The sequence below is a fragment of the Macaca mulatta genome, chromosome 4 (assembly GCF_049350105.2).
Source record: "Macaca mulatta isolate MMU2019108-1 chromosome 4, T2T-MMU8v2.0, whole genome shotgun sequence".
Taxonomy (NCBI): domain Eukaryota; kingdom Metazoa; phylum Chordata; class Mammalia; order Primates; family Cercopithecidae; genus Macaca; species Macaca mulatta.
Genome location: NC_133409.1, coordinates 128,809,188 through 128,881,276, shown reverse-complemented (window position 1 = coordinate 128,881,276; position 72,089 = coordinate 128,809,188). Strand labels below are relative to the sequence as shown.

The 72,089-nt window shown below is 41.4% G+C and overlaps 1 protein-coding gene across 1 annotated transcript; it reads right to left on the bottom strand.

The window, feature by feature from the left end:
• Positions 1 to 16,580: 16,580 nt before the first annotated feature.
• On the bottom strand, positions 16,581 to 60,209 carry GCLC (glutamate-cysteine ligase catalytic subunit). Its single transcript, NM_001261107.1, is given in 16 exon segments — positions 16,581 to 16,953; positions 17,995 to 18,115; positions 18,197 to 18,300; positions 18,382 to 18,463; positions 23,326 to 23,430; positions 23,737 to 23,829; positions 24,843 to 24,955; positions 25,408 to 25,546; positions 26,530 to 26,646; positions 27,119 to 27,193; positions 32,198 to 32,331; positions 32,433 to 32,491; positions 34,087 to 34,200; positions 38,745 to 38,927; positions 40,396 to 40,508; positions 60,053 to 60,209. Coding segments are annotated over 16 exon segments (1,914 nt in total). The 5' UTR covers positions 60,203 to 60,209; the 3' UTR covers positions 16,581 to 16,741.
• Positions 60,210 to 72,089: the final 11,880 nt, after the last annotated feature.

Below are 72,089 nucleotides of genomic sequence, written 5' to 3'. Positions count from 1 at the left end.
CCTTCAGAGCAAATTAAGAAAGGAGAAATGAATTATTTGTTCTTAAATGTTTGGTTTCAAGGGGACGGAGGAAATGGGAAAAGCATCTGTGGACAGGGCTATTGTGTTTGCTGCTGGAAGACTACCAAGGCCGGTTACTAAATTGGGTGGGCAGCAACAAGTAGTTGCTTTGTTTTTTTGTTTGTTTTTTCACCATAGGAAGTTGTTGTCTGTTTTGCAAGTTTGTCAAATTTCTTTTGTGTCTGGGGTCGATAACCTAGATACCTGAGTCTCTTTTTTCCCCTTCTGAGGGTCCTAATTTTGCATTTTACGTAACACCAGTCTTGACTCAAAGCTGATTTATTAAGGAGGTTTCTTCTGGGTTAGTTGCTGGTGCTGGAGGCTCCGTGTACATGGATTAGTCTTATACTGCCATCATGAGGGAGATGCTGGGATTGCAAGGCTCTTTTAGTTAACAAATGTAAATTTTCAGAAATGAAAGTGAGCACGTTTAAAATATCTATCTATCTGTCTATCTATCTATCTATCTATCTATCTATCTATCTATCTATCTGTGTATCTTCTTATGTTCATATATATAATAAAATGGAACAATCCACCTCCTAAAACATATCCTCTGGAAGGCTTAAAGAGATATATAGTATTGCCAAGTGTGTCTGAGTTAGGTAGGCGAGGGTTTGAGACCTGCCTCTGCCTACCTACCACTATAATTGCCCTTACACTAGACATTTAAGTCTTCTAAGCCACAGGTGTATAAACGGTCTGATAGTACCCATTTCACAGGATTTTGTGTTGAAAAAATGACATAGCCTGTGTCAATCTCTAGCATTTGGTAAGCACTCAATAAATGACTACCATTGCTATCACCTGAAATTGACCATGACTGAAAAAGTATTAGAAAAGCCTTCTGCAGGGAAAGAGAGAGGGGTGAGGGTGGAGGGCACCAGTAACCCCGTGAAAACAAACAGCCAGTGTACAGCTGGAGTGGATGCTCAAAAAACATACAAAGGGTTCAGGGGAAAGGGGTGAGATCACCAGGGATGGCTCTAGCAGCCAAAACTGGGATGGAAAACACTCTTTTACACTGACCATTTTAGAGTCAAAGAACCAAAAATATAGAATGTTCATGTGGTAAGGATTCTAGATATGTACTCCAGCTTTTTTTTTTTTTTTTTTTTTTTTTTTTTTTTTTTTTTTTTTTAAGTAGGACGACCAAGTAATTGAATCACTCTTCAAGTTAAAATGTGAATCAGTAGTAGAGTGGGACTGGAACCCAAGACTTTTGTTTTCTTTTTCTTTTCTTTTCTTTCCTTCTCTTCTCTTCTCTTCTTTCTTTCTCTCTCTCTCTCTGTCTCTCTCTCTCTCTCTCTCTTTTGTTCTTTCATTCTTTCTTCTCTCTCTTTTTTTTTTTTCCCAGACAGGATCTAACTCTGTTGCCTAGGCTGGAATGCAATGGCACATTTGTAGCTTATTGTAACCTTGAGGCCCTGGGTTCAAACAATCCTTCTGCCTCAGCCTCCTGAGTAGCTGGGACTATACACACACACCACTATGACCAGCTAATTTTTAAATATTTTGGTAGAGACAGGAATCTCACTATATTGCCCAAGCTGGTCTGAAACTCCTGGCTTCAAGTGATCCTCCCGACTTGGTCTCCCAAAGTGCTGGGATTACAGGCATGAGCCACTATGCCCACCCCCTCAAGACTTTTGACAAATAATCCAGAGCTATTTATATATAAGCACCAAAATATCAGTCAAGATTGGCCAAATCAGGACTGTCTTAGATTAAAAACAAAAACAAAAACAGGCAAGTTGCTTAACCTGATTATGCTTTAGTTTCCTTACTGGCAAAATGGCAATCATAATATCCTACTGCAGGGGGTTCTAGCAAAGCCTGAGATGCCACATGGAAAGCATTTAGATTTGTGTAATAAATGTCCACTGGTATGATTATATGACTACAGATTTCATTCGTTACAATTACAGTGTCTCCTGAAAGTGATCAACGAAACTTTGCCACCTCTAAAACTACTGGCTTCCTAACCCTGCCTCCATGATAAACTCTTTAATGGTGGGAACTTTTGTACCTCTTTATACCTTCTCATGCCTGTATAATTACCTTTTTAAAATTAAACTTTTATTTTTGAGGTAATTCTAGGTTTATATACAGTTATAAGAAATAATGCAGAATGATCCCATGTACTCTTTACCCAATATTTTTCCAGTGGAAACAGTCTGAAGAACTACAGTACAGTATCACAACCAAGATACTGACATTGATAAGATCTACCCATCTTATTCAATTTCTCCTCTTTTACTTGTGTGTGTGTGTATTTAGTTCTATACAATTTTATCACCTTTGTAAGTTCATGTTTCCACTTCACAGTAAAGATACCAAACAGTTCTATCTTTCATAAGGATCCCTTGAACTGGCCTTTTATAACCACACCAATCTCTCTCCTGTATCCCCCCACCCCATCCTGAAACTCTGGCAACCGATTGGTGTTGGGCTTTTTTTTTTTTATTATTATTATAATTCACTGGAGACTCATCCAGATTGTTGCTGGTATCACTAGTTTATTCCTTTTTGTTGATGAGTAGTATTCAATGAGATAGATGTACCACTGTTTGCTCAGCCATTCACTCCTTGAAGGACATCTGGGTTGTTTCCTGTCTTTTGCTAGTAGGAGTAAAGCTGCCGTGAACATTTGTGTACAGGTTTTTGCGTAAATATAAGCTTTCATTTCTCTGGGATAAATGCCCAAGAGTGCAACTGCTGGGTTGAATGGTAATCACACATTTAGTTTTAGAAGGAATTGCGTAACTGTTTCCTAGAGTGGCTGTACTATTTTATATCCCCGCCAGCAACACAAGAGTGATCGAGTGTCCTGTGTCCTTGCCAGCATTTGATATTATCACAATTTTTAAATTTTAACTCTTTAAATAGGCAAGTAGTAAGATTCATTGTGGTTTTAATTTGCATTTCCCTGGTGGCTAATGATGTTGAACATCTTTTCACGTGCTTATTTGCCATCTGCCTCACCTCTTTGGTGAAATAGTTCTTTTATGACGTTTGCCTGTTTTATGATTAGATTGTTTGTTTTTCTCTGTTGAGTTTTGAGAATTCTTTACATATTTTAGATATAAAGCCTTGACATATTTTACTTTTAAAGTAAAACATCAACACTGGATTGTGAGCAGCATAGCATATGTGGTAGTAAAATATATGACAACAATAGCACAGAGAATGGGAGGTGGGTGGGTGAACCTGTACTCCTCATGGTGTTTCATTTTATATGAGCTGATTTAGTGTTATCTATGCTTAATTGTAGTAAGTTAGAGATGAATATTATAATCATTTAAAAATATGCAAAGAGAAACCTTATTTATTTATTTATTATACTTTAAGTTATGGGATACATGTGCAGAACGTGCTGTTTTGTTACATAGGCATACACGTGCCATGGTGGTTTGCTGCACCCATCAACCCATCATCTGCATTAGGTATTTCTCCTAATGCTCTCCCTCCCCTAGCCTCCCACCCCCTGACAGGCCCCAGTGGGTGATGTTCCCCTCCCTGTGTCCATGTGTTCTCATTGTTCAACTCCCACTTATGAGTGAGAACATGCTGTGTTTGGTTTTCTGTTCTTGTGTTAGTTTGCTGAGAATGATAGTTTCCAGCTTCATCCATGTCCCTGCAAAGGACATGTACTCATCCTTTTTTATGGCTGCATAGTATTCCATGGTATATATGTGCCACATTTTCTTAATCCAGTCAATTTCTTATCATTGATGGACATTTGGGTTGGTTCCATGTCTTTGCTATTGTGAATAGTGCTGCAATAAACATACATGTGCATGTGTCTTTATAGTAGAATGATTTATGATCCTTTGGGTATATATCCAGTAATGGGATCACTGGATCAAATGGTATTTCTGGTTCTAGATCCCTGACAAATTACTACACTGTGTTCCACAATGGTTGAACTAATTTACACTCCCACCAACAGTGTAAAAGCATTCCTATTTCTCCACATCCTCTCCAGCATGTGTTGTTTCCTGACTTTTTAATGATCACCATTCTAACTGGCGTGAAATGGTATCTCATTGTGGTTTTGATTTGCATTTCTCTAATGACCAGTGATGATGGGCTTTTTTTCATATGTTTGTTGGCCCCATAAATGTCTTCTTTTGAGAAGTGTCTGTTCCTATCCTTTGCCCAGGTTTTGATGGGGTTGTTTGGAGAAATCATTTTTAAATACAAGATATTATTAAGTCAATAGAGGAGATAAAATGGGATACCAAAAGATGACAGGAAAGGTGCATTAAAGGAAATAGAACATTAGAAATAAATAGGAAACTACTGCCAAATACATATTATTCTGAAGTGTACATGGAATATTCATCAAGAAAGACTATACTGGGCTATTTACAAAGTCAAACATTCAGCACATTGAAATAATACAGGATATTCTACAATCAAAATGAAATAGACATCAGTAATAAAAAAGACATCTAGAAAATTCCCAAAGGTTTTGAAATGAAGCCACATTCTACTAAGTAACCCATGGCCAAAGAAGAAACCACAAGGGATAGTAGAAAACACATATGGTTGGGAGCAAGATGGCCAAATAGGAACAGCTCCAGTCTCCAGCTCCCAGCGCGAGCGACACAGAAGATGGGTGATTTCTGCATTTTCAACTGAGGTACTGGGTTCATCTCACTGGGGAGTGCCAGACAATCAGTGCTGGTCAGCTGGTGCAGCTTGACCAGCAAGAGCTGAAGCAGGGTGAGGCATTGCCTCACCTGGGAAGTGCAAGGGGGAAGGGAATCCCTTTTCCTAGCCAGGGGAACTGAGACACACAACACCTGGAAAATCGGGTAACTCCCACCCTAATACTGCACTTTACCAAGGGTCTTAGCAAACGGCACACTAGGACATTATATCCCACACCTGGCTGGGAGGGTCCTACGCCCACGGAGCCTCCCTCATTGCTAGCACAGCAGTCTGCCATCTAACTGCAAGGCAGCAGCCAGGCTGGAGGAGGGGCGCCCGCCATTGCTGAGGCTTAAGTAGGTAAACAAAGCCACTGGGAAGCTCGAACTGGGTGGAGCCCACAGCAGCTCAAGGAAGCCTGCCTGTCTCTGTAGACTCCACCTCTGGGGACAGGGCATTGCTAAACAAAAAGCAGCAGAAACCTCTTCAGATGCAAATGACCCTGTCTGACAGCTTTGAAGAGAGCAGTGGATCTCCCAACACGGAGGTTGAGATCTGAGAATGGACAGACTGCCTGCTCAAGTGGGTCCCTGACCCCTGAGTAGCCTACCTGGGAGACATCCCCCACTAGGTGCAGACTGACACCCCACACCTCACACGGCGGGGTACACCCCTGAGATGAAGCTTCCAGAGCAAGAATCAGACAGGAACACTCGCTGTTCAGCAATATTCTATCTTCTGCAGCCTCCGCTGCTGATACCCAGGCAAACAGGGTCTGAATTGGACCTCAAGCAATCTCCAACAGACCTACAGCTGAGGGTCCTGACTGTTAGAAGGAAAACTAACAAACAGAAAGGACACCCACACCAAAACCCCATCAGTACATCACCATCATCAAAGACCAAAGGCAGATAAAACCACAAAGATGGGGAAAAAGCAGGGCAGAAAAGTTGGAAATTCAAAAAATAAGAGCGCATCTCCCCCTCAAAAGGAATGCAGCTCGTCGCCAGCAACAGATCAAAGTTGGACGGAGAATGACTTTGACAAGTTGAGAGAAGAAGGCTTCAGTCCATCAAACTTCTCAGAGCTATAGGAGGAATTACGTACCCAGTGCAAAGAAACTAAAAATCTTGAAAAAAGAATGGAAGAATGGATAACTAGAATAATCAATGCAGAGAAGGCCATAAACGAACTGAAAGAGATAAAAACCATGACACGAGAAATACGTGACAAATGCACAAGCTTCAGTAACTGACTCGATCAACTGGAAGAAAGAGTATCAGTGATTGAGGATCAAATGAATGAAATGAAGCGAGAAGAGAAGTCTAAAGAAAAAAGAGGAAAAATAAATGAACAAAGCCTTCAAGAAGTATGGGATTATGTGAAAAGAACAAATCTACATCTGATTGGGGTGCCTGAAAGTGAGGGGGAAAATGGAACCAAGTTGGAAAACACTCTTCAGGATATCATCCAGGAGAACTTCCCCAACCTAGTAAGGCAGGCCAACTTTCAAATTCAGGAAATACAGCGAACACCACAAAGATACTCCTCAAGAAGAGCAACTCCAAGACACATAATTGTCAGATTCACCAAAGTTGAAATGAAGGAAAAAATGTTAAGGGCAGCCAGAGACAAAGGTCGGGTTACCCACAAAGGGAAGCCCATCAGACTAACAGCAGATCTCTCGGCAGAAACTCTACAAGCCAGAAGAGAGTGGGGGCCAATACTGCACATTCTTAAAGAAAAGAATTTTCAACCCAGAATTTCATATCCAGCCAAACTAAGTTTCATCAGTGAAGGAGAAATAAAAACCTTTACAGACAAGCAAATGCTTACAGATTTTGTCACCACCAGGCCTGCCCTACAAGAGATCCTGAAGGAAGCACTAAACATGGAAAGGAACAACCGGTACCAGCCATTGCAAAAACATGCCAAAATGTAAAGACAATCGATGCTAGGAAGAAACTGCATCAACTAACGAGCAAAATAACCAGCTAATATCACAATGACAGGATCAAGTTCACACATAAAAATATTAACCTTAAATGTAAATGGACTTGACTCTTTATCCAATTAAAAGACACAGACTGGCAAATTGGATAAAGAGTCAAGACCCATCAGTTTGCTATATTCAGGAGACCCATCTCATATGCAGAGACACACACAGGCTCAAAATAAAGGGATGGAGGAAGATCTACCAAGCGAACGGAGAACAAAAAAAAGCAGGGGTTGCAATCCTAGTCTCTGATAAAACAGACTTTAAACCATCAAAGATCAAAAGAGACAAAGAAGGCCATTACATAATGGTAAAGGGATCAATTCAACAGGAAGAGCTAACTATCCTAAATATATATGCACCCAATACAGGAACACCCAGATTCATAAAGCAAGTCCTTAGAGACCTACAAAGAGACTTAGACTCCCAGACAATAATAATGGGAGACTTCAACACCCCACTGTCAACATTAGACACATCAGTGAGACAGAAAGTTAACAAGAATATCCAGGAATTGAACTCAACTCTGCACCAAGCAGACCTAATAGACATCTACAGAACTCTCCACCCCAAATCAACAGAATATACATTCTTCTCAGCATCACATCACACTTATTCCAAAACTGACCACATAATTGGAAGTAAAGCACTCCTCAGCAAATGTACAAGAACAGAAATTATAACAAACTGTCTCTCAGACCACAGTACAATCAAACTAGAACTCAGGACTAAGAAACTCAATCAAAACCGCTCAACTACATGGAAACTGAACAACCTGCTCCTGAATGACTACAGGGTACATAACGAAATGAAGGCAGAAATAAAGATGTTCTTTGAAACCAATGAGAACAAAGATACAATATACCAGAATCTCTGGGACACATTTAAAGCAGTGTGTAGAGGGAAATTTATAGCACTAAATACCCACAAGAGAAAGCTGGAAAGATCAAAAATTGACACTCTAACATCACAATTAAAAGAATTAGAGAAGCAAGAGCAAACACATTCAAAAGCTAGCAGAAGGCAAGAAATAATTAAGATCAGAGCAGAACTGAAGGAGATAGAGACACAAAAACCCTCCAAAAAATCAATGAATCCAGGAGCTGGTTTTTTGAAAAGATCAACAAAATTGATAGACCGCTAGCAAGACTAATAAAGAAGAAAAGAGAGAAGAATCAAATAGACGCAATAAAAAATGATAAAGGGGATATCACCACCGACCCCAAAGAAATACAAACTACCATCAGAGTATACTATAAACACCTCTATGCAAATAAACTAGAAAATCTAGAAGAAATGGATAATTTCCTGAACACTTAACAATCTCCCAAGACTAAACCAGGAAGAAGTTGAATCCCTGAATAGACCAATAGCAGGCTCTGAAATTGAGGCAATAATTAATAGCCTACCAACCAAAAAAAGTCCAGGACCAGACGGATTCACAGCCGAATTCTACCAGAGGTACAAGGAGGAGTTGGTATCATTCCTTCTGAAACTATTCCAATCAATAGAAAAAGAGGGAATCCTCCCTAACTCATTTTATGAGGCCAACATCATCCTGATACCAAAGCCTGGCAGAGACACACAAAAAAAGAGAATTTTAGATCAATATCCCTGATGAACATCGATGCAAAAATCCTCAATAAAATACTGGCAAACCGAATCCAGCAGCATATCAAAAAGCTTATCCACCATGATCAAGTGGGCTTCATCCCTGGGATGCAAGCTGGTTCAACATACACAAATCAATAAACGTAATCCAGCATATAAACAGAACCAAAGACAAAAACCACATGATGATCTCAATAGATGCAGAAAAGGCCTTTGACAAAATTCAACAATCCTTCATGCTAAAAACTCTCAATAAATTCGGTATTGATGGAACGTATCTCAAAATAATAAGAGCTATTTATGACAAACCCACAGCCAGTATCATACTGAATGGGCAAAACCTGGAAGCATTCCCTTTGAAAACTGGCACAAGACAGGGATGTCCTCTCTCACCACTCCTATTCAACATAGTGCTGGAAGTTCTGGCTAGGGCAATCAGGCAAGAGAAAGAAATAAAGGGTATTCAGTTAGGAAAAGAAGAAGTCAAATTGTCCCTGTTTGCAGATGACATGATTGTATATTTAGAAAATCCCATCATCGCAGCCCAAAATATCCTTAAGCTGATAAGCAACTTCAGCAAAGTCTCAGGATACAAAATTAATGTGCAAAAATCACAAGCATTCTTATACACCAGTAACAGACAAACAGAGAGCCAAATCAGGAATGAACTTTCATTCACAATTGCTTCAAAGAGAATAAAATACCTAGGAATCCAACTTACAAGGGATGTAAAGGACCTCTTCAAGAAGAACTACAAACCACTGCTCAGTGAAATAAAAGAGGATACAAACAAATGGAAGAACATACCATGCTCATGGATAGGAAGAATCAATATCGTGAAAATGGCCATACTGCCCAAAGTAATTTATAGATTCAATGCCATCCCCATCAAGCTACCAATGACTTTCTTCACAGAATTGGAAAAAACTGCTTTAAAGTTCCTATGGAACCAAAAAAGAGCCCGCATTGCCAAGACAATCCTAAGTCAAAAGAACAAAGCTGGAGGCATCGCACTACCTGACTTCAAACTATACTACAAGGCTACAGTAACCAAAACAGCATGGTACTGGTACCAAAACAGAGATATAGACCAATGGAACAGAACAGAGTCCTCAGAAATAATACCACACATCTACAGCCATCTGATCTTTGACAAACCTGAGAGAAACAAGAAATGGGGAAAGGATTCCCTATTTAATAAATGGTGCTGGGAAAATTGGCTAGCCATAAGTAGAAAGCTGAAACTGGATCCTTTCCTTACTCCTTATATGAAAATTAATTCAAGATGGATTAGAGACTTAAATGTTAGACCTAATACCATAAAAATCCTAAAAGAAAACCTAGGTAATACCATTCAGGACATAGGCATGGGCAAGGGCTTCATGTCTAAAACACCAAAAGCAACGGCAACAAAAGCCAAAATTGACAAATGGGATCTAATTAAACTAAAGAGCTTCTCCACAGCAAAAGAAACTACCATCAGAGTGAACAGGCAACCTACACAATGGGAGAAAATTTTTGCAATCTACTCATCTGACAAAGGGCTAATATCCAGAACCTACAAAGAACTCAAACAAATTTGCAAGAAAAAAACAACCCCATCAAAAAGTGGGCAAAGGATATGAACAGACATTTCTCAAAAGAAGACATGTATACAGCCAACAGACACATGAAAAGATGCTCATCATCACTGGCCATCAGAGAAATGCAAATCAAAACCACAATGAGATACTATCTCACACCAGTTAGAATGGCAATCATTAAAAAATCGGGAAACAACAGGTGCTGGACAGGATGTGGAGAAATAGGAGCACTTTTACACAGTCGGTGGGATTGTAAACTAGTTCAACCATTATGGAAAACAGTATGGCGATTCCTCAAGGATCTAGAACTAGAAATACCATATGACCCAGCCATCCCATTACTGTTTATATACCCAAAGGATTACAAATCATGCTGCTATAAAGACACATGCACACGTATGTTTATTGCGACACTATTCACAATAGCAACGACTTGGAATCAACCCAGATGTCCATCAGTGACAGACTGGATTAAGAAAATGTGGCACATATACACCATGGAATACTATGCAGCCATAAAAAGGGATGAGTTTGTGTCCTTTGTAGGAACATGAATGCAGCTGGAAACCATCATTCTCAGCAAACTATTGCAAGAACAGAAAATCAAACACTGCATGTTCTCACTCATAGGTGGGAATTGAACAATGAGATCACCTGGACTCGGGAAGGGGAACATCACACACCGGGGCCTATTATGGGGAGGGTGGAGGGGGAGGGATGGCACTGGGAGTTATACCTGATGTAAATGACGAGTTGATGGGTGCTGACGAGTTGATGGGTGCAGCACACCAACATGGCACAAGTATACATATGTAACAAACCTGCACGTTGTGCACATGTACCCTAGAACTTAAAGTATAATAAAAATAAATAAATAAAATATAAAATAAAAATAAAAGAAAACATGTATGAAGAACAACAATGAAAGTGCAATATATCCAAATGACCAGGATGCAGCTAAAACAGTAATAAATGTGAAATCCAGAGTTTTAGCTGCTTATTTTAGAGCACAAGCATATTTCTATCTTAAAATGAGAATGGAAAAATACATTTCGATGTGGAATTTCATTTTATCGCAAATGTGCCTTGAATGTCTCTGTGAATTGAGGAGTATTTGTAAAGCAAATGAAGTAAGAAAGGCACCTACTGAAACGATCACTAGAGGGCACTATTATCTAACTTCCAGAGGAAAAAGCTTTTAGTGTGGATAAAGAAATGTTATTAGCTCTAAAACAGACTCAAGATGGCATTATTTTATTCCTCTGTTTTATAGATGAGACAATTGAGGTCCAAAGGGAGGAAATGACTTGCTTAATATCATACAAACATCAGTTGTAGTGTCAGAACTAGAACCCCAATCACATCATGATTCTGCACGAAATCAGACAGACCCAGACTTTCCTACACATTTATGGGAAATAAGAGGCTCTTTTCCACTGGGGTTGCCCAGCTACTGCAATGCATGCCTGGCGTTGCTGGAGCTGCTGGATAGGGCTGGGCACTGAGGGAGTGTACCCTATGGAGAAAGCCTGCCTGAGAGTGAACCCGTTATAGTGGAAGGTGTAAGCCAGGAATGGGGAGATGGGACTTGAGAGCATTTGAGCCAATAACCTGTGCCTGAAGCTGGTGCCACCTCTTGGACATTTCTGTGATACAAGCTGGTAGATTTTCTTTTTATCTAAAGCTGGTGGGTATGGGAGTTTTCTATCGCTTGCATCCAAAATTTCTGAATATGCCAAGTGTCTCTACTTTGCAGAAAGACCAATAGTATTCAGAACACATGGCTTTATGTTGGACAAAGCCAAAAAAGGTTCTGGGAAACTCACCAGGACTGTTTGAGAGGTGATAAAAACATAAGAAGAGCTTCTCATGTTTCATTTTCTAGAAATTTTAGATCCTAAGTCATCAGTATGATTGTTTTTCTCTGCTGACTTCATTGCATTCTTGGAAGGCTAAATTATTTCGAAGGAGACTATTAAGAAAATGTGTGTTATATACTGGTAGAAAGGAGATGCAGGTTGTGTCATCTTTAGTACAATAGTGTCGTCACACTCTCCAGGGGCAGAGTAGGGAGCGAACATGGCTTGCCTCAACAGTTTATGTCCTTCGCTTTTATGTACATCGCCTTATTTCCACCACGTAGCAAATTGGCGAAGTGTTCTCGTGTCTATTCCACAGATGATATAGAGACAAAGTCTAAAGTCACCAGCTAGTCTGTATAAATATTAGGATTGGAACTCAGTTCTATACTTTTGCTTTTATGCTAGAAGTACTTGTATCTTGTCCCAACTCAGTGCTGATAAACTTCCTAGGAACTTCAGAACGCATCACGTTTGATTGAGATGTTGGCTTTTAAACTGCTTTCATTTGCCATGATGAAAGTGTAATGTATTAAAAGGGCATAAAAATGCAGTTTTTCAACACATTCACCATACTATGATATGGTTTGGCTGTGTCTCCACCCAAATCTCATCTTGATTTATAGCTCCCATAATTCCTACAGGTTGTGGGAGGGACCTGGTGGGAGATAATTGAATCACGGGGGCGGTTTCCCCCATACTGTTCTCATGTTAGTAAGTCTTATGAGATCTGATGATTTTTTAAGGGGTTTCCCCTCTGGCTTGATTCTCATTCTCTTTGCCTGCTGCCATGTAAGATGTGCCTTTTGCCTTCTGCCATGATTGTGAAGTCTCCCCAGCTGCGTGGAACTGTGAGTCCATTAAACCTTTTTCTTTATAAATTACCCAGTCTCAGATATGTCTTTATCAGCAGTGTGAAAACGGACTAATACACTAGTTTTTCTCAGAAAAGTTTCTTTTCTTCCTCCTTTCTGAACCAGTTTAACCCACATTTTGCTTCTGTCTGAGGCATAACAAACCCAAAATGTGTAAACTGCTCTCATCTTAAGTGTACAGCCCAGTCATTTTTAAACATCTTGATATCCATGAATCATCACCTAGATTGAGATAAAAAAACATGTCTAGCAACCTAGAAGTCTGTCTGTTTGGTACTTGTTCATTTCCATCCAGAGGTAACAGGCTGGAGTCCAGTGGCATGATCACAGCTCACTGCACCCTCGATTTCCCAGGTTCAAGTGATCCTCCCACCTCAGTTTCCTGAGTAGCTAGGACCACAGGTGCACACTACCACATCCAGCTAATTTTGTTTTGTAAACATGGAGGTCTCACTATGTTGCCAAGGCTGGTCTTGAATCCCTGGACTCAAACGATTCTCCTGCCCGGGCCTCCTGAAGTGCTGATTACATGAGCCACTGCGCCCAGCTCATGGTTCTCTTTAATGCATCTTCCATACTTAGATTTGTAATGTTTCATTTCATAGAATATTGAGAGTAAAAATGGGCTTACTTTAGGGATTATCTAGCCTATCTCAGCCTCTGCTTACCAGGAAAATACAATAGTGAGGAATGTATCTTTCCCAGCCAAGGTTGCCCACCAGGGCCTCCTCACTTCCCAGTCTAGTCCTTACCAGTTCCCCTCTGTTATGGACTGAATGTCTCCCCAGGTCCCTGTGTGGAAGCCTAACCCCTAGTATGAGGGTATTTGGAATTGGGGCCATTGGGAGGTAATTAGGTCATGAGGGTGGAACCCTCATGAATGGGATTCATGTCCTTAGATAAGGAGATACAAGAGAAACGATCTTTCCAACACGTGGGGATTCAGCAAGACAACCATCTGCAAACCATGAAGAGCGCTCAACAGGAGCCGAATCTGTGGGTGCCTTGCGTTTGCACTTCCAGCCTCCCTAACAGTAACAAATGTCAGTTGTGTAAGTCACTCAGTCTGTGGTAGTTACAGCAGCTTGAACTAAGACATCTTCTTACACTTCCATAAACATCACTTGGCATGTACTTCCAGAATTGCTTATAGGGAATGTTAAATATTTATATGAAAGCATAATGGAGAGAAGACAGCAGCAGATAGAACTCAGTGGCTTATCTTCAGGGAAAGCAGGGGAGGCTTAACGTAAACAAAAAGCTCATTAGCAGGTCCTCTGAAAGCCATGCAACTGGGCAGCTTATTTACAGTTCTGAGAAGGACCCCCTCATCTAGCCAAGCTCTGAAAGGCCCTAGCACCATAGGTCCCCTTCCCCCAGCCTCTTTCCCCCATGTCAAGCACTACAGTGGCTTGAAGGACACTTACTTCCACATTTTCTCTTCACAAGACTTCAGGTCCCTGAGAAACCTTCCAGCTCCTCAGAATATGGCCTAACCCATAACACACCCGGGATTTCTACGTCTCCTGGCTCATTTTTGTTTTGGGTGGTGGTTTAGAAGGAGGCATCCAAGGCAATGGATTTTCCTTCCATTTCTGAACTGGAAGGCTCACAGCCTCAGAGATGAGCCCAGCAGCAGAGGCATCCTGGGACCAAGAGGAAACTTCTTAGTCACACGGGGGACTAGATGGGCAGAAAACTAGTCTTTAGGTTAGCAGCAGGTTAAGTAACAATCAGTTGTATCCCAAGTTAGGATCTGAAGGTCTGGGCTTGGCCACAGGTATTTCTACCAAGGAGAAAACACTTTTTGCTTGCTTTAAGATTTATAGTTCTGTTCCTAAAAATCCCAAATTCTCAGCTGTGTTCACATGGTAAAGCTCATGAGAGATGTGAGGCTTACATTCTCTGTCCTGGAGAAGGAAGACCACTATCTGGTCTTTAATAAGAGAAAATCTAGACATATCACATTAGACTTAAAAGCAAGTGATTATTTGAGACTTAATGTTGATTTGTCCATAGCTCAGGTAGAGAAAGTCCTTATTATCCACGGGGCCAGCAAATCCACAGCATCAGCATCGCCTGGGAGCTTGTTAAGAAATGTGGGCCCCACCCCAGACTTACCAAGCCAGAATAACACCCCAAAGAGATTTGTATGTAGACTACAGTTTGATAAGCACTGCCCTAGGAATATTCAAATAAAGAAATTAGAGCTCTGAGAAAAGTGTGTTGCTCTGATGAACATTATTTCACGAACCGTGTGTGTGGGGGGCTGAATACTGATCCAAAGACAGGAGTCGAAGACAGCTCTCTGCAGGACTTGCTGACTCACAGTCTAAGTATCTCCTGCTTAGATTGCGGTGTGCACACAGCACCCAGGTTACTCAACATTCATTCACCATGTCCCCACTGACCCAGCACAACAGCAGTTGGGAGTGGAAAAAAAAAAAAATCTTCCAGTGGTCCAGCAGTCAATTCAGTCACACTTCAAGTTCTGTCTCCCCACAGGGGTTGATAGCTGCCAGCGGAGATAAGGCATCTGTTTGTCTTCATCACTATGCTTCTTTCTAGAAACGTCTGAGGTTGCAATGATGAAAAAATAATTTCACGGTATTTGGGTTAATTACAAAAACCAAACTCTACAACTATTTGTTGAGCTGTGGAACTCACACACATTCAAAGGTTTCTGAATGAATGCTAATTCCATTCTTTTATTTCCTCATACCACAAACATTTTAATTTATCTGCCTTTTTACAACCTGATTTACACAAGCAAATTGCAAACGAAAACCAGGCATTCTTTAATCATCCAAAGTGCGTGTATAAAATATAGAACAAACCCTAGTATTTAAACATAAACAGGGGTAGCTGAAGCAGCTTTATTGCAATCTCTTCAAGTTAGCATATTACAGTTTAAATATTTATGCCTGTAAAGGTCTGCATAATCTACAATACAGAGTTATTTTAGAAGCAGTTAAGACTTAACTAATTGGAAAAAACCAACAAAACGTCAACGCAAAGCTGTAACAATTATCTGAAACTTATTTACAATTAAACATTTAGGGTCCTGATTTACAGAACTCAGTGCCTTTCATGATTTATTGATGAGTTTTATAGAGAAAGTAAGCAGTATGTAGAATATTCCCCAGGTAAAATCTGGAGTGAATGGCTTTTAGAGCAGTCTATCAATATGCTTAACTAACAACTAAAGAGTAACAAAACTGTATACAGCAGCAATCAGAATAACAGGCCACAACAGAAGAACTAATGCCATTTTTGACAGTATCCTTGGTATGTATAGGAAGAAAAATGATTGCCATCCCCCACCCCCGCTGCCAACTTTTTTAATTAAAAAAATAAATTGTCCTTAATAATCACTACATGTGAATTCTGGGTAATAATCTCCTTTCTTCCCACAGAGTTGTGTTTAAACTTAATTCCTGCATCAGCAAATTTAAACAAAGAAAAGTTCCTTTGATAACAGCCATCAGAGTTCAATGGGTATTTATTCAGAGGGGAAAGCTTGGGGCAAGGTGACCAAGTGGTTAACTATTCCAATTGCAAAAGAGACATCATAGATAAGGTGCTAGAAACCCAAGATTACCCTTGAAGCACTTCAGTGGATTCAAGTGATTTAATGTACACAACAAAGGAAATGACAAAGGAAAATTAATGAAAGTGTTTTTAAAGAGAAAAATTTCAACAAATCAGGTCCCAGGTAGTCTTTAAAAGAACAAAAATTTACAGTAAACATTTTAACTCTGGAATGCAAGTATTGTACAATTACCAGTACATTACATTTACAAAACTGCTTAGACAGTAGTTGCTCCAGAGTAAGAATTTTAAAATATACAAGCCAGTTTACGATGACTTTAGATATGTTATTAAAATACATTGTTAATCAAAAATACTTTACTATGTACATGTACACTGTATAAACTCTAGATTTGCCTACCAAAGAAAGCCTTAATCAATTTCTGGTTCACTGGCCCAGTACAATTCTATCATTTGGTCTTCGTATCATACACATGGGCTGAGAGGCATGGTACTGCCGTCAGTTCGTCAATAAAACAGTAACGCATTTTTCTTTCTGTAGAACGTCTAGTTGGATGAGTCAGTTTTACTTCCACCATATTTTACTTTCCTAAATGCTGATCCAAGTAACTCTGGGCATTCACATAATTCATTTGCAATTTGGTTACACTTCAAAATAAGGCTATAATTCATTTCATCAGTTATGACACTGTCTTGCTTGTAGTCAGGATGGTTTGCGATAAACTCCCTCATCCATCTGGCAACTGTCATTAGTTCTCCTGTGGGGCGGGGAAGCGAAAAAAAAATTAAAACCACAGAAGTTTTTTTTTAATAAGTTGATATTTAGTGGTCGGCATAAACGCAATTCTGGAGAGAAATCACTGTGTCCTTTTAGTGTAGCCGCATGGCAGGGGGTGGGAACATCTTTCATAGCGTTTGAAGAAGTCCTCCAGGGCAGGAATTCTAGGTTGTGGGCAGGCAATGAGAACACATACATCCAGGTTCTATGGTACCTGTTAGAGGCCACCCATATGCCGACACTGCTAGCTCTTAAAGGACAGGAGCCAGCACATGTGTACAAGAGCATGCGTCCTCCCGTTTGGCCAGAGGGCTAGGACTACAAATGCTGAGACTGCCTCAGCGGACTGTAGGGTCCCTTGAGCCATCTTTGATCAAAGAGGTAGAGAGAATAAAGAACAGTAAGTAGAGTGAATGAAGAGGGAAATTGGCAGTATACCATTTGAGGGGTGAGGTGGGGTTCTACGGCTATCCTTTGTGACTCCAGAAAGTGTACAGAAGCCTCAAGTTAAATACAGATGCCATTACCATTATTGCTGTCGCTTTATTAATAGCTGACAGCTCCCTTGTGCCAAATACTGTGTTAGGCACTGTAAAGGTAACCTTAAAGCTAATAAAGAAAGGGGATTCTCAGGAGCCTCATTGTATGTACAAATGCAGGCTGAAGAACAGTTCAGCTTATTTAACTTACAGAGTTCCTTAGTCCTATAAAAGAGCCCATGACGAGGTACAATCAACACAGTTGGACGTAAATGGTAAGTAAACAATCCAGATGCCATTTCATCATCTGAGATGCCAGTGATTTGAAGATGCACCCCTATTTTCTGAACTGATAAGAAAAAAAGCACTGCTAATCTAAATTATGTGTCAAAGATTAAAAGGTGAATTGCAGAGATACGAAAATGTGAAACAGTGTGCATGAATTAAATACGGCATTATTTTAAAAGACTTGAAGAAATTGAACATTCTAAGATTGTACCGTTCTGTCTACATTACGAGATTAAGAAAAACAGGTATCATACCAGATGCTCTCTTCTTAATTAGCTTTAGGTAGTTCAGAATACTACATCTGGTGTCCACATCTACTTCCATGTTTTCAAGGTAAGAGTTCAGAATTGGGATCAGTCCAGGAAACACGCCTTCCTACAAGAAGCAGGACACGTTATGAACTCCCTGCCGGCGGATGTGCACAGTGAGGCATACGGTACAGGGCCACCCTCCTACCTTCCCATTGATGATGGTGTCTATGCTCATGAGGGTGTACTCCTCTGCAGCAAGCTCTGTGCTGTTCTGGGCCTTGCCACAACCATCCACCACTGCGTTGCCACCTGCCGGAGAAGAGCGTCAGGGGAGCTTTAGCAGCTTGTTGCAGCATAAGCCGACGTTAGAAATCTAAGATAATGTAATACCTTTGCAAATATCTTTCCTGAAATAAAACATTCCCTGCAAGACAGCATCTCGTTTCTGTGCTGCCTTCATGTTCTCATCAACCTAAGGGAGAAAAAGAATCACGACTAAGTCACAATATTCTTGATCGGACGTACAGGTTGCAGCGCCTTCCTCACTTCTGCAATGAGGACTCACTCCCTTAGGGATTCTACGTTCTGCTCAAATGCTTCCCAGTGGGAGGAACAGGCTTTTTATTTATGTGAGGACTGTGTCACTCAATCATGGATTGGTATGTGATTTTTTTTAACTAATCAGGGAATTTTAAGAGACACGTAAAACCCAAAACTTATATTCACGTGGAATGTCTGTATTTGAAAGCACCTCTGTGACTGAGGCTTGCAATAGACATACAGTGTTGGGAGAGCAGGTGGCTGGTTCCATTTACATAGCAGTGTCTCACCAGGAGTCCCAGGGTAATGAAGGCAGAAGGCAGGACTAGAACCCAGTTCTTCTTCTTCTGTTTTTTTGAGACGGAGTCTTGCTCTGTTGCCCAGGCTGGAGTGCAGTGGTGCGATCTCAGCTCACCCCAACCTCTGTCTCCTGGGTTCAAGTGATGCTTCGTGCCTCAGCCTCCCAAATAGCTGGGATTACAGGCCTGCGCCACCACACCTGGCTAATTTTTTTTGTATTTTTAGCAGAGATGGGGCTGGTCTCGAACTCCTGACCCTCAAGTGATCTGCACACTTCGGCCTCCCAAAGTGCTGGGATTACAGGTGTGAGCCACCGCGCCTGGCCTATAACCCAGTTCTTCTAAGTTGAATGCTCTTCCCCTGCTGCCTCGCCATTGGGGTTTTGCCTCCCCACTAGAGTGAGGAAAGGCAAAGACAGTTCATAGGTTGTCGTATCTGGAATAAGGTTACAGCCCTCCCAAGGGCAGAAGATCACTGCTTTTTGCCCACCTGGTGGCTCCAGACATGTAGACTCACTCATGAAACCGAAAACTGTTTCATTTGTGAATTCTCTACATCTCCAATGACTTTTTAAGACTCTCAAAGCAGAATTTAAAAAACTTTTTAGTAGTAATCCCTTATTTTCTATAATGAAATCTTATGTGGGACCTCAGTGTATACAATAGTGACCAGTTAGGCTGATGTGGGACAGATGGTACATAAACTCTCTTGATTACCAAATCTCCTCCCACATTCATTATGTGGGAAGTGCGATTGTTAACGGTTTCATTTTTGAAGAGACACACAGGACCTTCTGAACAATCTAGGTACTCTAGGAGCACACTCAAATAAATAGTATAAATTCCACCATGGCTGTGAACATCTGCTTTCATTACTAGTATTTGTTTCTTTTTTCCTTAGTCTTGTAAAAAGTTGATAATGACCACTTCTAATTTCTGCTTTTATGACTTCCTTTCAAAGTATATTTTATTTTGTTCTTTAGATTCTCAACTACTTAGATTCAAAATCTTTGTTTTACGACATAATTTTTCCTCACACACCAGCTCTGCCAGCAACCTACTGTCTTTCACTTTCCTATACAACCTGTAATTCTAGTTTTGGCGAATCTAAAATCTATACATTTTTAATTTCCAATGTTAAATTTCTCCAGAATCTCTCTTTAGTTTTAGTGGGAACGCATGCTCTATTGTGTCTACTTTTGAGAAGTGAAGATTTTCTTTATTTTTTGTAAACCTTACTCATGGCATCTGAAAAAAGATGTGGTATGAGATATGTAATACAGGCCATACAACCAAGCTTATTAACCATGCCATTTAACTCCCCCATGGCCCTTCCCATCCTTTGATTATATGACCTGTCAGTTACTAAGTAACAGGCAAGGTACTCTGCTAAGTGGTTTACCTCATTAATCTCACATGGGCTTACAACAGCCTACTTATCCCCCTCTGGGATACATGTGGGAAACTGAGGCACTGAGAATAAGTAACTTGTCCAGGTTAAAAGCCTCCTAAGTAGTACCAGGGATTTATGCATTTAGTTCTCACATCAAAGCCACATATTACCCATCACACTAAATGCTTTTCATGTTACATTTCATGGTACAAAAAGGACCACAGCTTTCACATCTTCTTGGAAGAATATATAAAACTACTTTCTCTATCCCATTTAATAATTTCTACCTCACATTTTGCCTGATATCGCTTTGCCATTCCTGCTATCATTCCAAAAGGTCACTATGCAGTTCTTCCCAGCATCTGTCCTTGTTCTAGGTATATCTTGTGCAAACTATGTTGTTGCTATTTTATATTATCTGTTTTAGCTGTTTAATAGGATAGAGTTTAGTCTATTCAAATTTGTTTTCATTTTATTTTCACCATTTTATGTTCTGTGGGCTATTGTTTCTTCACTCCCCTGGCCCCACACCCAATTTTGTGGCACTGAAACGTATTCCTGGTTCATTTTACCACCCTTTTAGCCAGCAAGTTTAGGAGAAATAAATCCTGTTTCTATACTATTAATAGTTTTCCTTACTTTTAAAGAGGTAGTTTTGAAATTATAACTCTCTAAGTGTCAAGCACTAATGAGTATCTGCCATTCATCTCCTTCCATATCCCCTTACTAGGTGCCATGGTTTGAATGTTTGTGTTCCCTCAAATTCATACGCTGATGCCTAATGCCCATTGTGACAGTATTAGAAGGTAGGGCGTTTGGGGGGCGATTGGGAGGACCTCCTTTGGGATGTCATGAAGGCTCTACCCTCATAAATGGGAGTAGTGCTCTCATAACAGAGACACCTGAAGAGCTTGTTAGCCCCTTCCACCATGTAAGAACACAGCAAGAAGGCACCATGTATGAACCAGAGGGCAGAAGCTCTCACCAGACACTGACACTGCCGGTGACTTGACCGTGGACTTCCCAGCCTCCAGAATTGTGAGCAATACATTCCCGTTGTTTATAAACCACCCAGTGTAAGGTATTTTTGTTACAGCAGCCCAAACAAACTAAGACACTAGATAAGACTTCTGGCATACTTTTAGCCCTAACTTGATCCATTCAGTTTTGTTAGAATCACCTGAAATTTAAAGAATAATTTGGATGAGAAGATAATTCTGTGGTTGTTAATTCTTTACCTCTCGAGATTCTGAAAACTTCTTTCCATCCAGCATTTAATGTTGCAAATGAGAAGTAGTATCAGTTGATTTTTTTCCCCCTTGGCAGGTCTCCTCATTTTTCCTCTTGTCCAGACAGTTAATTTTCTCTTTGAAATTAATAAATGCCTACATTTGAGTTAAGTATTTGTCTCATCCTTAAGGGAGACTTATTAAGGAAAAATTCTATTATTTCCTTGATTATTGTATTTTATATCTTTTCTATATAAACTATTCTCCTCTTCTAAATTATTACATAAACATTGAATTTTCTAGAGTTTTCCAGGCTTCAGGTTTTCCATAATTTCCATTTCTTCACCATCCTGCTGGGATTAATCTTAATTTGGTCTTCTAAGTCACTACCTTGGATATTCAACAACATCTGCTCTACTGGTGAGAATACTCACCATTAAATAAGCACCATCTATAATGCTTGTTTTATGGATGTGACTGAACCTCTATAGAACTTGTCTGAGGCCACTAATTAGAATTCCTTTAAGAACACTTTCCAAAGCTGAGCATGGTGGTTTGTGTCTGTAATTCCAGCTACCTGGAAGGCTTGGCAGCAGGAGGATCATTTCAGCCCAGGAGTTCGAGACCAGCCTCAGCAACATAGTGAGACCCTGTCTCTAAAAAAGGTTTAAAAATTAAAAATAATAATAATAATTCTTTCCAGTTTCTTATCTTTTTTTTTTCAAGAGATGGGATCTGGCAATGTTGTCAGGGCTGCACTGGAATTCCTGGATTCAAGCAATCCTCCTGCCTCAGCCTCCTGAGGAGCAGAGATTATAGGTGTGTGCTGGGCCCAGCTTACTTCCTTGAAGTAACTAAGTTTCACTGAACAGAGTATACCCTTGCAGGACCAGTTGGGCCCTTCTCTTTAAGGCTGTTAATTGTTCTCAATTTTCTGTTGCCTTCCGGGCATCTATTCTTATTTATAAGCAAAGGCTTAGACCGGTAGCTTACATGCAATCTCTCTTAGATGGATTTGGTCTCCCCAGTAGGTAGGCATGAGGGCAATGTGGGCCCACAGAGTTCTATGATCTTTGGTCTGGGTGTGAGGAGCAGGCATGGGCTGACAGCCTGACTTCCTTCAGGGGGTGTGGGGATGGGCACAGTCTGGCAAACCGCTCATGGAGGAAGGAGATGCCCCAGGGGCAGATGCTGGAGCTAAGCAGTTTCATTCCTGCTTCCATGTTTGCTGTGACAGGGCTGCCCTACTTCTCCATTCTCTGGCCCTAAAACCCTCAACCAGGAACTCCTGCGGCAGGGCCCTCTCTGTTTAGCAGTTTTTTCCAGCCACTCTCTGCCAAGAGGAACCCTGGCCCAGAAACTAAAGACCTTCACCTCCTCAGCTACTGCCCCACCACCCACAGCTCTGCTCCCTCATCACCTGGAGTTGTTCTGCTGGCAAACTGCTCCCAGAAAGCGTGGTTTTTGGTCTTTTGGGGGGCTGATGAACTCCAATTTGTTTTTCTGACAGTCCAACCCCATCCAGATTCTTCAGAAACATCTCAAGTTCAGTTCTACTGAGGATACTTTTCCCGGCATTCCAGCATTTACACTTTCCCTCCCCATCCTAATTTTAACATTGTAATCAACCTGGGATTTTGTGGTGGATGAAATCAATGTGTTGGACTACTTCTAGCCATCAATCATCTTGAATGGAAAGCGTCTAGAAATTAAGCTTAGGTTTAAAAGAAAATAAATAGGGCTGATGGAGAAACATTTTATTGCAAAGGGTAAACAATTCCAAATGAAATCAGGTTGTAAAAAAATAGCATATATAAATAAATATATCGACAGATAGATCTATACCCATCACCATAAAGAAACATATCCTTACCTTTGACAGTGGAATGAGAAAATCCAATTTGTACGAAAGGATCACTCTGGTGAGCAGTACCACGAACACCACATAGGCAGAGTTCTCAAAGTCTGTTAATTGCACCTAGACAAGCAGAAGCTCAGAGAAGTTACAAACCAACTACACAAACGTGCTCTTCCCTGACCCAGGCCCCTCCTTCGATCATGTCATTCCCAAGCCATCTCCTAATTCCCCATCTGGGTCTGGAAGCCCTTTGCCCACATCTGTTCTCAGAAATCAACCCTCTATAACTTGGACTGACTTGTTACCATACACATACTTAATTTTTATTTTATATTTAAGAGCCTTCTGACAGCAGCATCAGAAGGGTGATGAACAGCTGGCGAAAGAGTACTTTTGAGTCAGTTCTTGCTGATGCGTGTGTCTTACCTCCATGGGTCGAAATTCTACTCTCCATCCGATGTCTGAGTTTGGAGGAGGGGGCTTAAATCTCATTGTCTGCCAATTTGTGGACTGAATATTCTATGATACAAAAGTAGAGAAGAAAACCAACTTTTCATACATCTGGGAAAATATTAAGATGATCTGATATTTAATTAGGAAAGAAGACTGCTTACTGTCCATACCAAATTTCTTCAACTGACAAAGACAAAAAGGTATAATTTAAGATTTTCTTGGAGTGTGCTCTTTCAGGAAAACAAAACAGCAAGTGTTTACCAAAAGCTAGAGGCCCTATCCCTGCAAGCTTAATCCCACCCAGCTCCTACTCCCTACCTCCCACCTAGGGGGCAGCAGCTGAAGAGCCACGGGGCCCCCACCTTCATCCCTGAGAGTTTTAGGAGCCAGCCTGCCGTTCCAGGTGACACTGGACACTTTCATCTGAGAACCCTGTCACACAACAGTTGTTTCCTTTCTTCCTCCTCTCCTGGGAATGCTGCTGCTTCAATGACCCCAGAGCCTAAGAAGGGTAGCTGTTTCTCAAGACGCTGAGAGAGAGTTCTTTCTTGGCCCTAACCATCTTGGGATCTGATGGCAAGACTGGAAGGATTTATATCTTTTGTGAGTTTGGTGGGGGAAAGAAAGGGGATATAGGTGGTATTTCAAAAGGTATATATGTCAATGTCTACATATAACATGACACAGAAATAAGCCTATGAGAAGCCTATCTACAAAAAAAAAAAAAAAAAAAAAGGTGGTATGTCTGAAGCACTGAAATAACTGATCAGGTTATTTTTTGTGCAGTGTATGAATTTTTCACCACTAGGCAAATAAGAAAATACTGAACAACAACAAAACAATATAATCAGTGAGATAAACAGTAAGAATCGTAAAATAAGAGTACTTGAAACCAATTTTTCATTTGTTCAAGTTCTTTTCTGTACTGGGTAAATGAAAGTCTCACAAAATTTCTTTTGTATTCTTCACAGGTACAGAAAACTGCCTCCCCATGTTGGTTTGTGAAGTGAAATGCATATAAAACAGAGTCACTAAATAAATCACTAAATAAATAAATAAAAATAAAACTGAGGAGATACCTCAAAATGGTCAGACTCATTAGCATCATCCAGGTGTATTTTCTCTTCAAAAAGTGTCAGTGGGTCTCTAATAAAGAGATGAGCAACATGCTGGGCCAGGAGATGATCAATGCCTGCAAAGAGATCATATGGGAACTCACTGCAAAGCAGGAGATACCCCTTCCTCTTAGTCCAGAAAGATGACAGGATAGCTCAGGAAGTTTGAAGAAAGGGTGTCTAGAAGCTTGAAATAGCTGGTTTGATTAGTATCCTCACCTCGCCCAGTATTTTATCCTGCGGACACTGCAGAAATGTCAACGTTTTATTCACTACTTACACAATGCCTGCTGGGGCACTGGTGTGGACCTACACACAGACCTCCAAAGTAAGCTCCTTTTGCTAAAAGTCAAGAAGATCTCACAAGTATTTGGAACCTGAAACTTTAGGAACAAGCAGCCTCATAAGGAAAGTTAAAGACTTCACACTAAAAATAGAAACCAGACCAGGAGTCAGCAAAAAAGTGTATAAGAGCTTTGAAGAACTAAAGGCGTACAATTAAACCCAGAAAGATGCAGTGGGAACCCACCTTCCTGCAACAGCTGTTCGTAGATCTCTTTATCTATCGTCAAGTCGATGTCATTATATTTCTCACCACACTTAGATAAATAGCTGTCTATTGAGTCATATCGGGATTTACTGATCCTATAGTTATTGTTCTTCAATGGCTAAAGATTAAAAATATATATAAATGAATATGCTATATAAAATGAGTTGAAAATAATATATTTTTATGTATGATAATTATATAAAAACCTCAACATAAGATACAGAAAAAAAGTTAGAGAGCCCTGAAAAGTATTATTAAGGAAAATTATATTTTTTAAAATCTGAAGGTAATTTAAATACCCTTTTTTTCTGGTATGATTTAAATATACTTCTTTCTTTTACAAGCAGATCACTTTCATTCTTATTAAGCTAGGGAAAATAAATGCTAAGGTTAAAAGCAAATAAATAAATCAATCTATAATGTAAGATAAACCTATCAAAATAATTTATCCTTTAAAGTTTATTTCTACTTAGAAAGCATGTTCAACAATTTATGAACAATTACATGAAGACCAGAGCAGCAGTAGTATAGCCCTGGTTAAGAATATCAAAAACACTTATGAGGGCTCCTTTAAAATCACCCCTGGTTCAGGTCCCATCCTAGAGATTCTTATTTAGTAGGTCTAGGATAGGGTCTCGGTGTCTACTTTTAAAGATTTCCATGGGTGGTTCTGATGCACACCCCTTGCTGGAGAGATGCAAGGGTTACTTTACAGTTCAACATGCAAACAAGAGGTGCCATCTCACCCTTATTAGTCAATGCCTAACCTTTTACATGAAAAAAGAATCTCTGACACAAATTATACTTTCCACGGCAGAAAGAACCATATACAAAACACTCATGTGGCACCAAAAAGCCTTTAGCTATAAACAGCCATCAGCACTTCCAAAATATAGAAAAATGGCACTACTAATTTTAAATGAAGCTAAAACAAATACAGACATCAACATATGATAGAAATTAACTCCCCACCTAGACCAAATCTTTTTCCTCACTTTAGATAAAAATTTCAGGGAGACATCCTAAAATTGCAAGTAGTTACAAAAGATCCATTTTTACCTGCTTGATTTAAAAGGACTATTAAGGAACAATAATTCCCACCTCCAGTCCTCTCTCCTCCCGAGTTCTATCATCTACAGATGCAGAAATCACTCCCCAGCGACAATCGATGTCTGACACATAGCCTCGGTAAAAGGGAGATGCAGCACTCAAAGCCATCTAAAAACAAACAAAAGTCAGCTCCTGCAAATTCAAAATGTCACTTATATGCTAAAAAAAGCTCCATGCAGTTATATTTCTGATAAAAAATAATCAGTTTGTGCAACCCATACAGAGCTCCACCACACGTACCTGTGCCTATCTTACAGTGAAATATACCAAGAAGAATCCAGTTCCTTGGGTTTGATTCACTTAAATCATCCTCTCTCTAATGTGAGGACATGAAGTATGGGAGAGGGAAAATGTCCACATTCAAACTTGACGTTTAACAAATCAATGTTGTACTAGCAATAGTAAACTTCTACAGTGTAGACTCTCAGTTCATTATACCTAAACCTGCATACTACTTATATTAGTCCATCTCTGACTGAGGTCTTAACTGGACTTAAATAGCACACCATTAGTAAATTCTGCATATGTTATCTTATTTCCTACGAAGTAGTATTTAAAATAAGAGGTAATTTATACTTACGACAATTGGACAGATAGTAGCCAACTGATCATAAAGGTATCTGGCCTCAGATATACTGCAGGCTTGGAATGTCACCTGTTTAAGAATTGCAAAGTTATTAACACCAAGGAATCATTAGCATGCTCCCCAAGCAGTGAAATCAGATAAGGAAGGTGCTGGGGAGAGACGGGCAAGTTAACAATGCTTCATGAATGGCAACATTTAATGCAAGAGTTTTGTTTAAAAGTTGTCTTAGGTGAATTTAACTAGAAAATGGTATTTAATTATGTTCCATTGCCTATAGGCAACTAATATAAATAACCAAGGTCCTAAGTGAAATAAGATTAAGTAGTCAAAAAAGAAAAATAAGACACAGACATACAATGACCTTTAGCAAAGCATTTTCTCTTCTACTGGCTTGTTGCCTTCCTATCCCTTCAGTTAGTGAGGGATGCAAAAGGTATTTGGACCTGTTAACTATTGTTTCCTTTCCCTTCCTTTTGCTTTCCTTCCCTTCCCTTTTCTTTTCTTTCTTTCCTTTTTTTTTTTTGAGATGGAGTCTCACTCTGTCGCCTAGGCTGGAGTGCAGTGGCGTGATCTCAGCTCACTGCAAGCTCTGCCTTCTGCGTTCACGCCATTCTTCCACCTCAGCCTCCCGAGTAGCTGGGGCTACATGTGCCCACCACCATGCCCGGCTAATTTTGTTTTTGTATTTTTAGTAGAGACGGGATTTCAACGTGTTAGCCAGGTTGGTCTCGATCTCCTGACCTCGTGATCCGCTCGCCTCGGCCTCCCAAAGTGCTGGCATTACAGGCGTGAGCCACCGCACCTGGCCAACTATTGTTTTCAAACTTCACTGGTGGCAGTATGGTGAAGAGCTTGGAAGGGGGCAAGACTAGAAAGACTGGGAAGCAGTTAAAATACTGCATCTGTCAAGGAAAAGGCTGAGGAAGGATGTGGGGGAGAGTGATACTAAAGTCAAAGTAGCAGGCACTGGTGACCAAGGGGAGACCGAGAGTGGGGGATGGCTTAGGTTTTGGCTTGGGTGTTCAGAGGTTAGAGATAAAGAGGTGTCGTGACGTGATGGACTTATGAGGCCAAGAGAACAGACAGAAAAAGAGGTCCTCTAAGTGGCTAGGTCTCCAGGGCTGGTGCTCAGAAGAAAAATCTGAGTTGTAGAAATACCTGGGGAGTAGGCTCAGACAATGTCCTGAAGATGGGGAGATCACCCAGGAAGCCTGCACAAGGAGGGTAGGTAGGACACTTAAGAGTCAGGCAGAGAGAAAGATCATACAACTTGGTGAGCATAAATTCTTTGTTACCCAACAGAAACCAAAACCAAAAACAAAAGACCTGCTTTTTTTCCAAGAGGGTAGAAGGGACAAGGAACACAAATGTGTTTGTGTTAGCACATTAGTCATAACTGCAAGTTGGCAACAGTTTTAATCTCCTCTGTTGTTGTTATTCAATAACGACAGTTTGAATTTCGTGTTATTCGATAATGACAGCTTGAATTTAGTGTTGGAACACGAAATAATTTCAGTGTTGAAGACTTGAAATACAGCAGCTAAGTGAATATTTGACTGTTACAATCTCAACTTGTTAGTTCCAATGGTCTTAGCTAGATCTCAACTTTGTTTTCCACAGCAGACGTCTACTGGAGACTCAAGTTTGCCTGCTCAATTATAATCGCATTTCATGTCAGTGTGGAGACTATATTAACTAGTCATTACTAGTTTAATAATAATTAATAATTAATTCAACACAGAGAAAAGCTGTGTCATGGGCACCAAAGAATAAGAGTTTCAAAGGTTAAAGTAGACAAAGATTGATAAGGGTTGGCAATTAGGTCACTGATAACCAAACCAAGGGGAGTTGCTGCAAAGAGGTGGGAACTTGGAAATCACTTTGCGTGTGGCATGAATTACACGAGCAGTGAGGAAATGGGAGCTGGCACGCAAAGTCTTTATGCACTTATTTGCTGAAGTGGAAGCTCCAGAAGGGCGGGGATCTTTCTTCCCATTCTCTATCCCAAGTGTGCAGGACACCTGGTTAGTGCTTAACAAATGAGAATCTTGGGAAAAAAAAAAAAAGAGGTGCTAAAGAGGATAACATAAGGTCAAAGGTATGGTGAGAAACCTGAAAGACAGGGACCCCAAAGGCCAACTGACAAGGCATTGAGATTTAAAGAAAAACAAAAAACAAAAAACTACATGTTTCCCAAGTATTTTGACTAAATAATTATTTTGAACATGCATCTCTTAGTTTTTTATGTCTTTTTTCTGTTACTCTTAGGTATTTTAGTGTGTGTCATTTTTGTTTTTAAAAAGATACTATGAGAAGCAGGTTTTCTTTCCAGTTTTTCAATTGGCTTCTCTCAGATGGCCTGTACACAATACATAATTTGTAGGTGAATCCTGGGAAATCCAACCCCAGAGAAGTATACAACAGTGAAGTGACTTAGTTATTTTAAATACCTTTAGTAATTAGCTTTCTTACTCTAGAGCTGATATGCAATCATCAAATTAAATAGGACATCACTGTGGATAATGGCTTTAATGGAAGGAAAAAAAGTTCTTATGCCTTAAAAAGCTATGAATACATGAGTAATTTGGGCTTCTAGTGTCCTTTTAAAGCATCATATAAAGGAGACGCACAATGCTGCCAGGAAACTGATGGGGGTGGGGCTGGGGGTGGAGGGAGGAACTAAGGAAGATATTATGTTAGAAACCTAAACATCTAATCTAAACTTTATCTACAACCCAGATCTGAAGTCACATGACTTTGGGGGGGTGGGTTGGGGGGTCTCATAACCTGTCATGAACTTAGTGCTTTTTTTTTTTGGAGACAAAGACTTGCTCTGTTCCCCAGGCTGGAATGCAGTGGTACAATCTTGGCTCACTGCAACCTCCGCCTCCCAGGTTCAAGCGTTTCTCATGCCTCAGACTCCTGACTAGCTGGGATTACAGGCACATGCCACCATGTCTAATTTTTGTATTTTTAGTAGACACGAGATTTTGCCATGGTGGCCAGGCTGGTCTCAAACTCCTGACCTCAAGTGATCTGCCCACCTCAGCCTCCCAAAGTGCTGGGATTACAGGCATGAGCCACCGCGCCTGGCTATGAACTTGGTGCTTTTTAAGTGATTCCTGAAAGGCCCCAAAACAGTCAAGAATTTGAATGTGGTTAAAATGCTTTTTGTTTTATACACTAAGTCTTCCATTAGCCTTAAAAAATTACTTTAAAACTATTTTTTCTGCTTTACTGTAATAAGTAGTTTCTTTTTTTCCCCCCATCTCTCTAATGATACATAATAGATGTACACAGCTTCAGGGCACACGTGATAATTTAATACATTCATATAATTTGTACAGATCAAATCAGTGTACTTGGGAAAGAAGTCGTTTTAGCGTTCCACTGAAGAGACATAAAGCAGGGATTCTGGTGGTGAATTGGCAAAATTCAATTCATGTGCCACACATGAAATGCTTTATCTGTGCTAATGATTTAAGTGGCGTAGTGAAACTGTATATGTCATTGGGAAAAAGAAAACAATCCTACACCCATGACAGAGCTTACACTGGATGGAAAACTTCTATCTACAAGCAATAAAAATATTGATCGTCTACCACTAGGAAACATTTATGGGTATACATACAGTGTTTCAGTGGAAAGAAATCCCTTGGAACTATATCAGAGAAACTATGCGGTCCTTGGCAGAACACCCTGGTTTAATATTAAACCAAGAAAAGGCAATCAATACACTAACAGCACTTACACAATTCTAAAACCATGTACTGTAAGCTCTAGAACTTAATGGTTTTCTTTAGAAATACTTGTAATTAAGATAGGAAAACAGATATGCAGTTAAAAGTTGAAAAATCTCTTTTTTCGTGAAATGTGATGGTTTGTGTTTATTTGGAAGTCACATATTTTATGCTACCTATAAATGTCAAGAAAACAGAAAGAAATTATCCTCAGTCATGTTATTTAAACACATTCAGAATGGAAAAATCTGATTCTAGCATTCAATTTGGATTATACTTAGTTTTGAAAATAAACAGACCAGAGATATATGCGCAAGAAATGCGTGTACACGCGGTAGCTGTCTGAGGTGAAGGAAGGCTGGGTTCTGGGCCTCTGCATTGAGAGAAGTCAGGCTGGGGGCTCAGAAGGGTCTTAATGGGTCCAGGCTCTGCACGGCCCCGCGCCTCTAAGGACGCTGTTTTTAATCAGCTGAAGTAATCAGAACTGGATAAAATTTCCTTGGACATTAAATAACAAGCAGCCTCTCTCTTTTACTTCCATTAGTTAAGGCAATAAAATAAATATTAGCTTAGAGTCAGATCTAGAAGGGGACTTAATATCAGCCCTTCTTTCAAATGACGAAAAACCTGAGCCAAAAGATGTAAAGGGAGTTGCCCAAATACCTGAGTAGTGACAGAGCCAAAACCCAACTGCAGGCTTGCGTGTGGCCACCTGACGGGTTCCATGCTCTTCCATTCCGGTCTTAAGCGCGCTTGGACACTCACTGCCAGGGGCACCATAATTTAAACAGATCCAGGAAAATTTTTTAATGGGTAAACAGAGACAGGCTCCTGTATACTTCACTCAGGGGCAAGATAAACACAAGCTGCTAAGTTATTTACTCTTTTTATACCTCTAGACAGTTTTGCACAAATCCCTTGGATCACAAAATCACTGGAATATTTCCATCAGAGCTCATTTTCAGAGTTTAGAACAATATTTAAGCCACCTCATTAGCCTGTCACGAGATGGCAGTAAAAACTAGGCATATAAAAAGAGAAGAGCAACAATGACAGAATATATTGCATTTTAAGTTAACTGAAATTACAATTACAAAGGTACATATACTGTGTATACCTTTGTGGTGAACCACAGAGTCTGTAGAACGATGAGTCATAGACAGCTACCAATGAATTTGCTAATATAATTTCACTGTTTTTCAGAAAGGCATACCAGCTACCATTTCAACCTCAATAAAATGTGATTTTTGGAACAGGAAACATACATATATAAAGAAGCTAAAAAACAGAAATGGATGGAACACTTTGCCTCTCTGTATGTTTGAAACAATACCTGAAGACAGCAATTGCCCATTCCAAATCCCATGGCATCCATGTAAATATGATCTGGCTTAGAAGCCCTTGAAGCTTCATCATCCTCAGGAAATGTTTCTATAAATGGAGATGGTGTATTCTTGTCCTTAAATACTGTATTATAAAAATACAAAAATAAAAATGGTTTCGAATTCAGGATTAAACAACAATTCAACATGTCTCTCTCCCACCCCACTACCTCTCAGTAGACTTACTTGGTACATTGATGACAACCTTTTCTCCTCTCCTATGTCGGATGTTTCTTGTTAAGGTACTAAAACAGACAACCAAACGTCATCAATTGGTCACCTAACAGTCATCGTGTAAAAGAAGAATTTGATTACACACAAGTAAGCGGAATGAAATCATACCTCAGATTAGTTCTCTAAGACAACTCAACAAATAACGTATCTGAGTCAAGATACTATAAGGGAACTTTCTGATTAAAGGTTTTGCATTACTATCAATTCTTTGGCTCCTGCTCAAGAATGCTGTTCTGTCTCCTGCTCAACCCCTGCTCCCACGGCTCCCTTAACTTACCAAATCAATTCAGGTGTTCAAAGTCTGCCATGGTCTGCTTTCACTGTTTCCAACATGTCCCAAATTAACTCCAAAGACTTTGGTCAAACTTTAGTACCCACTTTGCCCAGGCATCTCTGGAGCCCCAATACCTTGTTCCTCCCTCCTTCAAATCTGCAGGATTAATCCTTATCCTCCAGACTCATGCTTGTTTAGTCCAGAAGCTACCAGGCACACTGTGGCCACTGAGTACTTGAAATATGGCTTGTCCTAATTAAAACACGCACGTGCCGTCAGAGTAAAATATACACCAGATTTTGAAGACAAAGTACCAAAAAAACACGAAATTACTTGTGAATAAAGGATTACATGGTTCAAATAACATTTTTGGACATATTGGGTTAAATAAAATATAAAATTATGTTCATCTGGTTTTTACTTTAATGTGGCTATGAGAACATTTACAATTACATGTTTCTATGGGCAGTGCTGCTATAGATTCAGCCTAAATGCCACTTCTTCCATGAAGCCTGCTTTGATCCCCTCAGTCAGAAGCATCTCACTTTCTCCAAGAAGGATTTCTGGTGCATCTCTTGACATCTGTTATAATCTATCTCTTCTTGAGCAACTGAATTATTTTTATTTTCCTTTAAACACATGACAACATATGAAGTTAGAAACTATGTCTACAAGTATCTGTCTTCCCCAAAAGGCTCTGCACGTAGCAAACGTGCGGGCCTGTTAAAAGTAATGAGAAGTCTCCATGTTGCCACTCTGGGTCAGGAGCCTAGGCTCAGGGTGACAGATGAGCATGCATTGTGCAAAGCTAAGATCAGACTAGTGACAGCCTTAAAGCAACTTAAAACCTCAGAATTGAACGACAAACCAACAGAACTCGAAGTTAATGGAAGAGAAGAGAGTGCTTGTTATATATATCAGGTACCGTACCTATTTTATAAGTTATATAGAGTAAGATGGGCAGATCACAGATACTGACGGTTAGATAGAGGGAAAAAAATTAGAAATAACGAAAAGAAAAAAAAAATCCCAGTAGGCATTTACAGACCTAGGACTGAAAATAATCTCCTCATTAAAAGAGGTCAGTGGCTCAGCTAGTAACTTTGTGATGACTTGGAGAACTGACAAGCCTGGTGCACGCATCAACAACCAAGGAGCCTGGGGGTACTGAAGATGTGAACAGGTACACATCTGCTGTCTTCTCTGGTTACTTAGGAAGACAGCCAAAACTCAGTTAATGCTCAAAAAGGATTTCTAGACAGAAACACTATACTCTCAGAAGTCAGGGGTCTAGCGAAGGGCATCTGCATTTCAACACAAAGCCATACTCACCTGAAGCGAGGGTGCTTGTTTATTGCTTCATCTGGAAAGAAGAGGGACTTGGAAGCTCCTCCTTCCACTGGGTTGGGTTTGACCTCGGGCAGTGTGAACCCAGGACAGCCTAATCTACAACAAATTGAAGAACTAAATAGATGGGATTTGTTTACAGGAATTAATTGTGTGCAGTCTTGCCATCACTGCACCTGCTAAAGACACCTCATTTCTAGTATCCCCTTTTCAGAGGGTTTTGTGTTTACAAAACAAATGTTGTGTAAATACTGTGCCCCTTTACAACCACCCCCACACTTCTTGCTCACAAGGATCTTCTTTTAATTCCAGCCCACTAGTAACTTTATCCAAGTCTCCACTCACCCACAATCCACACAGCATTTACTCGGGTCCTCTCCATCTCTTCATCTAATAGAAAGGACTGACAGCACAGAAGTCATTTCCCTTGGTCACATCAGCTGTCATGGGTGACAGGTGTCCCCCTACATGGCCTATGATGGGTGTCTTCCTTTTCCATCTCTAAACTCTCAGATTATCTTTGGACCCCCTGCATGGCACCACTGCCTCCCACTTCCCGGTAGGCTCTGAATCTGGAAGGAGCCTGTTTTATGCCTCTGTAGGTCACCTCATGAGTCCCTCAAGATTAGGGAGTATCTCTGCAGGTATCCCCATCTACCCCTGAGATCACCCTCTGAAGTCTGAAACCCAACCCTTTTCTCTTACTTAAGGACCTCTACTTTCAACACAGAAAAATGAAGCTCCATATTTATTCCTAAGTGTAAAGCTCAAATTCCACATCACTTTTAGTGATGGCCCCAGTTTTTCCAAGTTAGGAATTTGAGGTCAATAGATTACATGTGCTGTGAGGGAGGACAAGGACTAAGTGAAAGCCAAACAAGGGAGGGGTTTTAAATCAGTGGGAAGAAACTTTTGGCTTGAGGCTCAAGATAAGCTCATACCTTTTTTAAAAAAAATTATTTTTTTTTTCTGAGACAGGGTCTTGCTCTGTCTCCCAGGCTGGAGTGCAGTGGTGCAATCATAGCTCAGTGCAGCCTTGAACTCCTGGGCTCAAGTCATCCTCCTGCCTCAGGCTCCAGGGTAGCTGGGATTACAGGCGTGAGCCACTGTACCCAAGTTTTTTTTTTTTTTTTTTTTTTTTTTTTTTTTTTTTAGGGATGAGGTCTCACTATGTTGCCCAGAATGGTCTTGAACTCCTAGGCTCAAGTAATCCTTCTGCCTCGGCCTCCTAAAGTGCTGGGCTTACAGGCGTGAGCCACCACACCTGGCCATCCATGCCTTATTTTTAACCCCTACCTTTTCTTAATATAAAATAAAGTATTTGTTGGCTGCCCATATCCACTTTGGAAACAATTGAAGGTAGTGATCTTATCTAGAAAACAGTTCCCAGCTACAAGGGTTCTTGAGAATTCTTGAAGCTATGTCCATTATTTACTATGAGCCAACAACCTTAGGAATAGTTCTTTGGGAGAGTAACAAACTTAAATCTAAGGGGATTCCTTGCTCACCAGAATCAGATTGCACGAAAAGAGAATGAATATGTGTTTGTGTGGCAGGGAGAAGGTAGAATCAGAACTTGCATCTTCAGACACCTATGGCACTGCTTCATTTTGGACCAATGCTGTCCCACAGAACTTTCTGGAGTGAGGGAAATGTTTACTATCCAAAACAACGTTGTAGTCACTAACCACGTAGTTACTGAGCCCTTGAAATGAGGCTAGTTCCTCAGTCACATCAGGAACTATAATTTTCATTTTATATAATTTTAATTTTAAATTTAAATAGTCATATGGTTACTGTTTCGGACTACAGTTCCACACTATAGAGCTTTGCATCTTTATAAAGAAAGTCACCCTGTTTACACTTAAGAACCAGAGTACTCCTTTCTCTCTTGATCCTATACTACAACAAAACTTTATCATTTACTGTGGATGTATAGGGAGGCTTCTAGCCACTAAATAACTAATAATTATTGTTCCAAGTCCCAAAATACCTTCCTATATGGACAGGGTATAAAAAAATTATACATATAATTTTTTCAAAATTATAGGTTTTTAGAATAAAGCTTATTCCTCTGTCTCAACTCCCCCTTCACAATGACTTAAGATGCTGAATCTTTTTATTTTTATTTATTTATTTATTTTGAGATGGAGGGTTGCTTTGTCACCCAGGCTGGAGCAGAGTGACACAATCTCAGCTCACAACCTCTGCCTCCCAGGTTCAAGCGATTCTCCTGCCGCAGCCTCCCGAGTAGCTGGGATTACAAGCACATACCACCATACGTGGCTAATTTTTGTATTTTTTGTAAAGACGGGGTTTCACCATGTTGGCCAGGCTGGTCTAGAACTCCTGACTTCAGGTGATCTGCCTGCCTTGGCCTCCCAAAGTGCTGGGATTACAGGTGTGAGCCACCATGCCCACGCATTTAATGCACGCTAAATCTTTTTTAAAAAGGCAACTATCCCATATGGAACCATTCTCAAGGTAAGGGACACATTAGGTTTAACCCAAAACTTTATTTTCTGGCCCAGAAGGAAACACCACTGCCCATCAATCCTATATATTCTTCAGCTTTAATATATAAAACAGTTCTGGTTTGTGTTACAAATCCCCTCCCACTTTCTTAATTTGCTAAGTGAAATGTACAACCCTCTTAATGTTAAGGGGGAAACAAAGGAAAATACAAGGTATTACATTTTCCAGTACACTAGAAGTTGTCATTTAACATCTGTAACCTCCTCCTTGGCCTCTACTCTAGTATTCTAAGGTTTTCAGGACAATGACCTGTAGCAAAAGCCTTGATGTGTCTTCTCTTCCCAGCAGTTCACCGACTCTGCCATCTTTTAAACCACACACTTTTCCTATCACCAGCACCCACCAGCATCCAGGCAGCCCTTGTCTATCCACAGGGAGCTCGCTCACTCACTTCCTACTAAGCCCTGGCACCTACAGCCCAAGTGAGGTCTGCAAAGCAAAAAGGGGATGCCATTCGCCCAACCCAGCCTTCCCAAGGCCTCCAACTGTTTTTAGGAGAACAACTAAAATTTGTGGTTAACCTGACCTGCTTGCCAATTACCTGCCAGCTTCCGTTTACCCCATACTTGCACTTCCTCCTCAGCCTCCTAGTCACACTGGCCAGCTTGCTTTCTTCTAGTTCCCAGGAAGTCCCCGCTTGCTTGGCTCATCCTAGGACTTCTACACACACTGCTTCCCCTCCCTAAGACCTTCCTCAGCTCCCCATTCCTATTTCACTCCTCCTGGAATCTTGGACATGCCACCCCCTCTCCCTCCACCCACCAGAGTCCACTGGATACTCAGGTTGTACTCTTTGTTCCCCATCTCCTCCTCCTCACATGGCCCCACTTTGACACGTATTGAATCTATGGGTATGTGACTGTCCTTCGTCCCCCCAGCTCCACAGAGACAGATCTGTCCATCCTCACTCATGAGAGCATGCCCATTCTGCCTGCAGCAGGCACTCAAGTGTCTGAGTGAATGGCAGGGCCAGTGATTTTTCACCTCCTCTTTCAAACATTAAGTCGAAGAAATGTGCCCACTCTAATCAAAACAAATCTGTCCACCCTCACCCAGCTGGGATTTTCCTTCTGGTGGGGAGAGGGAGGGAAGTGGCCTGTACATATAGAATGAAGGTATCACAGAAATAGAGATGCTTCTATAAATGTTAGATGGCTGGCTTAAATAAGTTTTCAACTATTTAGATGTTACAATAGAGATATAAAAAACAATAAAATTCCCATGTAAATGCCCCTCTGAGGCCAATGATATGACCCTGAATGGCTGATGGACATTTATCAGAGAAAAGGTATAAAAATAGTTCAAAGTGTTCTCTCCACCACGGATACCAACCCCCAGAGCTCCTTTGAACTTTGAGGAGCTAAGTATACTGTCACAATCTGACAGACACCTAGCATAGATAAATCACATTCATGCTTTGGCAGAAATGTATTTTTACATAGGGGTTCTATGTATAATACATATGATATTCATGTACCTCATTCTAAGCGAAGAACATAATTTCACTATTTACTTTTATGTACTTTTGGTCATAACTAGATTTGATGACAAACCCTAAATCTTCTTTTCAGGACAATATGCAAGGACCTAATGACTCATGTTGTTCATAGAGTATCGGTATCGATAGCGCTTTGGGCGCACCACAGACCCTCCCCGATCTGCCACTGAAGCCACCATATGCTAGTAGGTAAATGCTCCTTTTTGAAAGTGCGTGAGGGCACAACCATCACAGTCACCAGGGGATGGTATTCCAGAGGCTCTGGCTACTGCTTACAGAGTCAGAACTGTGTGGCAGGCCTGCTGCTCCCTCCACCCTCGCCTGCGGCAGACACGGCCACGCTGCTGGTCTGTCATCACAGTATCCTGGTCTTTCCCACTGAGCCCCACTGAGTGTGCTCACCACGGTGCAGCCACCACAGCTGACAGAAGCTGGCATGCAACTATGCCTGCAGCTCTACTGTTACAGAGTCTATCAAGTGCAGTGTATAAAAGATAAACTAACTGTAACGTATGGGGATTACAGGGTGGAAAGCCTGGGTTATGACTTGCTCTTTTCATTACCTGTATCTCCGAGAGATCTGCTGGGGCATGTTAATATAGGAACTAACCTGGGAAATGAAGTTATTGTGCAAAGAGCCTGATTTTCTTCTAATACAGAAGTAGCCTCCTTCCGGCGTTTTCGCATGTTGGCCTCAACTGTGTTGAACTCGGACATGGTTCCTCCGTAGGGCTGTCCTGGTGTCCCTTCAATCATGTAACTCCCATACTCTGGTCTCCAAAGGGTAGGATGGCTATGGAGGAGAAATAATTTAGTTCCATCTTATTCTTCTGCTATAGTCTGCTCAATTTTTAAGTTTTTAAAGTTGCTTTAAAAGTGTAGAAACCATTAGGTATAAATGAAGCTAAGAACTCCTTCAGAGTTCTCAGTGATTATTACTTTTCCATAGCTATTCAACTACATAAGGGTCAACAAGTATTGGGTCCAAAATGTTTTTTTTCTTTTGAGACAGAGTCTCACTCTGTCACCCAGGCTGGAGTGTAATGGCACGATCTCGGCTCACTGCAACCTCTGCCTCACTGCAACCTCTGCCTCCCACGTCCTAGTGATTCTCGTGCCTCAGTCTCCTGTGTAGCTGGGATCACAGGTGTGCACTACCACACCCGGCTGATTTTTGTATTTTTAGTAGAGACGGGGTTTTGCCATGTTGGCCAGGCTGGTCTCGAACTCCTGGCCTTAAGTGATCCGCCTGCCTTGGCCTCCCAAAGTGCTGGGATTACAGGCGTGAGCCACCGTGCCTGACCCAAAATTTTTATAAATAACTGAAAATGCACACAGAGCATTCACTGTCCAGGACAAACTAACCTACTCTGCAGAGAAGGTGATGAAGCCTTAAGGGTTCTTTCAATTCAGTGCTGCCCTCCAAACTCAAATGCAGCTTCCCTAAAACGAATGAGTGGAAAATGAACACAGGAGGATATACTCCCCTTCCCTCCCCGTCTCTCTCCTTAAATACAGGAATATCTTAAAAACGTGCCAGGTCAGGCACGGTGGGTCATGCTTGTAATTCCAGCACTTTGGGAGGCTGAGGCAGGCGGATCACAAGGTCAGGAGATGGAGACCATCCTGGCTAACATGGCGAAACCCCATCTCAACTAAAAATACAAAAAATTAGCTGGGCGGGATAGTGGGCACCTGTAGTCCCAGCTACTTGGGAGGCTGAGGCAGGAGAATGGCGTGAACCCAGGAGGCAGAGCTTGCAGTGAGCTGAGATCGCGCCACTGCACTCCAGCCTGGGCGACAGAGCGAGACTCCATCTCAAAAAACAAACAAACAAGAAAAACATCATGCTAGCCAACAAAACCCATCTGCAAGTTATATCTTGCACCATGGTTTGTGAACCCAGTTATATGCTTCCGCAATACATTTTTTCCCAAAAATATTTTAATAAAAAACAGGCTTTATATTTAGTTTACTGTACAAAGTGCTTCATATATTAATGTACTTAATTCCAACACCTTAGGTAGGTAGTGCTATTATCTTTACAGACGAGAGAACTGAGGCACAGAACAGTTAAGTAACTTGCCCAAGGTTATTCAGCTATTGAGTAAAGGAACCATGATTTGAAACTCTGTCAACCTGAAACCAGAGCCTATACTCTTAACTGTTATGCTACCCTGACTCCAATAACTGAGAAAAAACTCCACATTCTAGTAGTTTTAGCAGTTTCAGAAACACTAAATCAGCATATGAGAGCTTACTTTGGGTTTGTCCTTTCCCCCTTCTCTTGTAGAGTTTCAAGAACTTTCTCCCCAGACAGGACCAATCGGACTTTTTTATTTTCATGATCAAAAGATACCAACATGTATTCCACCTATTGAAAATAAAGGTGAGAAAAATTAACATTCTTCCAGACTTGTTTTCAGGGTGACCTCCAGAAGAAAAAGGCAAGGAAACGTGAAGTCTGTAAAGGATCCACAGTAACTCCGGCCAGTCACATCTGCTTACAGTACAGCACAAAATAAGTGTTCATATGCATAATATGGAAACCTGTAGAAAGGATCAGTCAGTAGTGCCACTTCCACCCCTTCTTTCCTCTGTCCTACTTAATATCCTATGGAAAGGTCGATACCCATTTTGACAAGCTGTACATCAAAAAAGATGTATTTTGGAGCAAAGATTCTGGAAACTGCTGTTGTAAAAAAGCAGCTGCATTTTAAAATTTATTTCCTCAGTTGGCTTATTATAAGTTTAAGAAAGAGGTTATCTGGACATTGCAGTCAAGGTAGCTTATGCTTACTTATTGGCAAAGTAATAAGGTAGATTATACTTTCATAATCCTACTACCAGTCCCACCTTTGGAGAGTTAAACCATAACCATGAATATACCGTGTGGAGAAGTTATTTTAGGGGTTTCACCAATTTAATTTTGGTTTATCTCAAGTAATTTAAGACAAATTCTCCACTCTGAAACCATATACAATTTACAATGCAGGGTGCACTAGTGTACTTATTAACAATACCTGGTGGAATTCTAATAAAAATAAAGACTTAAACACCAAAGTCAGACTTCTGGGCAGAATACAACTAGAACCTACTTTTGTTTTTCCTGAAATTGTATGCTTTCACAATCATGATAGTTGGCGTGAACAGTGAAGATTATGAATCACTATGTGTGATTGAAACAAAACATCCACTATCCATACGTAAGTGAAAAGATATGGAATTATTCAGGCAAACCCTTGAATGTACCCTTTGCACATGGCACCAAGACAGTTACTACAGAGGTAGGAAACTGACTCCTCACAAAGCAAACCAGGCCACGGTGTATTTGGTTTGGCCTACAATAGCAGTTTAGAAAAAAAAAAAAAAAAAAAAAAAGGCAAGCAACAGTGTATCCACTATTTCCCAGACATTTCACATGTAAATCTAGTTTCTCAGTCTTAAAACAATACCCAGAAGCTCAGCACGAAGGCTGTGACTGTGCAGCAGCGCTGTCTGCTTCTCAGGGGTGCACACTGTCTACAGTTTATTCCCTTATTTATGTGTATTTCCCTGGTCTTAGAAGGCATTTGGGTCATTCACCCTCATCACAGAAACATTACGGGCCAAGTAATATGATTATAACGGGGAAAAAAATGTTAGTAACTATAGGAGATAACCTAGCAGATTTAAACAACAACAAAATAAACTTTCAATCAACTTTTATTAGCTCTCATCAGAATCTTTTTGCTCAGGAAATGGAAAAGGCTGCTTGATTTGGGTACGTGAATCAGAAACATGAGATCTCCACCTGCACAATCACTCAGTGTCAGCTGACTAAAAAACTAGGCTGCAGAATCTGGAACTGTTCGCAACAACAATTACAGGTTGCAAGATACCATCTATAGATCTCTGACTCCAGAACAGCTAAAACCTGATGGAACAGGAAACTTGGTTAAGTCTCAGAATGGGTATGTGAAAAGATATAAGTTAATCTTTAAATGAGTATAATGAGAAAGGATATGCTTTCATATATGAATCCTAATCTTCAAACCCAGCAGGCATGATCACCCATTTCACAGGTGGGCAAAGGGGCTCAGAGAGGTAAGCTACACAAGGCCACAAGTGTCAGGCAGGGATTTGAAGCCAGCCCCGTCTGGCCTCAAGGCCCAGCACACCTTGCTGCTAGGACTGTAGAGGGTGCCAGTCTTGGTAAGTGAAGATAAGCTTTTTATAAAATTGTTAGTTAACCTATATGAAGCAGGGAAAAGTGATACTGCTGGATGAAACTATCTCAAATTGATTATGCTTTTATTTTATGGAAGGGGTCCTAACATTGTATCATGGAAGCTGAGCTGTAACAATAGTTACAGTCATAGATTTAAACAGATGAACTGGCCCATCCCTCAGGCCCAGGACGGAACTCACTTATTCTATGCAGCATTCCTAACTCCCAGCCAGGAGGAAATGTTCCCTCTTCAGTACTTCCTCTATCACTCACTTAGACTCCAACCGATCTGCCTGGCATCTGCTACTGGAATTAAGTTATTTGCTTAACTAGATAACATGCTTCCTAAAGAAAGTCTAAGAGATACTTCCTTGCTTACTGAGTGCATCATTTATTTTTTACCAAATGAGCAAAAACTTGTAGCAATGATATAAACTAAGTTGCAATAACTTCTGTTAGTTTCCTAACTTTGAAAAAAATTGAAATCCTTAGTTTTCAAATTCATTCTTAGCCCACAAGTTTCAAACATGGGTAGGGCAAAAGAACAAAAAGTTCAAGCTCATTTTGAGTTTTAAACATCAGCCAAATGGATGACATTTAAAATGTTAACAAACCAAACTCTCCTCAATTAAAGTATAATCACTTCATGATCTCATTAAGCAAATGAAACAGAAAAACATCAGAATATTTACCAAATGACAAAGAAAACCAAATTTACTTTTCAATAGCATATAATCAGTTGGAAGCCTCAAGAATTTCCTGAAGATTTTTCAAACTAAAATTTAATGCCTTCTGAAGTGCTCCTTCTCTGCAGTCATCTTGGTCTTTCTGCGCTAGTCCTCAAAGAGGTTCTCCAACCTTTTAGCTTTTTGTTAAACAACCCCGCCACCTCAACACAGTTATGTTTATTTCTGATTAGAGCCTGTCTATATGAGCATTCTGAATCGTAACCACATCTTTAAAAGCCAAACTAGAGCTGAAACGGGGTTGAACGCAATAACCTAGATGACTGGTGATAATAAAAAGTGATACATTAAGACAACGCTTTTCCAATATAAAACATCTAAAGCCCCAATACATTATTTTATGATTGCTGGATTGTATCCCCATCCTAAACTTCGTTTTTGAATCCAAAGGATAAGAGGAACAATATACAAAAGAAAATCTTAAAACAGATGCCTTTCTGTATCACAACACTGATTCCAAGGATAAAATTGTACCGGCTTTCTAACTTTGAATAGCATTTAGGCTATAAACCCAGAATTGCAGCAACATCTAATATATTTACGTACTTTACACACATATACAACTCCAAAAGCATATAAACCCAAAAAGTATTATAAATGGGTTGCAGAGCAACAATTCAAACTTGTGTAATTAACATATCATCTTGGAAGTAGGGGAAAAAATGCCCACGGAGCTCTATTCTCTGCAATACACAAGTTACAACGTCCTGAAGGTGACTTTGGGATACTGTTTTTTGGCACCCATCAGTTGTCCTTTTAACTGAGGGAGGAGACCCAATAAAAATATCTGACCACTTTGCAAGGCATTCAGATTTTAAATGTGCACTATTTTTACAAATGAAAATTAAAATCTCTTGGATTTCTATTGCTAAAAGGCTAAACTTTATCCTACTAGAATAAAAGCCACTACTCTCAGCTGTCATATCAAAGACAAAGACACATATAAAAGACGAGAATAAAAGTCACTAATACACTACTATCTCTGAGCTGTTGAACCAAGGGCAAAGACACATACAAAAGCCTAGTATGTACTTTGCTTTATGTGTGAAATAGTGTTGCTAGGAACACTCCGGACACAACAATCCAAGTCATTTAATGCAGGTTTAAACAAGCGTGAGGTACTTTTATGTTAATCTGAAATTAGGCCAATAAAAAGAAATAATTTTAACGGAGGTGATATAAGTACTCAGTACAATGCTGAATATACAGCAGACAGTGAAAATACCTGTGACAAAGAAGTTTAAGATAAGAGTAAATACAAGCTTTTAGGATTTAAGTCTTTAAACGGCATTTACCACTGGTATAAAAATGTTCTTTTCTTTCTTTTAAAAACATGTTGATATTGTACCTTAAGGGTAAGAGTTTCAGGGAGCTTAGAATTTGAGGAACAGTGGGCCTGGTGCGGTGGCTCATGTCTGTAATCCCAGCACTTTGGGAGGCCAAGGTGGGCACATCACAAGGTCAGGAGATCGAGACCATCTTGGCTAACATGGTGAAACCCCATCTCTACTAAAAATACAAAAAATTAGCCGGGCGTGGTGGAGGCGCCTGTGCGAGATCGCACCACTGCACTCCAGCCTGGGTGACAGAACGAGACTCCATCTCAAAAAAAAAAAAAAAAGAATTTGAGGAATGGCTGGGTATTTTTTGAAATACTAATTTCTTAATATCTACTCCTAGAGGTAAAAACAGTGCTTAATTAGGAAACAATACAGAGTTCTATAATACTCAGAGCAGTTATAGGCAGTTCCCCATTTAGGGAGAAAGTTCCTTTGTCAGTTTCTGTGTAAATGAGACGAAGGAATTTCCCCTCTCAAACTATTTAACTCATCATATGCTTGACCTCTTAAGAGAAGAAACCTACACTAAGTCCTTCAGAGACTACGAGCTGTGAGGTCCTACATTCCTCCCAGAGGGAGCATGAGGACTTTCCCCTCCTTACACCCTGGGAAGGATCTGTATTCAGGTGGTCAGGCCAAGAGGGCAAGACAGTGAAGGGCTCCCCAGGACCTAGTCCAGGTACAGTATGTGTGCAGGGCGGGGTTTTCAGTCCCCCTACCGACATCTGGGGTTCAGGGCCAGCTCTTCCATTCCACACTGCTGGCTCTCTTGCACTGGCCCAAGCAATAGTTTTGATCCTTTTGCTAGAACCACCTGTTGCTTCTCAGAGACTTAGTCTTCTCCTTACACTAACTCCTAAACAAGCCTGCAACCATTTTGAGGACTAAGGCTCTAGTTAGAGTTGATGACTCATCAGTGCCAAAAAAACACCGTCTTGCTGGACACACTCTCTGCCCTCCAACCCCCAGCACTAACCCCTTTGTCCTTTCATCCATTCAACAAAGCCCTTTGCTAAGCAGGTGCTGGGAATACTGTGAAGAGCCAGGCAGATGTGGCTCCTGTTCTCAGGCTTACACTGGCTGGACTGATAGCCAATAACACGCTATTGCTGAATTATCTGAACGAGCACTCGAAATGACCAAAGAGAGCTGTACATATGTAACAGCAGAGTCTAAGCCAGTCTAGAAGATCAGAAGGCTTCCCAGAGGAAGTGCCATTTAAATTTACGTTGATTCCTGACATGGGGACTGGCTAGGCAAAGGTGAGGGTCTAGGGATTCTTCAACATAAAATTCAACCTCCCATCAGGATCCCGTCCCCCAGGGGAGCTACACCACTGACTGCAGCACAATCACCCTCTCGCCTGTCAAAGATGCAGATCACTGCATCCACCCCGCAAAGATCATGCCAAGTAGTCACCCTCTAGGTTATAAACTGTTTTAAAGTTAGGGGCTATGCCTTCTGTCCAGAAGACTGTTTCATAGCAAAATGGTAATGACAAATATTTTTTAAAAGAACTCTCAACCATCAAGTTGGATGGCATTTACTTCCCAAACTTGGAGCACCCAAAGAGGTGTTAGCCATAGTGATATTACTTAATTTTTAAACACCCACAGTAACATAGGACAACCTGAATGACAAGGCTAAAAGAGGAGCTGTGTTTTAAAAAGTAGAAAATTGAATATGAGATTCTAACACAGATGTAATAAAATTACATATGGCTCAGATTTTTAAAGATGGACTCCCATGTTCGATATGTCTAATGATGACATCGCAAATATGAAAACCACTGTTTCACAAGGTAATCTCCAAGCACTTTTAGGGGACCAGTAAGTACAAAGTAGAAACTGTGTGTGCTTTTGTGTACATGATACTATACATACATAACATCACACACACAACTATATTTTAAACTGATGACTGTGGATACTGTAATAATTAAATTGTACTATGTTCCAAAAAGAAAATGTTTTAGCAGTCTCGTCTAAAGCTGTATCAAATTCTTCTAACATTTCATATATTTTGAGAAAATAGGTTTTTTTCCTCCTACTTTGAAATGCCTATTCATACTAAATAATTTCCCACGATACTATGAAAGGTTTACACTTTTAGAAATTAAAATAAATGTGGCCTCTCCCTGATCTAGTTTTCTGTAGCACAGAGCAGGCTGCTTTTTATTTATAACACATTAATCTCAATTTTAATACTGCATAAAAATCAATTAATTTCCTATAGGATTAGGTGGAGTAACTTTCTCAACGTTGTCTCGGCCCAAACAGAGAAAATATTCTTAACATGCCTAGATTAGTGATACGAGACCCAAGAGAAAAATTTCAAGACTTTAATAAAATACAGAAAGACAATGAGAGTTGCGGGGTAAACTGGGATGACTCTCATACAGGGGAAAATGTCACCTGTCACCAAAGGAACGCAAAACATTGTGTTGTCCATTATGCTACTCACTTAGCACATGTGGCTGTATGGATTTAAAATTACTTAGCATAAAATAATCAGTTTCCTACTCCCTAATGGTTAGTACAGAGCAGAACATTTCTCTTACTGCAGAGGTTGTACTAGGCAGCTCTGGACCAAAACCCAAGAGAAACCACAATCCTGAAATTAATTTTACCTGGACACACTAATTCATTCTTGTTGGCACAAAGGAAATCCTTGAATGTAGATCTGCTCTTTCATGCTCCACAGACGCATGAGACATTTTCTGGGCCTCTGAATTTACACTGGCTGATTTTTTTTTAAACATCATGCTACCACAATTCAGGCATATGCTAGTTTTAATTTTCTGACAATTATAAAGACCATTAAGGCATTCCCACTTTATTTCTGAACCATATCTAGCAAAACCTAACCAGTCTTCTCACACAAATTAACCTCAGAAAAGATAGCACATCAAGTTGCCAATGGGGATGTCTGCTTATGGCCACCAGCATAACCCAGGTACTCTGTAATTTAGGAACCTAAACCAGAACACATTTTCTCTTAAAGAAACAACATTGTAAGTATGAATAGTTCTTATTTACCTCCAAACATCTGTACTTTAGTACAATAGCTTCTGGGTTCTAAGGACAAGTGAATTCCTTGGCTTTTTCCTAAGAACGTATTCCCCTGCTAGAGTCCTAGTCACCACGTGGTTGACAAGAAACAGTATCCTGGTCCCCAGACAGAAGCTGTTTTGGATCAACTGCCCTGCAGTAGCCAGAGCTGGGGTACCATAGCGGGTGAGGATCATGGGCAATTTCTGCAGGGGCTCCCTCTAGGTGCAGGAGAGTTTAGGGCTTTAGCATGTGGGCGGGACTATTGCTAGAGAGAATACATCCCCCCAGTGGGTGGTGCCCAGCTCAGGGTCTGATGTACTTCCTGGGCTGAGCAAGCAAGAACACACACATGATTTCCTTCTAAGGCATGTTATAAGCTAGGCTGTCCTAAATTCACAGACTGCCTATGAGAAAGTCAGGATTTTAGTTCCTAGGAACTGGTGCTAGACTAACCAACCCAACGAAGAGAGAGAAAAAAAGAGAGCTTTCTAAAGAGACTAAGTGAGAGTCAATGCTACATGGAGGAATTCTAACTCCAAAGTGACTGCTAGTGTTCAGTGGGGGTCACCTATGCCTCCAGTGACAGGATGACAGGGCTTCAAGACCTCCAATTAATGCCATTCCACCATCATACGAATCTGAGTGCAGACATTCTGTCATAACCACATCTCATAAAGGCAGCGTCCAGTTCCCATTCAGGAATTGTACCTGGGTGTTACAGTAGATCCCACCAACAGAGTAATTCTAACCTGTGGGATCTGGAAGATTTAGGTTTTTGTGAATTCAATTTCCTTCCCTGCCGTATTTGAAATTCATGCTAAAGGATGAAAATCTCAGATAAGTTAAAGCTCCTCACTTGGGGTTCTGATTCTGGCCTGCTACCTGCTGCCCTGGGAAGAGGTTGACGCAAGCTGCATAACTATCAAATGAGGTCAGCCTGATTTTCACAGAAAGGGCTCGTCCTGCATCTGCCTTTTCACAGGGCTCGCTGGCCAGCAGATTAGCTGGGAAGGCTGCAGTCACATTACTAAACTTGTTAGCATTTGTCCTGCAGACCGAGAACTTTGCCAAGCATATTCAATGGTATCGTTTTGAAAGAGTGTTGGCATTTCACTAGAAGAGAATTACCGGCTATGGGGTACCAAAAAATGCTTAAGCCTGTATCTGTGGCCGATGACATATTCATATTTTCATAAAAAAAAAAAAGCCTACTTCCTGCATTACCACCATTGCTTTCTCTGTTCTTCCTTCTCTTCCTCGCCACTCTCAATCTCATCTCTGTCTGGAGCCTATTAAAACTGTCACAGAGCTCTTTTCCTCCTGCCTATTTAGGCGATAATAGGTGGGGGAGCAGCCAAGAGGGCAGGCTTTGGAGTCAATCCGTTTGAATCTTGGTAACTTCTCGATGCTTCAGTTTTTGCAGAATGGAGGTAATACTTGCCTCACAGGGCTACTGGGGAGGATTACATAAAATAATGCATGTAAAGTGCTAAAACAGTATTAAGTACACCATACTACTTAAGGGTTAGTGGTTACTATTTTCTAGCTCCAGGGCAGCGATACACTGAGGGACACAGAATAGTGTCTTGTGCTTTTCAAACGTTGGTTACAGCTCCTTTGTGGGCCATGATGAGTTGTGATCAACATAACAAAAAATAATTTTTAATAGGGTAGAATAGAAATATCAGAATATGTCACTCATGGGAAGGGAACTGCTGTTTTGTGGAAATGTTTCACAGAGCACTTGTTTTAGTCAAACGTGAAAGCTACTAGCATGGAATACTGTCTAACCCTACAGTCAGAAAGACCATGGCCCTTCAGCAAGCAGGTCAAGTCACTCTCCTTAAAACTTTTAAATGGCTCACACTCAGTAGAAACTTCAACATCCCTCCTAAAGAGCATTACGACCAATCTTCTCAGCCTCCAAACCCCACACCATGTTGCAGCTACACTGGCCTTTTCTGTCTCCACAACAATTACTTCAAGGCCTTTGAAACACTTTTGTTCCCTCTGCCTGGAAGATTTTACCTCAGTACTTCAAAGAGCTGGCTCTTGTGTGCTTCAGGTCAAGTGCCACTCCTTCAGAGAGACCTTTGCTGAACCCCCAGCACGGTAACTCCTTCCCCTTTCCACTCTCAAGGGGTGCTACCCACCCTGGTGCCTCCTAAAGTTGTACAAGGTATTTATCCTGCGCAGAGCAGCCTTAATTTTCCCTAATGATAGCCACTCAGAATGTGTTGTAGTCTTTGGCTTTTAAACCATCTGAAAATAAGAGAAAACCCAATGTCCGAAGTTCCAGTTCTAAACTACTGTTTTTGAAATTAAAGTCTTCCAGAAACTCTTAGTATAAGACCATCCATTTTTCTTTTACTCATCAAACACAGAACATTCATTTTATTCAAATTAATTTTATTACCCAAAACTTACCCCTTTAGAGCATATGTTTTCTTTAAAAAGTTTACATATACAGGAGTGGAAATCTTTCTAAAATTGACTACATCCCCTTCTGCTATCAACAGGAAGATACTAAACATACTTTCACTTTTTATTAGGACTTCGGACGTTTTTGGCAATTTCACTTCTTTAACTACAGCTATAACAGAGCGGGGCTCTTGGGGGCACATCAGGAAGGCCACATCTGGACCTGTTTTGGGCAGCTGCTCTCCCGACTGGTCCCTCTCATTTCTGCCTCAATTTCTTGCAGTATATCCTGAGCTGAGAAACTAGATGACCAAGTTTACAGGAACTATGTATAAAGTGATCTGCATACAGGCGTCAAATATGCTTCCAGGAATAAAGTTTTTGTTTACTTCCCAGTTCTTGCTCTATTTGAGTAGTGGAGCCAACAGATGGTAACCCCTAGACACAACTTAACACACTGACAGGCCAGGGTTCTACTCTGCTTAGCTCAGGCAGGACTGCTGAAAAGTCTGCTAGAAAACAGCAGCTTCTATGACCTTTTCTATCTCTGTGAAGCTCTGGGCCCCCGCCAGCAGTTAATCTGAATAGAGCAGACTTACAGCCCAGATTTTTACTAGTTTCCTGGAAAAGTCGCTCACCTTAGAGTCTGAATTCTGCTAAGTCACCATCCACTTCAAAAAGGAGTTAACTGAATCCAAAGGCCTAAAAACGGAATCTCGGTGGAGGGGGACAAAGACAACAGGGGGTCTGTAAGAGCATTTATGTAACTAGGAACATCTGTTTTGCGGGCTCTTTTGTAGTATTATTGTGGAAATAAGTTCAACTACTAAACTCTAACCATAAAACAGACACAAAAATCTAATACAGTAAGTTCCTTAGAGATCATCCATCAGAGCAGAACCGTAGCCGTAGAAACCCAGTCGCTCAGGTTTCTATGGTATGTCGCTCAGGACATACCAACCCAGATAACCAAACTTTCCAAGTGCCAATAAAGGTGTATCAAAAATGAACCCTTTTGGCTATAAGTCTGAGGCTCATTACATCCTTCTTTGTCTTTTCAAACCATGTCTGAGAAACATAACCATTAAGTGGAGATTAAGTCATCACTCGTTCCGTTTCACTACACACCAGTGATAACTAAGCCACAGAGATACTACCAAAGTGACCCAAATTCATATGCTGTCCCAGTGCAAGCCTGTTTCCTTCTAAAAATTATAATCAAGATTTCAAGGATCATATGAAATGTAAAAACATGCATGGGGGCTTTGTGGCATTTATTTTGGCGGATTGCCTGAGCTCAGGAGTTCGAGACCAGCCTGGCCAACATGGTGAAACCTCACCTCTACTAAAAACACAAAATTAGCCAGGCGTGGTGGCACATGCCTGTAATCCCAGCTACTCAGGAGGCTGAGGCAGGAGAATCACTTGAACCTGGAAGGTGGAAGTTGCAGTGAGCTGAGATTGTGCCACTGCACTACAGCCTGGGCCACAGAGTGAGACTCTGTCTCAAAAAAAAAAAAAAAGAATAAAAAAAGAGAATGAAAACAGACTGAGAGGAAATATTTGCAAAGTTTGCAAAGCATGTGTCTGATAAGACTTACATCGAAAATATAGAGAACGCTCAAAATTCAATAGTTTTAAAACAGACAAATGATTTTAACACACTTCACAAAAAAAGATACACACGTGACAAATCGGCACATGAAAAGATACTCAACATCACTGATCTTCAGGAAGATGCAAATTAAAAATACAATAACGTACCACCACACTCCTATTAGAATAGCTAAAATTAAAGAGACTGCCCATACCAGTGTTAACAAGAATGTGGATGAACTGAACTGGCATACTCGCTAGTGAGAATGCAAAATGGTACAACCACCCTGGAAAAGTCTGGTATTATAGTTTCCTTAAAAAGTTAACATACACCACTCCAAGAGTAATAAGATGAAGAAAAGCATTAGTCCATACATACAAACTTGTATGTTAATGTTCATATAATTTTTTTATAATAGTGAAAAACTGAATGCAACACAAATGGTGAATGTATCAACAAACTGGTATATCCATGGAATGAAATATTACTCAGCAACGAAAAGGAATGAACTACTGACGCATGTAACATGGATGGATCTCAAAATATTTATGTAGAACCAAAGAAGCCAGACCAAAAAAGTATATGCTGTATGATTTCCTAGATATATGAAACTAAATATCAAATGCAAACTATGATTTCCTGGATATGAAAATCTAGAAAATGCAAACTACAGTAACAGAAAGCAAATCAGTTGCATGGGATGGAGAGAGGAAGAAATTACCAAAGGGGCATGATGACATTTTTGGAGATAATGAATATACTTATTATCAGAGGTGATTTTATGATGTATACATATGTCAAAACTTACCAAATTGTACATTTTAAATATGTGCAGTTAACTTTATAACTCAATAAAGCTGTTTAAATGTTTTTTTTTGAAACACCTGATTATATCATGAAATGTAGAAACAGAGTACTAATTAGCAAGCTCATTAGGATATGGTCCTTCCAATAATACCAGCAACATCAGTAATGCTTCATATACAGTTTTCTAACTTTAATAATATATTCACAAGCCTTGACAGTATGTAAAAATGTTCAGAAACATAAATAGTGATGTTAGAGGCTCAGTTAATATTGTGACATCTTTTCTGAACATGCAGAGTCTTACTGAATGTTACTCAGGTTTATGCTTCAAAATGAAACTACACACAGTACCAATCAATGAGTATATCTGCTAATACCATACTTCTAAGACAGTAGGGTCTTAACATGCAGGAATTCAACAGTGATATGGTAGGTCATAGTAACTGGTAAGTCTTAAAGGATTTTTCTGTAGGAGATAGGTACAGAAGACTAATATACTTTTTTTCCATTCTACTTTTCTCATGTTTTTAAAGTACAACATAACCTCTACTTATCGAGAACTAAACAAAGACCTCTATAAGCTGGCTAAACCTATTCACTGCATTTACAACACCAAACTGCACAATAACCTTCACATACTATCCAATGGTATTTCTCACCTTTCCTCCTGTGTTACACTGTTCTTTTGGCAATAATGCCTTCCTTTCTCTCCTTCATCTAATTAATGACCACACATTCTTTAAGGCAGTTTCTCAAAGGTGGTGTCTGAAGAAAAACCAGAATCAACTGAAGTGCTCTCCCTCTCTCTCTCTAGCATACACACATGCACACATGTGCAAAGGGGACAAGGGGACTTCTGGGGGGTGGGTAGGGGTTAATGGACAATAAATGCTGTTGAATCAACGTCCAGTGACAGCTAAAAAAGATAGATGCGACAACTTTGCTTTTTGTGCTACAGAATACGCTATGACCTATAGAAGAAACCTGAATCTTTGTCATGCCTATTAAGAAATAATTAATTTGTGCTCTATATCTTATTTTAAGAAGCCTAGCCTGTGTGAATGCATTTTTGAAGCGCAACTTAGAAATGCGATCAAAATCGCTTGAGCCCGGGAGGCTGAGGCTGCAGTACACTGTGATGGTGTCACTGCACTCCAGCCTGGGTGACAGAGCAAGACCCTGTCTCGAAAAAATAAATAAATAAATAAATAATATTTTTAAAAAAGGAAATAAATATGATAAAAAATTATTGTTAATGGAATTTATCTGAATGAGCAAGTTTCAGTCAACTGTAAAAAACAAACAAAAAAATCCCTACATATGTGGAATGTTACATTCCCCAATGACCACAGCTATTTAAATAAGATATACTAGATATTTTAAATTTTCTAAGTAAATGGTTTAGGCTATTTATGAGTTTTTACTTAACAGGCTAGACACTTGCAAACCATCTCGCTAATATTACCTCTTTTAATCTCAATAACCCTGTAAGGAAGGTAGTGTTGTCCCCATTTATTAGATGACAGAACTGAAGTTGAGAGAGTAAGCAACTTGCCCAAAGCTATAGAGAACCTTCAATTTGACTCAAATAATTGTGCTTTTGTCCATTCTAGATTTATTGCTCAAGACTGTATTTTTAAACAGGATCATAAGCTTATTCATTCATAAGCTAGGCATTTTCTTTCTTTTTTTGTTTGAAAGAGATGGGGTGCCACTCTGTCACCCAGTCTACAGTGCAGTAGTGGCATGATCATAGCTCACTGCAGCCATGAACTCCTGGGCTCCAGCAATCCTTCCACCTCAGCCTCCCAAGTAGCTGGGATTACAGGCACAAGCCACCATGCCTGGCAAGCTATGCATTTTCTAAATAGTCACTTCAGCATTCTGAACCCAACATAGGCAAATTGGAAGTTCAAACTCAATGGATGATATATCAGCCCTTAATAAATCCCATTTCTGTTTTATACATAAGAACATGCTCATAAAGATTAAAGATACATTGCATTTTCCTCTCAAAGTTCACATGGACTTTTCTGCTAACTAGAGGATAATTTACCTTTTTGCCTTTCAAGAGCCACTGCACTGGGTTACAAACTTAGAAGAAGTATAAGTTTTAAATGTTGTTTTCTGACTCTCTACAACCTATACAGTTTGAACTCTGCAAAAGGAAATTCAATGAAATTCATGACTGTAAATAACCCAAAACTTGGTAAAATATTTAAGGACTGGACCTGGAGTCAGACAGATTTCAATTCTGATGATACATCTGCCACTAAGTAGCTGAAAAGGTCTGGTGGGCAGCTAACATTGGAGTGATTAGCAAAAAATCAGGAGTCGTATTTATTACATTTACATCATAGATTTCCCAGATCTGTCTTTTAATGTGCCTAAGTTACAAACAAAACCCATATCTGAAAAGCTGTGTGTGAACTGTGCGGAAGTGCTTACTTGTTTGTATTATCGGCAGGCAACAGGGCACCCAGAAATATCCCCCTCACCTCGCCTCATCCTGGGGCAACATAGGTATCTTCCTGGAACCTAAGAGCTAGAATTTCTGTTTCCCACAGAAGCAGCACAGTAAATGGTGGCTAGAGTTAGGACCTGTCATAGTAAAGGTGAAACAGGCATCTGCAGGCTGATCGTGGAGCTCTCACAGGAAAATACCCGAGTTCCAAAAAGCCAGCATACACGCAGCTCTGTAAGACAATCCACTTCGGCCTTGGATGAGAACACAAGCTGAACCCCAAATCCAAAGTTATTTCTGGTGTGAAGAGACAAATACTATCCTAGTAAGTAGAGCTGAGAATTTCTAAAGTGGCAGCCTCTCCTTCCAACCATACCTATGGCGAGTTTTCAGTTCATGTTTGTCTTTTTTGATCCAAGTCCATGGCTCTGTAAGTGCAACAGTAAGCAATAAAAAGCAGCATTTTGATATGATCCCCATAAAGCCCAACATATCACATCCAAAACACCACTTTCTGTCCTGCGGGCCATTCTTCATCTCCACGTGGCACACCACCCACCACACCCACTTTTATCTACCACACACACTTTTATCTGCCCAGCCTGTTTCTCAGCTATTTCTCAAGGCTTCTGCACACAAACAAGCTCTCTTGCATCTGAGCCACTAGGCTTCTGACCTGTCTTCAGACTTCTATTCAGAATGTGTACCAGTGAGTTCCTACTATGTGCAAAGATTAGTGCTAACCTGTTCTTTTTCACAAGGCTCACCTCATCAAATAAATAAATCTGAGACTGTGGTCTTCAAACTCTTCAACTGTGAACCATTGTAAGAAATAATTTACATGCAATCCAATGCACAAGCCTACCCTTCACACACCCCCTCAAAAGATAACTCAGAAGTTCTACGTAATATTCTTACTATGGTATGATAGATTAATATTCTTCACCCTGTCCCATTTAATATTTTAAAAAGTCCTGTTGGCAAAGAGGTATTAGCACTCCAGTGTTCATCGAAGTTATTCACCATTGCCAAGATGTAGAGACAACTAAATGTTCAATGACAGAAGAATGAAGAAAATGTGGTACATACAAGCAAGGGAATATTATTCAGCCTAAAAAAAAAAAAAAAAGAAAATCCTGCAGTATGGGACAATTTAGATGAACCTTGAGGACATTATGTTAAGTGAAATACATCAGTCACAGAAGGACAAATACTGCTTGATTCTACTTATATGAAGTACTAAAAGAGTCAAACTCACAAAGCAGAATTGTTCCCAGGAACTGGGTGGCGGGGAAAATTGAGGAACTGCTAATCTGTGAGCATGGTTTCAATTATGCAAGATAAACTAGTTCTAGAGATCTGTACAACACTGTCCCTGTAGTTAACAATACTATATTTGTGCACTTAAAAATCTGTTAAAGAGGTAGATCTTGTGTTAAGTGTCTTGCCACACACACACACACACACACACACACACACAAAGTCCTGGTTGGAATCTTCTAAATGTATGTCAACCCACTACTGAATCATGACCTGCAGTCTGAAAAATAATGCTCTATCTTACAAAAGGGTGATTAGATTACGTTGACATGATGATGATGCTGGAGGAATGGTTAGAGGCATCAGCAAATATTTAGGCATGATGAGACCCTCCCAACCTCAACCCGCAAAAAAAAAAAGTCACACCTTCTCTTTGCCCATAAGAGATGTAGAGAGGTGGCCAGGCACAGTGGCTCATGCCTGTAATCCCAGCACTTTGGGAGGCCAAGGCAGGTGGATCACCTGAGGCCAGGAGTTCAAGACCAGCCTGGCCAACATGGTGAAACCCCAATTCTACTAAAAATACAAAAATACAAAAATTAGCCGGGCGTGGTGTTGGGTGCCTGTAATCCCAGCTACTCAGGAGACTGAGGCAAGAGAATCGCTTGAACCCTGGGAGGCGGACGTTGCAGTGAGCCAGATCACTACGGCCTGAGTGACAAGGGCAAGACTCCATCTCAAAAAAAAAGAAAAAAAGAAATGTAGAGAGGTACCACAATGGAGAATTAGTATCTGCATCCCAGATCAAGGGTAGGAGGGAGAACTAGCTGGGGGGAGACCAAGGTTTCACCTAAGTGTCATTGCAGGAGGGAAAGTAGGGTGGGGATTCTTTTTAATCACCTGGGCAATCTTCACAATCTTAATTCTTTCCTTTGTGTCAGGCAACCATCAACACTTCAGGGCAGGAATGTTATTCTTCTCAAAAATTCTATACTCCACCCAGAGATATAACTGAAGTAAATTTAAAATAATAAAAAATGAGCAGCGGGTTGTGTTTTTCATCTAAGATGACTTTCCTACCTCAGTTTCTGTTTACTCACCACTCCAAAAGACATTAATATGTTAGTGGGTTGGGGGGGAACAAAGGCAGATGTGGAAAACAAAATAGTCTAGAGAAATAGAAAGGATAGATCATAAAACAGTAAAATGCTGGTAAAAGCAGCATTTCAAATGAGGTTTAAAAAAATCAATTTATAACTTTGTATTTATAACAGAGTATTTGGAAGAAGAAATGTGAAGGTATAGTCTCAATAGTCACTAAAGAAAGTTTTCGGTGAACATCATTTACACATGTTAAGGTAAGGGCAGTGTTATCAAATCTTTTTTGGGGCTGGGGGGCTAAGGTCTCACTGTCACCCAGGCTAGAGTGCAGTTGAACAAGCACAGCTCACTGCAGCCTGAAACTCCCTGGCTTAAGCGATCCTTCCATCTCAGCCTCCCGAGTAGTTGGGACCACAGGCACACGCCACTAATTTTTAAATTTTTTGTAGAGATGGGGTCTCGCTACATTGCCCAGGTTGGCCTTGAACTCCTGGGCTCAAGCAATCCTCCTGCCTGGGCCTTCCAAAGTGTTGGGATTACAGGCCACCCCGCCCAGCCATTATTAGAGTCTTAACACAATATCAAAGTCTAATTCTCCATAGATCTGCTCAGTATAATTTCTTCAAGAAGTGTTATGACCTGGCTGAAATGCTGCGTCCAATTTTCTCTTCTTTATAGATGCATAATACAAGTTTGCATTATTGCCACTCTTTTCCAAGCCCCTTGATCTTTCGGAGTGGGAAGGAGGTAAACCTATTGCAAAGCTCTCCATGAAAGCCTGTTAAAAGTAGAGACATGTACTTCAAGACTCTACTCTTCAGCTCTTCTCACTTCAACTTACCTAACAACTACAAAAGTCACTTAAAATAGGTAGTTCTAAATGCTCTTCCTGCCAACAGGAGAGGCCCTTTTTAAAAGGGTAAGATTAAGGATTCCTGGAGGGTCTTGCAGGAATACACCAAATGGGACGAAGATGGATTAGGGGTGGTGGGGGGTGGGGTGTTGTCTCCGGAATGAGTTGCTGAGCTCCAACTGTGCTGCAAATTTCCTGTTGATGTACTTCTACCTGGGACAATGACTACCAAAGACATGAACTGCCTGTCTTTGTAGAGAGACCTAGTTAAATGTCAAAAGAAGCACAGGGCACACTGGCTCACGCCTGTAATCCCAGCACTTTGGGAGGCCGAGGCAGGTGGATTACCTGAGGTCAGGAGCTTGAGAGCGCCCTGACCAACATGGTGAAACCCCATCTCTACTAAAAATACACAAATTAGCTGGGCCCGGTGGCAGGCACCTGTAATCCCAGCTACTCAGGAGGCTGAGGCAGGAGAAATGCTTGAACCCGGGAGGCACTGGTTGCAGTGAGCCGAGATCGCGCCATTGCGCTCCAGCCTGGGCACAGAGCAAGATTCCGTCTCAAAAAAAAAAAAAAAAAAAAAAAAAGGAGTAGCACAAAAAAATGTCAAACTTTGAACTGCTCTAGAATGACTAGTTACCATACAGTGGAAACTTTAAATGGTAATTCACTCATTCATGCCACAAGGACCTGATGCCAGGCACAAGGCTGGGACCTAGGAAAACACAGGTGAACAAACATTATGTCCCTGCCCTATTTCGTCTTACATTTTCCTGTGACACACAATACAAAAATGAATATACAAAATGGCAGATGCTGTAAAGAAATTATGAACTTTACAGTAAAACTGAAGAATCATCACCAAAACACATGCTGTGCTTTTTCTGTTCAAAGAAGTGACAAACCACTTTTTGTAGAAATGTGAATTACTAGTCATCATACTTTCCTAATTTAAAACAGCACAATTTCTTCAGCTGTAGGAGGCAGAATTATCTCCCAATCTTAGAAAAAAAAAAAAAAAAAAAAAACTAACTTTTTGAAAGGAGATATTCTGCACTGGTGTAAGAGCACCTCAGCACTTAGGCCAAGAGTGGTAACAACACTGGCCAAAAGATAAACAGTTTACACAGGTGGCAAGCCAGCTAAGGCAAAAATTAAAAACAAGAAAAAAGAGATGGACTTCTCAAGAAGTCATTTAATGTGTACTGCATACACACGTAATTTTCAAAAACAGAAAGGGAAGGCACAAAACGTTTTGGCAGATGACACTAAACCAACAGTTTTAACATTGCTGCATTCCAGATCATTCCAATAAACAATGGTTCAACATACTGAGAATCTAGAGACATTTCATCTCTACGCAGAACACTGGTTTGTGAAGTTTGGATGCTGGACCTAGGCCATGGAAAGACACAAGCAAATCCTAATGCTGAAACTCTAAATGCTTTCCCACTTAGAACTAAACAGGAAAGGGAAGTTTCCTCCCCCATGTAGGAAACTGAGCCGTAATTTACTGGTTTCAATTTATAGCTATCAAGTGTGTGTGTTGGAGGGGAGGGGAGATGAGAAGTTGGAGAGGTTTAAGAAAAAGACACCTGCATGAGGTTGAGCAGAAGTGGACATCCTGAAGACCTGATTTCTAAAAGCAGCAGGCCTGCTAGGAAAACTTAGTCTCTTTCATACTGACCGCAAAAGCGAATTTTGAGCCTCTAAGATGGATCGTGGTAGTCGCCTGTCTGCAGAAACACTAGGTTGAAGACTCGCAGCACCTAGTGTCACTTTTTCATGCTCACGCCCTCCCAGCGCCCAATCCGTGTTTATGGAATGAAGGGGAAAACCCAAAAGAATGAATGAACGAGAAAGGAGTCTAGTCAGGAGGATGGCCCTGGACGCCGAATAGGCGAAGGCAGGGACGATGCTCCCGGGGCCGGGAGGCGCTCGAGGACCCCCGGGCACAGTGGAGAACGCGGACCGCGATAGGGCCGGGGGCGTAGGGCCAGACAAAGGCAGCGCGGGCGGCCAGAGAGGGGTGCCGGGCAAGGGCGGGGGCCGCGGGCGCTCACCTCATCGCCCCACTTGAGAACGTCCTTGTGCCGGTCCTTGACGGCGTGGTAGATGTGCAGGAACTGGAGGATCCCGTGCCGCCGCACGTGGTCGGCATGGCGCTTGGTTTCCTCCCAGCTCAGCGGCGAGCCCTGGGACAGCAGCCCCATGGCCGCCCCCTTCTCCTCCTCCTCGGGGCTGACGGCGGCCGCCCGCTCCCGGCGCGAGACGGACACTCAGCAGCCCGCAGAAGGCAGCTGCCGCTCCACCCCGCGGGGGCGCCCTCGGGCCGCAGTCGGCGGAGGGAGGGTCCCGTCCGCTCCGGCTCCCCGGCGGCGGCCCCTGGCGCCCAGGTGACAGACCCTGGGTCCGACGCACCGCGCGGATGCGAAGGCAGAAGACTGAGGGCAGGCGGGACGGCTCTCGGCCCGGCGGCCTCGCCCTGGCCGGCTCCCCGCTGCTCCTTCTCCCGCTCCGAAGCGGCGGCGTCTGCGGACCCCACGGCCGCGCTGCCGCGGCTGCTCCCGCTTCTCTTTGCCGGTCTGGTGCACTGGCTTCTTCCTACTTGTGACCAAAACCTGCGCCGCCGCCGAGCATGCCCAGTCTTTGCGTCCGCTTGCTCGCCGCTCCTGGGCGCGATCCGTCGCTCCGGGTTTTATAGACTACGGGCGAAGGCGGGGACAGGAGGAGGTGCAGCGGCGGAGGCGTGGCCGGGGGGAGCCCGGTGGGAACTACGGAGACTGAGGAGGGGTGTGCAAGGGTGGTTGGGGCGGAGTCGAGGGAAGCAGCTCGCGGGAAGGGGGCCTGCGGTCTGCCTCGCTTTAAGCAAACGCGACATGTCAAAATTCATTTTTTTTTCCTAATCAAAAGAGACAAACTTGGGGTTGGGGAAGAAAGTTGATTGTTTGAATCAATGACTAACTCACCATATTATTTTTTAGTTGGTCAGGGCCTCACACTTAAATCAGTGAGAGCGGCAGAATGTGTTGAGAAAAGCATTAACATGGTAGTGAAGTGAAACAGTTCAACTCTAGGCTCCATCACTTACTGACTGTGAGACTTGGGACAAGTTCTTCCCATAGCTGCATACAATTATATTAATTCTATCTTTTATAGATGTCGTAATTATGTGCATAGTGTACATGTGTATAGTGTTGATGGCCAATAAATTGACCCGGTTATTAAGAGGAATCAATTTGTCAACATTTGTAAATCATCATTATTCCCTACTCCCTTGATTAACTGGTGACATATGTTCTCTGGATGACACAGACTACATTTATTGCAAAAAGTCTCGAGATAGACCATATGAGGAACCATCTCCAAAAGTTTACCATCTAAACCTAAAATTCATCCCTTAAGTGATCAAAATGACGTTCATGTGAGCCTACAGTGGGGATGAAGATAGTGGGAACACCTAGAGTTGGCCTTATCTTGGAGGGAAAGGAGAGGAAGGAGGTACCATGCCCCCAAATAATTGTTTAATAAATATGTGTTGACAGAGCAATGACCTGTCAGGGGAAAAGTGCAAGCAACTAGATCATACATGTACCTACTGAGAAAGTGTGTGTTTATCATACCATCTTCCCTCGCACTACAGAGTTAACATTTAGTAAGCACTTATTAATTGCTGAATGAGTGAGTACATGATAGCCAGATTCTCTTCTCCCACAGCCTTCATATTGGTTGTGCCCCTCACAGGACTTGGGGACATGAATATACAAGGTCTGGCTGGGATTTCCACAATGGGGTGTGTGTGTGTGTGTGTGTGTGTGTGTGTGTGTGTGGTAGGGATGTTTGAAGCTCAGGAGATGTTTCCATCCTCCTCACACAGCTGGGATAGAAATCAAACCACATTCTAATTTTTCCACAGCCTTTCCTCTAGGGCAGAGATGACTTATGCCTTTTGTACCTTTAATTCTAGAAAAGTGCTTGGTATAGAGTGTGTGCTTAATAAATGTTAGCTTCTCCGTGAAAAGCAGGTAGTGGGAGAGGGGGAGAAACAGTGTTTCACATGTAGGTAAGACATCCAAGGATCACTGGGTTATTCTCACCATCTCACCTCACATTTTCATAGACCTGCATTGTTCAACATGACAGCCATCAGCCACATTGGCCGATGCACATTTGAAATGTGGCTAACATGACCGAGAAACCAAATTTTCATTTTAATTTAATCAATTTAAATGTAAATTTAAAAACTGATACACCATTCAGTTACTGGAAAGCTTTTAAGTAAATCTGGAACAAGTTGGAAATGTGAATCCACTTTTTGACTGTAAATTTTATGAAATGTAATTACAGATCAAGTATTTCCAATGAAAACTTAGTGGCCCAGATGTGCTGTGAGTGTAAGTCACACATCAGATTCTAAGACTTAGTGGAATAAAAAGTTGTAAATAGCTCATGAAAAATTGTATATTGATTACATATAGTATTTCAGAAATTTTGAGTTAAATATGATGTAGTACGTTATTTAAATTAATTCACCACCCCCAGTCCCACTTTTATTTTTAGTTTTAAAGGAGGCTACTGAAAAATTTAAGATTACATATGTGGCTCTCATTCCACTTTATTCAAACAGTACTGATGTAGACCTTGATTTACTCTTCGCAAAGCACACTTTTCCCATACACCTGCTGCACACCATACACTTTTCCCATGCACCCGTTAGGAATCATGGACCTGGGCGGTTCAGTAACAGACTAAATTCTAGTCTAGCCAAAGCCCTATGCGACACTGAACCTAGTGAGAGTTTAACACTGTAATTGGAGTTATTCTGTCCTAGATCCCGGCTGACACTCACATAAGGGACCTCCCTCACCCTATCCCCCGCATTCTGAACCAGCTCTCCCAGCGGGGGTCCCAGTGCTTTGGATAATCCCAAAAAGGGCGCAGGCACTGTTGCACCACAAGGCACTATGCCCAATTTAAACTTTGATCTCTCAGTGCCTTCAGCCGTTTCTGTTACAAAGAAAAAACAAAAACCCCATCACGGATCAACTGAAGTCATATTTAACAAAAGTCACTCCCCTCTGACAATGCTTTGCCTGCATAGCTCCACTACTGCTCGATTTCATTCTGTAGACTGCACCCAGGGCTAGGTTTCGACATCTGGAAGTGAGTTTTCAGCAGACAGCTCCATCAGGGCTGTAACGATAGCTGAAGGGAAAGAAGGAGCTCATATCTTGCAGTATCAGCTCTTCCCTATACCATGACCAAAGGCCAATTCCCGGTAGTGTCTTCTGCGGAAAAACGCGAGACCCGCTCGCCAGGAACCCATCACTGCCCAGCGGCGCCCTGGTTAGGCAACCTAGCCTCGCCGCTCCGCGGACCAACACAGGCCCCGCCCCCAGAGCCGCCCGAAAAACCTGGACGGTGGAGATCCGCATCGGGGGATGCTGTGCGGTCTTGAGGCCAAGCTGAGCATGCTCGGAGAGCCGGCCTGTCGCCGGAGGAAGCGGTGTGGGCCGCGGGCGGTGCACGCCGCGCCGTTGTTGTGATACAGCCCCCGCCACGTGACTGCGCGGGCCCGCCTCCCCCGCGCGCGGCACCGCCTCTCCGTGACTCAGCATTCTGTGCGGGCTCCGAGCCGGAGGTCAATCCGGGGGAGGCTTCTCAGGGCAGAGTCTCAGTCCATCACTCCTGACCTCTGGGCTGCTGCTGCTGCTGGTATTGCAGCAGTCATTTCAGACACGATGGGTTTCGGGCTTCTAAGGACCAAAAAATACATCACTTTCCCTGTGGTCACGCCATTCCCAGTTTCCCCTGAGTCAGCGACTTCGCGAGATCAAATAAAGAAAACAGAGAGAGTGCCTAGGGGACTCTGAGGAAGGCACTTCTAGGTCATCTGCCCCTGCATTTACCGCTCTCTTTGGCTTGAGTATCCTTTCACCTTGGTGGTCTGTTGCGTGGGTACCAGTATATCGCACTCTATGCCAGGTACTTTGAGCTGGTATCCGTAAAACAGTACTAATTTTTGCCACATTTTATAAGTGAGGCAACTGAGATCCAGTAATACTAAGTAACAGGTAGTGGCTAAGTCGGGATTTGAACTCCAGTGATACTTCAAAGCTGTCTACTACACCACTCAGCCTGGGTGAAGCTGGTGGCTGCCTTCAGTGTGATTCTTCCTGGGACTTGATGCCAACCTTCATTACATCCTTTCTTCTCCCTTGACACACCCTTTCCCCAAAACCCGCGGATCTGCCTCTGAAGTCCTTAAGATTTTTGTCTGTTAAATTTCTTAATTGGTAGAAACAAATGGTTATTTCCTAACTTTAGTGTACATGTTAAAGAACAAAAGATATAGAAGGAATTTTCTCCCTACATTTGAATTATACTTGAAATTTGGCTTGATCTTATTCAAGAAGATCCCTGGGGGCTTTATGATGGAAGAGCAGTAACCAAAAGGCTGGGGCTTTGGCCCCAACTCAGAGGGCTACCTGCTGGGTCAATCTAAGCAAAGTTGTGATAATCGTTGGAGAGTCCTTTCCTCTCATCTGTTCAAATGCGAGTCTGGAGGAGATAAAGTTTCCCTTCCAGCCTAAACATTCTCTGGTGTCATTACTAAAATTAGTTGAAAGGGTTCAAATCTTTTTGTATTGTGTAGTTTTTGTAATATATGCTGCTGATGTGTGCTATTGTCATTGTCAAAAAAGCAAGGAACCTCTTTTGACTTTTTCCAAGCCAATTTTTAGTTTACATGGATTTTTGAAAAATATAAATGTGCTTATTTTCATGTAGAGTTACAAAAGGTCTGTGAAGTTCAAGTGAAGAACTTTTTTAACATGGAGAAGTCTGTGCTAAAGAAGATGGGTAGGAGTCAAAAGGGGGCAAGATTAAAGATGTGGGAACGAGAAAGGATGTTTTCAGAAGCAAGATACCTTGGGAGACCTGACTTGTTGGGATCCAGAACACATGGGTAGTGGTGAGCTTTTTTTTCTAGAAAAATCTCATTGTCTTCTTATGCTAAGAAAGAAGATAAAGATGCCATAGTAATGTGTTGGGACGGTTCGAGTGATATCTGAGTCCTGTAGACTCATTCTTCTCACTGGAGAATAATTAAAGATAACTTTTTATTATGGACATTTCCAATAAAGCACAAACGTTGAGAGAACATAGTGTAATGACTCTTCATGTACTTTTTTCTTTCCTTTTTTTTTTTTTTTTTTTGAGATGGGAGTCTCGCTTTGTCACCCAGGTTGTAGTGCAGTGGCATGATCTTGGCTCACTGCAACCTCCACCTCCTGGGTTCAAGCAATTCTCCTGCCTCAGCCTCCCAAGTAGCTGGGACTACAGGCGCCTGCCTCCATGCCCAGCTAATTTTTGTATTTTCAGTAGAGACGGGGTTTCATCATTAGCCAGGGTGGTCTTGAACTCCTCACCTCAGGTAATCTGCCAGCCTCGGCCTCCCAAAGTGCTGGGATTACATGTGTGAGCCACTGTGCCCGGCCTTAGTTTTTGTATTTTTAGTAGAGATGGGGTTTTGCTATATTGGCCAGGCTGATCTCGAACTCCTGACCTCAGGTGATCCGCCTGCCTTGGCCTCCCAAAGTGCTGGGATTACAGGTGTGAGCCACTGCACCCAACCTCTTCATGTGCTTGTTATTCACCTTTGTATGTTTCAGTTATTTACCTCCTCCCATTAGTTTAAAAGAAATCTCACTCAAGTCTGATCTCAGGATCTCAGCTCTAAGTGAAGGTTGAAGAAAGAAAGAGGAATGTAGAAGATGAGGTTTGAGCAGCTGATATGGGAGGTGATCTAGAAAGATGGAAAGTAATGACCAATACCCTAATACCCGTAAACCAAAAATAAAATCCTAAGCCCTCCAACTAACTGAATGAACCACTCCTCTAGGCCAAGAACATTCTAAAGTAAACCTGAGGCCAGGCACGGTGACTCACACATGTAATCCCACCACTTTGGGAGGCCGAGGCGGGCAGATCACCTGAGGTCAGGAGTTCAAGACTAGCCTGGCCAACATAGCGAAACCCCGTCTCTACTTAAAATACAAAAATTAGCCAGGTGTGGTGGCATGTGCCAGTAATTCCAGCTACTTGGAGGCTGAAGTAGGAGAATCGCTTGAACCAGGGAGGTGGAGTTTGCAATGAACCAAAATCGCGTCACTGCACTCCAGCCTGGGTGACAGAGTGAGACTCCGTCTCAAAAAATAAATAAATAAATAAGAGAAAGTAAACCTGGAATATGAAACACTACTTCAGGCCATGATGGAATAGGTGATCGGACATGCCTAATTATAACATCCTCTCTGAATTTCAGACATAGCTGACCAGCATTAACATTGAAACAGAGACCCGAAGACTAACTAAACAGATTCTTTGGAGCAATAAAATACCAACATGATGGATAACAGGCCCTGAAGCTATCAAGTGTTTTATCCCAAAATACAGTTCTTTGACATATTTTGAAATGGCCCTGCAAAGCTGTTTCTTGTGGGGAAAATCTACATCCTGTAGAGAATCCCCTTCCCTTTCCAGGTCTTTTTCCTGATCCAGAAGAGAATTAAGGGAGTCTGGACCTTTTTTAGTCTCCCAACAAACATTTACAATCTATTCTCTCTGAAGCCTGCTACCTGGAGGTTTCATCTGCATAATAAGAACCTTGGTCTCCACAACTCCTTATGTTAACCCAGACACTCCTTTGTATTGATTCTAGGTCCTTAGGTAAACTCAACCAATTGCCATTCAAAAAATCTTTGAATCCACCTATTCAAACATTAGAGGAGACATGGAACTGACCCTCTGATATTGTTTGGCTGTGTCCCCACCCAAATCTCAACTTGAATTGTACCTCCCAGAATTCCCACCTGTTTTGAGAGGGACATAGGAGGAGGTAGTGGAATCATGGGGGCTGGTGTTTCCACTTATTCTCATGATAGTGAATAAGTCTCACAAGATCTGATGGGTTTATCAGGGGTTTCCCCTTTTGCTTCGTCCTCATTTTTCTCTTGCTGCCACCCTGTAAGAAGTGCCTTCTGCTTCCCACCATGATTCTGAGGCCCTCCCAGCCATGTGGAACTGTAAGTCCAATTAAACCTCCTTTTATTCCCAGTCTCAGGTATGTTTTTATCAGCAGTGTGAAAACAGACTAATATAGTAAATTGGTACCAGTAGAGTGGCGTGTTGCTGAAAAGATGCCTGAAAATGTGGAAGCAACATTGGAACTGGGTAACAGGCAGAGGTTGGAACAGTTTGGAGGGCTCAGAAGAAGACAGGAAAATGTGGGAAAGTTTGGAGCTTTCTAGAGACTTGTTGAATGGCTTTGCCCAAAATGCTGACAGCAATATGGATAATAATGTCCAGGCTGAGGTGGTCTCAGATGGAGATGAGGAACTTGTTGGGAACTGGAGTAAAAGTGACTCTTGTTATGTTTTAGCAAAGAGACTGGTGGCATTTTGCCTCTGCCCTAGAGATTTGTGGAACTTTGAACTTGAGAAAGATGATTTAGGATACCTGTTGGAAGAAATTTCTAAGCAGCAAAGCATTCAAGAAGTGACTTGGGTACTGTTAAAGTTTTATAAGGGAAGTAGATCATAAAAGTTTGGAAAATTTGCAGCCTGACTATGTGATAGAAAAGAAAAAAACCATCTTCTGGGGAGAAATTCAAGCCGGTGTCAGAAATTTGCATAAGTAGCAAGGAGCCTAATGTTAATCCCCAAGACCATGGGAAAAATGTTTCCAGGCCGTGTCAGAGACCTTCATGGCAGCCCTTTCCACCACAGGCCCGGAGGCCCAGGAGAAAAGAGTGGTTTTGCAGGCACGGCCCAGGGTCCCCATGCTGTGTACAGCCCAGGGACTCGGTGCCCTGTGTCCCAGCCACTCTAGCCATGATCGAAAGGGGCCAACATACAGCTCAGGCTGTGGCTTCAGAGGGTGGAAGCCCCAAGCCTTGGCAGCTTCCACGTGGTGTTGAGCCTGCAGGTGCACGGAAACCAAGATTGAGGTTTGGGAACCTCCACCTAAATTTCAGATGTATGAAAACGCCTGGATGCCTAGGCAAAAGTTTGCTTCAGGGGCAGGGGCCTCATGGAGTACCTCTGCTAGGGCAGAGCAGAAGGGAAATGTGGAGTCAGAGCCCCCACACAGAGTCCCTACTGGAGCACTGCCTAGTGGAGCTGTGAGAAGAGGGCTACCATCCTCCAGATCCCAGGATGGTAGATTCACTGACAGCTTGCACCATGCACCTGGAAAAGCCACAGACACTCAATGCCAGCCTGTGAAAGCAGCTGGAAGGGAGGCTGTACCCTGCAAAGCCACTGGGGCAGAGCTGCCCAAGACCATGGGAGCCCACCTCTTCCATCAGCGTGACCTGAACGTGAGACCTGGAGTCAAAGGAGATCGTTTTGGAGCTTTAAAATTTGACTGCTTCACTGGATTTCGGACTTGCATGGGCCCTGTAACCTCTTTGTTTTTGGCTAATTTCTCTCATTTGGAATGGCTGTATTTACCCAATACCTGTACCCCCATTTTATGTAGGAAGTAACTAGCTTGCTTTCGGCTTTACAGGCTCATAGGCAGAAGGGACTTGCCTTGTCTCAGATGAGACTTTGGACTGTGGACTTTTGGGTTAATGCTGAAATGAGTTAAGACTTTGGGGGACTGTTGGGAAGGCATGCTTAGTTTTGAAATGTGAGGACATGAGATGTGGAGGGGTTAGGGGTGGAATGATATGATTTGGTTGTGTCCTCACCCAAATCTCGACTTGAATTGTATCTTTCAGAATTCACATCTGTTTTGGGAGGGATCCAGGGGGAAGTAATTGAATCATGCTGGCTGGTCTTTCCCATGCTATTCTCGTGATTGTGAATAAGTCTCATGAGATGTGACGGGTTTATCAGGGGTTTCTGCTTTTGCTTACTCCCTGTTTTCTCTTGCTGCTGCCATGTAAGAAGTGCCTTTTGCCTCCCACCATGATTCTGAGGCCTCCCTAGCCATGTGAAACTGTAAGTCCAATTAAATTTATTTTTCTTCCCAGTCTCAGGTATGTGTTTATCAGCAGTGTGAAAATGGACTAATATAGCCCCCTCACCCCGAGTTGTCTCATGTTTCCCAAGCGGTCTCACATTTTCAGGGCATGTTTCTGGACTGAACCACCTACATCTTTCATGTATTCATGTCCTACATCCACCTAAAATGTATGAAACCAAGCTATATGTAGCCCGACCACCAGGGCACATGTTCTCAGGATCTCCTGGGGCTGTGTCACAGCCCATGGCCACTCATATTTGGCTCAAAATAAATGTCTTGAACTGTTTTATAGAGTTTGACTCTTTGTTGACATATCTTACCAGAAACCAATTTCTGTCATTCTAAATTTGGAGATGGTAGATGTTATCCAGTTTTTTCACTCCAAATTATCCAGGTACTGTTCCAAATTATTGGGCTTTGTATTTAAAAACAAAACCCAAAGCCGGAAAAACATGCTTGTCACATATAGTATAAATGATTTGACAATGGCTGGGCATGGATGATTAATATTGCTGAAATAGGCCAAGTATCAAAATGTGAGTAAGGTTGCTAAGGCACACATTTACCTTTTTAAAGGTATCTGATGTTAGTCTCTGCCTTTTTTCTTCCATTTCATTCACCTTAGTTCACATAAATACGTGTAAAGTTCATTCTAGATTAGATAACACCAAATAATTGAACTTCGGCACACTATAACCTATCACTCATGGATGATGAGCTGTGAAAAAGTGCTAGCCATAATTACCTCTATGTAGAAAGGCAACTGTACTGAATAATTGAGCAATTTTGCTTAGATAAGACCAGTTCCTAAAAGCAAAAAAACAAAAACGAAAACAAAAATGGTACTTCCTGAAAGTATTTTTTCTCATACAATACCCCCTGCCACTTATTTTAGTACTTAAACTTAAATGTAGTAGGTACCTTAAGGAAAAAAATTCAACTCACCTAAAAACTTATCTTACAATACACAGGACAGCCCCACAGCAAGAACTGTCCTACTCTAAATGTCAGTAGTATCAAGGTTGAGACACTCCTCTATATGTTTTGAAAGGAAAATAAATCTCGGGACCTCCAAATCACTAAGCCCAGGGAAAAATCAAGCTGGAAACGATGTCAGGCAAACCTGCCTGCATCTCATTTTATTCCTAAATAAAATAGCTACAAAGACAAAAGGCTACATACCTCCTTTCACCATTTGCCTACAAGGAATTTCCTTGTGGACAAAGGGCAGACAGAAATCAAAGTCATCCCTCTGAAGCTCATCTGAGACAAATGCGTATCTGATTGCTTCCTCTGCCCTATTGTTTATACAAAAATGCAGATTCAGTGAGCCAGACTAAATTGTGTATTTGGTGAAAGGCTGATCAAAGACTCAAAAGAATCCCCCTCTGCTCCCCACGACCCTGTGTGCCTTTCTGGACTGAACCAATGTACATCTTACACATATTGATTGATATCTCTGTCTCCCTAAAATGAAAAAAAGCAAGCTGTACTTGTACTACCTTGGGCACAAGTCATCAGGACCTCCTGAGGCTGTGTCACGGGCACATCCTTAACCTTGGTAAAATAAACTTTCTAAATTGACTGTGACCCGTCTCAGATATTTGGGGTTCATAATGTATTACGATGAACTCTATTACACGAATGTTTGTCTTTAAATATTTGCAGGGATTTCCAAGATCATCAAAATGAATAGTTGAGAAGAATTGAACATTATGATGGTTAGCATCATTTTATTTGCAATTATCACAGGGACAAATATGTATATATAGTCACCTAGTATACTCCTCTCTACTGTGCTGATGGAGCCTGTGATGGGAGGGGTTAGGGCCGTTTCTTAATCCTGTTTCTGTTTTTCTTGTGGCCACTTACTAGTGAAAGGAAAATAAATCTTGGGGCCCCAACACCACTAAGCTAAAGGAAAAAGTCACGCAGGGAACTGTTTAGGGCAAACCTGCCTCCCATTCCATTCAAAGTCATCCCTCTGCTCACTGAGATAAATGGGTATCTGATTGCCTTCTTTGGAAAGGCTAATCAGAAACTCAAAGGAATGCAATCATTTGTCTCTCACCTACAAGTGACCTGGAAGCCCCCTCCCTGTTTGAATTGTCCCACCTCACCAGACAGAACCAGTGTACATCTTACATATATTGATTGGTGTCTCATGTCTCCCTAAAATGTATAGAAACAAGTTGTGCCCCGACCACTCTGGGCACATGTTGTCATGCCTTCCTGAGACAGCATCATGGGGTACGCATCCTCAACCTTGGCAAAATGAACTTTCTAAATTAACTGACACCTGTCTCAGATATTCAGGGTTCACATTTTGGCAACCATGAAGGGATTCTGAGTGGTTGTGCCTCTAACATTTGACAAATCTCCTATCAGTGCTTGGAACCAGCTCGAGCTATTTTTATGGTTCAAACCAATAGGACAATTTGCTGAAGCCTGGAAGCACCCCCTCCAGAGAATCCCCGATCTCCCAAAATTTGGTCGAGATCTAAAGTTTATTTTGTTGTACAACTTCCTTTGGAGTTTTACTTGCTTCCAATACAAGGCAAGCTTTTCCTGCTTCCATGTAGATGGAAGACAGGTAACTCCTTTATAGAGTTTCAGCTTGCTTCCAACAGAGAAGACAAATTTGAGATTTTTCCTGCTTCTAGGATGGTAGAGAACAGTCTTCAGCCTGGGACTCATTCCTAAGTAAGTAACTGAATTGGGGTTTGTTTTGGCTAAAGTTAAGATGAACAACTAGCTGGTCTTAATTTCTCCTTACCGTTAGAGCACTCAGTAATTGTACAAGTTGTGCCATTGTTTGTTTGGCTTAACTGCTTTTTTGTTGTTGTTTGTTTCTGTTTTTGTTGTTTCAGTCTTTTTCCCATTGGGTTTGATCAACCTATCTGACTTGATCAAATCTGAAGGGAAGTTCCAAATTATGGGGAATAAGGCCTCTGAAGTGGCTAAATTCTCACAAAAGAAAAGAGAAAAGAAAAAAGGTGGTGTGGTGGAGGGAGAAAAATGGCCAGCAAAAGAAAAAAAAATGTTTTTGATTTTGACTACTTGAGG